The following is a 69606-nucleotide window of genomic DNA, read 5'->3' on the forward strand; positions in this document are numbered from 1 at the left end:
TCCTTCCCCTGAGTCCTTTTCCTCTACTCCCTGCTAACCCTGAGGTGCAACCAAATCTGCAGACCCCATAAAGCGGGAGAGGGCGGAGGGCTAGTCAGAGGTCAGTGCGGGTCCTACCAAGAGACTCAAGGTGCTTGTGTGCCATCCCAATTATTAGCTTCCAGAAAACACTTCCCATGTATGCCTCTGTATATGGGCACAGTCTCCAAAATACCTTCAGGAATCACAGCGTGCTCCAGTGAAAAGGAAGGCGTTCCTCCACAGACAAGGAGCAGCCTGGCGGTCACTTGGGCTGGGCGGCTAGCCCTACAGCTGTGTGACCTGGAGCAGGTCCCTACACTTCTAGACCTTGCTGTCTCTGTAAACTGAGGGAAGACTAGAAATCAATATTCACAGAGTGCTGTGTGATCTGTGATGATGCCTAACGGTTTAAAAAGCACGCCTCGTGCAAAATGCTTTGTATTTGCTGTAACCTGAGCACAGCCTCCCAATTGCTTCAGATCTTTTCCAGAATGCTTAAACACCTAATACAATGCCAAAGCTTATGTGCATATATTATATATGATATATATATATGAAATAATGACTTTTCCCAGATATTTTTAATCCTCAATTGGGTGTTATCTGTGGATGCTAATGCCACCAGAAGGGAGTCATGACTGTACACACTGACATGTACGGAAGGGAGTGACACAGCTACGTGCATATATATTTGTGTGTATTAAGATCCTGGTTTTAGAAATCTTGTTGAAGACAAGGTAATCTCTCACATTTGAATTTTAAAAGTAAGCCAGCTTAAGGACCAACACGAGCAAATAAAAGTTCAAAGAGTAGCTGGTCGTGGTGGCACACGCCTTTAATCCCAGCAGAGGCAGGCAGATCTCTGTGAGTTCGAGGCTAGCCTGGTCTACAAAGTGAGTCCAGGACAGCCAGGTCTACAAGAGAAACCCTGTCTTTGAAAACAAAAACAGAAACCAAAAAAGAGTTCCAGGAGTGTGTGTATAAGTGAAGTCCTGATTGGATCCTAACAAGTGACTGCCAACACATGCCTGAAGGTCCCTGAGGCCCTTTGTCCAAGCAATGTTGGATTTTAGGCCCCTGGAATTCAAATTATGCAAACAAGGTCTTATGCCCCCTTTGCTGTCTTGGTCACCAAAACAGGATTCTGCATGAAAAGTCAGAGGCCATTTGCTGAGGGCCCCATAGTGCATGCACGCACTTTGGTCACAAGTCCCACAGAGTCTCAGACACTGCACTCTCGTGGTCCCCAGGTGCACATATGTGGCCTCAGTTTGGTTTAGGCCAGAAACTGAGGGGGCCAGCAGAAGCCTACATCTGGTCCGAGGTGCCACAGAGTGGACCTAGGTCTTCTCTCCGTGAGAAGGCTCTTCACCATTCCTCCTAGGGGGCTGCCTCAGCACCGTGTCATGACCTCAGCTCCGCCGCATGCTCACCTATCCTGTCCAGGAGAGAAAAGCATCTCCCACAGCCCCAAACGCCTCTGTCCTCCAAGAGGCTGGTGTGAATCACAGGAATTTACAGCCAGCCTAGAGTGGGATTTATGAGTCGGCCTGAAGCCGCCGCAGTGAGGAGGGGCTGCCTGTCAGCCCCCCATTGCCACTGATTGATGAGGCTGTTTCCTGCCAAGAAAAACTCCCCTCCGTGGTTGGCAGTGAGGAAGAGATACCCAGGACCAGGGGCTGGCTTCTCACCTCGCACCTGCTTCAGGCCTGAATGTGCTCACACTCACAGACCCGCTTCCACACACACACACACCCAGTCTCACTCACACACTGTTGTGCAAGCCTGTAAGACTAGAGGGACATACTTCCTAGTCTTTCACTTTTTCACCCTCGGGCACAAGTCTTGGAAGCTGTTCGAGTGAACCTGTGGAATCCAGAGCTGGGTGTGTGTGTGTGTGTGTGTGTGTGTGTGTGTGTGTGTGTGTAGAAATGAACCATTTCCATTTATATAACACACAATGGTAAGGCTGACCCTGGAGCTATAGCCTACCTAGTCCCATCTGATTGTCACACGGTCACAGAGGCAATGTTTTGCCTCCAAATGAGGGCTTCTCTCTAGAGGAGAGACTGACTTGGATTTGAATCCCTACTCTACTAGTGTATGTCTAAACAGTCACAACCTCTTTGTATCTGTTCCCTTACCAGAAAAATGGGGATCAAAATAACCTCAGCCACTGTGAGATTCCAATGGATACTGCAGACTGAACCCCAGAACAGAGCACTGTAGATCTCAAGGAATCCACTGCCTGGCTTGCAGGCAAAGGTCAGGGAACGAGGTAGCTTCTTGCTGGAGGAAAGCAAGAGGGCTCCTTGTAAGATCCAGAGCTTTCCATGAAAATAGAGCTGAGATTGCTACCTTGTGCCTTGCCACAGCTAAGTTTCTGCTATGGACAACCTGATAGCAAGTCCCTTTCATTTCTGGCCGTCAGGACAAAGCCGGCGAGGGCCAATTTGGGAAACAGTGCGACCCATCTCTTGCAGTACCCAGTTCTTGCCACATGGAGGCAGCAAGGAGCGGACTTGGAACTCAGCCCCCTTCCAGCTGCTGTTGGCCAGTCCCACTTCCAACGCTGATGGGGTCTTCACTCCCTTCCACCTCCAGCCAGCTCTTCAGAGAACCAGGCCTGGGAGACCATCGCACCCAGAAGCTTGACACTCCCCGTATCGCCCAGGAGCAGCTCACATTCTCTTCTCTTTTCAGATGGGGAAATTGATGAGCCAAAGGAGGGAGGATTTGACCGAAGTCTGGCAACCAAATGTGCTGGAGCCAACTCCTCAACCCTTTCTCTCAGCCACCATCTCCATGGGAGAGCCCATGTGAAGGGAGAGCTGCAGCCAGCCCGACCCTGGCTGCAAACATCCGCCTCACGCCCAGCTGTGTTGCTGGGCGACTCGTTGCCCATCTCCCCTCTCTTTGCTTATGTGAGTGCCTGGGACATGGCAGGGACTGTGCATGAGGCCCCTGCTTGGCTTCTGGTAGATACCACATTCTTACTCACCTGGCACCCGCAATCACGATCTTCCTGCTTGAATCCCCTCCACAATCCAGGGCTAACCCTTTCATCTCTCTCCTCCCCAGGCAGCCTCTACCCGCCCCCTGCCCACACCCACGCACCCAGGCTTTGAGGGGGAACCAAGGCACCCCTTCTCCTCAGCACCCCACTGTCCTCCTCTCCAATGCCCACCGCCATCTCCCAGCCGCCTCTCCTCAGCTCTGCCTCTCTCCCTTGTTCCCTTCTCCTGCTGAGTCTCTGCTTGCTGTGCACTGCAACTGTGTTTACAAGACAGCGATGACAGTTTTTTATTTCTCTCTTTTGTCTCCCTTCCTCCCCTGAAGGGAAACGTGCTCCCAGTCTCCCAGGAAGAAATAAAGGCTCTAGCCAGAAAGGACACAAACAAAGGACATCAGGACCATGGGTGACAGATACCCTTCTCCCACACGTGGGTGACTCCCTTCACCCCACACATGGGTCCCATATACAAACAAGTGCTCATGTGCATGAGCACTCGTGTGCACGTTCTCTCTCTCTCTCTCTCCCTCCCCCTCCCCCTTCCTCCCTCCGTCCCTCCCTCAGCCCCTCACCCCCCCTGGCTGGAGCCTCCAAGAGCAGCTGTGTTATTTCGGGGTAATTGAAAATGTCGATCTTTATTCTAGAGTATAAACAGGGCAGAGGGACACAGGAATCAAGAGGGAAAAGTAGTAGCGGGGACCAGAGGAAGGGAGAGCCAGTGAGGAGAGCCAGGCCAGATGGGAAGCTGCACACACAGAGGGCGGAGGGGAAGAGCAGGAAGTCCTCTTTCCACCACGGACAGCTGAGATGTGCCATTCTCCAACCAGCTACCATCCTGCTCGTTGAGGCATAAGGACAGAAGGGCTGCCTTCTCTCTGCGCACACTCACACACACACACACACACACACTCCAGCAGAGACCACTTGACTTATCCTAGTGGATGAATGACTCCTTTGACCCAGCACACCCAAACTCCCTCATGAGCATGGAGCACTCTCCCCCCCACCCCCCTTCCCCAGCCCGCACCCCACCTCTGCATGTGTGTTTGTGCGGATGCAGGTCCCCTGACACTCTTACAGTCTGTATCCTTTGTTTCTGGGGAGTTGGGGGTGCAACCGTGAGCCAGCCCAGGGTGTGTAAGATGAGGAGGTGTCTGAAATACATGGAAAGTGACAGTAATATCTGCTGTGGATTTGGGGGGGGGTCTCCCTTTCTTCCTGGGTGGACAGTGCAGGGTATGTGTTTAAGGGTAGCTGTAGGGTGAACTGCAGAGTCCCCATTCCTCTGAGAGATGTCTTGGCTCAATGTTGCCTGTAACTAAGGGACCCTCTTTCCTCCTCCTCTTTATCCCTCAGAACCCCAAATCCATTCCAAGAGTCCCCTCTAGCCCTCATGTCTGACCCTACTCATATCTGGTGAGCCTTGGTCAGTCCAGGACAGGACTCTTTTTGTAAAACCAGGCTGGCCTCGAACTCACAGCAATCCGCCTGTCTCTGCCTCCCGAGTGCTGGGATTAAAGGCGTGCGCTACCACGCCCAGCTCATCAGGGGTGTTTCTATGCCCTGGAAGTCAATTTCATCTAACAGGAGTCTTGGCCTACGCTAGGCACTTCATCAGAAAAGGCCTGCTCAGGGCATACGTGGTGGCACATGTCTTTAGTCCCAGCATTCAGGAAGCAGAGACAGGTGAATCTCTGTGAGATGAAGGCCAGCCTGGTATACAAAGCAAGTTCCAGGACAGCGAGGGCTCTGTTAACACAGAGAAACCCTATCTCAAAAAAAAAAGAAAGAAAGAAAGAAAGAAAGAAAGAAAGAAAGAAAGAAAGAAAGAAAGAAAAGGTCCGTACAGATACAGGTCTGAGGCTCACCCGACCTGATGACACAGGAGAGCTTAGCAGCTGCCACCTGCCACCCCCACCTCCACCAACCACTTTCAGCCCAAGCATCACTAATTTTTGCAGCCGCTGTGATAAATGGCATTGTCGGCAAAATGACATCTTTCTAATCTGCTGTAAGACAGATGGGTCCCTGAGCAGGCTTGCGTGTTCTTTCTCTCTCTCTCCTCTCTCTCTCTCTCTCTCTCTCTCTCTCTCTCTCTCTCTCTCTCTCTTTCTCTCTCTCATCCAGACTGGTCTTGCTGAGGTTTGGGGAGTATGAGACAGACATGGACTCAGGGTCTGGGAGAAAGAGACTTCAGGCTGAACGCCAGGTATAACCCAGGCGGCTGCTACAGGCCTCTTTCGTAAACATTGTCGGATCTCTTAATATTCCGCCATGATCTCACTTCCTTGCCTTCCATACTTCGGTCTACTCAATTCAATTTTAATTTCAGCCAAAACTTCAGTGTTAACCCAGAAGTAGTGGTACACATCTGAAATTCCAGCACTCAAGAGAATGGGCCAGGAGGGTCACAAGGTCAAGGCCAGCCTGGGCTGCACAACAAGAACCTGTCTTTTAAAAGAAAACAAAATCCTGGAGCTGAGGAGGTGACTCAGTCAGTAAACTGCCTGGTACATAAGAGCGAGGACTTGCATTTGGTTCCCCAGCACCTGGTAAAAATATCAGGTATAGTAACCTCAGCTCTGAGGAAGAAAGCGGAGAATTGCTGGGGATCCTTTGGCCACAAGAAACCTGGTCTCAAAAATTAAAGTGGAGAGGAATTGAGACCCCCAGCGTTGACCATGGCCTCTGCAGGCACACATACGCATGTGTACCCATATACGCATGTGTGTGCAAACACCTGAACACCTAACACACAGAGAGGCAGGCAGATCTCTGTGAGTTCGAGGCTAGTCTGGTCTACATAGTGAGTTCCAGAACAGCCAGGATTACAAAAAGAGACCCTGTCTCAAAGTAAAATAAAATAATACAAAATAAAGAGAAGTCAAGACACTGAATGCCACTGCCCCGCCCCCCCCCCCCAAGCTGATCCAGTAGGCTCTGCAGACATAGCCTCTTTTCTCCTTTCAGGGTCCCCAAAGCCCCGGATATGACCTTCAGTGAACAGCAGGCCAGGGCTGTCAACACCTGCCTACAGTAGAGAGTGGGAGAGAACCGCTGTAGGGTTGAGGTGAATTAGGGATCTAGAGTGGAAAACTCAAGAGTCACAGACTGGCGAAAGCCTGCTCGGAAGGCCCCAGGCAAAAGGCACCTACACTCAAAAGCAGGTGGAGCCAGGCCTGGCTCTGAAGACTGAGGTAGTGCTGCCCTCCCCTGGCCACACCGACATCCTCTCCAGGCTGAGCTGCTGAGGTTGGGGGCATAGGGAGTGACTCTCCAAAGATAGCAGACCCCCCCCTCCCAGTAGCCCGAAGACTGGCCACGACCTCCAGCGCTGCTCTTGCTGGCCTTCAAAAGTCCTGAGTCTTCACCGGGTGTAGTGTCGTGTGCTAATTGCACACTTGGAAGGCTGAGGACAGCTTGGGGTACAAGACAAACACACAAGACCACTGTGCCCCATCTAGCTAAAGCCCTCAGGGTATAGCCAGGGCCCTTTGCTTGAGCTACCCCTCAGCTTGCACCCTTTGGTCACCCTGCGTGCTGTCGCTCTGCCTCTACGTGCCCCCAACAGTCTTCACATGTCCATTTCGGATCTTCCCAGGAGCCACCCTTTGCTCATCTCAAGCCAAGCTAACCTGCCCACATCCTGGCTCCTTTGCTCCTATCTTGGGGAACCAGAGACACAGCCCTAGAACTAAGGGGATTTAAACTCCATCCTAGGCATCTTTAGCACTGTTGGAAAGGGACTGTGAGACCTAGCGAAGAGCAAGGGAAGGCCAGAGAGCTTGTCAGTGCACCCTCAGGTGGGCTTTCCCAGGCTCCCTGGAGGTCACACAGCTGCTTCCTCTGGTGACCATCATGGAAACCCACGTATACCAGACACATGTACCAAGGATCCCCAACCCCTCACCCAGAGCAGGGACCTAGAGGAAGCAGCAGAAAGTATTTGCAAAACAAAGCAATGAACAAACAAAAATATTTATTCGTTGCCTCTGTGTGCTGGCACAGCTCTACTATAGGTCAGGTTGTTCGGTGTGCTCTAGAAAAATAGCTTCTATGAGGAGGAAGGAGCACGCAGCAGCGGCAGGGGCCTCAGTCAATAATGTTCACAATCAGCGGGCACAAGTGGGGAGAGTGTTTGATGCCCATGGTGAAGGCAGGGATACGGGGCTTGTGCGCAGTGACCAGCTGGACGTTGTGGGAGCCAGGGCCAGGCCGAAGTGTGTGGTCCAGTGGATAGGAAAAGTGCTTGGCCATGCTAAACACGGGGCTTCGGTTCTGGTAGACGGACGGCTCAGGTCGGGCGTGCATAGCAGGTCCAGGACCTCCTGTTATATCCTCCTTATAGAACCAGTTCTTGCTTGAGGAACCCAGACTATAGCAGGGGGCGGCTCGGAAGACAGGGGTGTTGGGTCCCAGCGTGAGTGGCAGCTGGTACCGGTTGGGGGCCGGGTTAGGGTCCATCACCCTGCATGGACACCGGTAGCCAAAAGTATACTGGGGAGCCCTCCGTTCCCCAGGGGGTTGAGTCTTCTCAAGGTTGTAGTGGCAGGGGGCTGGTGTGGTGTATATGCCTGCAAGTAAGGAAAGCGGGAGAGTTTCACAGTGCCTGATACCAGCTCATAATACAACATATATCACAACATTGGCTTCTTTGAATGAAAACAGTGGCACATCCATGGTGAGAGCAGCATTTGTGTCTGTTTTTGTCTTTGTTATCTTAAGATGAGTTACTATGTAACCCTGGCTGGCCTGCGACAGGCTGTGTAGACCAGGCTGCCCTACCTCTGCTGAGATTACTGGTGTGTGCTACCATACTCAGCTGCCATCCGTGTCTTGGTGTGATATAGAGGAAATGCCAGCACTCTCAGGCACGCACCCTGCTCTGCTCTTTCCCCAGTTCTAAGGACATACACCACACACACACACACACACACACACACACACACACACACACACACCATCCTCCCAATGGCCCACCTTCCCAGCCCATCTTACGTAGGTTGGAGATGCGCTCCTCCATGGGGACCTGAGGGCAGGTAGATATTCCAAAACGAGTTGCTTTGGGATCCAAGAAATAGCAAGGCCCGGGGCTGTAAGTGTCTGTGATCCCTGCAGGGGACAAGAAAGAACTGGCCTGCCACAGCTGCCATCCCACCAAGAGCTCCCTTCAGAGTCTTCTGGCCCTTAGATGTCTGTAGACTTTGATTTCCTCGTCTGTAAAATGGGAGCTTTTGTGCATGACTGCCGGAGGCTGCTAGCAGGACAAATGTAAGGCCACAGTGTGGTCAGTCTCCTACCACAGACACATCCGGATTGGTGCCAAGAGCAGTGACAACCAGTGTAGCTACTGTGACTATTGAGAAAGAGCTTAGCCTCAGCCAAGAAACCTCTGCCAAAGAGCTGTGACTAGGGGCGGAGGAGGCAGTCACCCTAGACCTCAGGCCCCGCAAACACAGGACCATATCTCCGCCCTACCTCCTATCTCACTGGCCTTGGCTGTCAGCCATAGGTCATCTTTGACTACTTGTAAGCTTTCCTAGCAGAATATGTGACCCCAGAGCCAAGGAACCCCAGGGAAAGAGAGCCCTGCTCGGCCAGTGACAGATCCCCCACAGCTTCCTGGGGAGATCTACCTGATCTCCATTCAGATGTGGGGGCAGGGACGCAATCCACTTAGGAAATCTTACTGGGTTCCTTCCGTCCCCCTCTTCACCAGCCCCAGCCCTCAGTGGCCTGTGGCAGCAATCTCGGACAGTAGCCCTGACCCTGTAGGGACAGATAGCGGGGAGCACTCACGTTTCTCAGAGTGCCGTGTGTGCAGGCTATAAGCTGGCTCCTGAAACATGGAGGGGTCGTGGGCGATATAGCCAGTACAGGATGGCCGGAGGTACTTGGCAGGCCCTGGACCTGTGAGAACAGACAAGACAACCCTTAGCCTCATCCCTGCCCCTCCCCCTACCCCCAGCATGTTTTACCATGAGAACACAGGGGCTTTGCTCTGGCTGATGGCACACTGCCACAGAGCTGGGCATCGAGCTGGCTCCCTACAAGGAAGGTAGTATGCATGGATAAAAGGCCATTTCCTGTGGACCCACAGCCCATTGTAGAAAGGCAACAGTTGCAGTTAATTAGGAACTGGGTCTATACTAAGACTCCTGCTAATGGCTTGGTGTGGTAATTTCAGCTGAGCTTCTAGACAGCCTTGTGAAGACAGAGACTCACACCCATTCCCTCTTACAGATAACAATACTGAGGTTAAGAAATAGCCATTCTGCCGGGCGGAGTGGCGCACGCCTTTAATCCCAGCCCTCGGGAGGCAGAGGCAGGCAGATCGCTGTGAGTTCGAGGCCAGTTTGGTCTACAAAGTTAGTCCAGGACAGCCAAGGCTATGTAGAGAAATCCTGTCTCAAAAAAAAAAAAAAAAGAAAAGAAAAGAAAAGAAAGAGTCATTCTATCCAGCCATAGTAACTGGTGATGTGAGAGCCAACAGAGCACAAACATTTAATCTAAAACATTTCCCAAATAATAATCAGTCCATAACCACTTAGTGAGAATTCATTGGCCTGGTCTCCGTTGGAAGGAAATAGAAATCACTAAAGGCAAGGTGGCAAGGTGGCTGAGTGGTAGAGCCGTTACCTATCATGTCTGGGTCCTTAAATTCAATCCCTAGCACCCTGAAAAGTGAAAACCAAGCTAAAAGCTTCTAATCCTTACCCCCCAAATATGCTGTATGGCCCCATGCCTTGACCAGCATCTCACAGTGGGTGGGCTTAGCTCGGAGGTGCAGGTTGTTTTAAGGTCTCGAGGAGTAAATTTGCTGGGGCTAAGCAGGAGGCAGGGCTGGCAGGCTAGACCCTTGGCAGCAGCCTAGCAGAATGGGCCCTACAGTGGGGTGCCTCTCACCTCTGATTGTGGCCAGGACGACAGGGGTCTGCTTTATCTCCTGCCATGAGGGCACCTCTTCCTCCTTCTCCGGGTGCTGTGCATAGAACACAAGGTTCCTGGCCTCCTGGGGCTGTTTCATAGTGAAGGCTGGGAGGAAAACAAACAGTAGCGCTTACAAGCAGTGCCTGAGCAGCCAGGAGCCGGTACCCCTGCCCAGGCCCCTCCATCCACTACCCACCCCACTTCAGAGACTCCCAAACAGCTGGGGGGCTGGGCGGGAAGACGCCTGGGCTCAGCAGCTGAAGCCACAGAGGTGCAGCCAGTACGGAGCCCAATGGCAGGAGTGGAAAGTGACATCACACCACGGCAGAACTTGTACTGTGAGGCCCGGAGTGTTTATTTCCCCCCGTTGCCGTGGCGCCTGCACTGTGGCATAGCAGCTCTATGCTGAGAGGCCAACTACAGGAAAATTCTGCTCCATTGCCCTCTCTTGTATCCAACCAGGCTGAATGCCCTGGGCGTTCCCCAGTACTCCTGGCCTGGGAAGCAAATAGTGAGGGACATGACGACTCCTGGGCCAGCTACTCACTACCATTGGGTATCTTCTAATTGGGGACAGGAACAGAAACGGTGGCTAGAAAGGTTCCTGCCCTCTCCCACAGACCCTGGGACTTTCTACCCGTTGTCCCTTCCACCTGTCTCCCCTCCCCTCCCCCCCAGACAAGTCCTCTCTTCTAAGAGTCTATTTGTTTAAGCTAACCTATTTCCCACTAAAGTGTGACAGCCTTACAGCCCCCTTCCCAAACTCCCTTGCCAAGGCATGATAGCTTTAAAGATCCACATCTAGCTAAAGGAATACTTGCCTAATGGCAGCATTTCAGACACAGCATGAGGGCAAACAGAGGGAAATAAAGGGCTCGCACTGAGGTCTGTGGCAGTGGTGGCAGCAGCGGCTGGTGGAAAGTGCCGCTGAGGAAGTACGTTAGGAAATGCTAAGGGTTGGAGGCTGTGCAGTCTCCACATGATGGAGGGGGTGAGCCCCAGGGCTGGGAAAATCCCAGACACTTCTTCATCCTTAAGAGCTCAGGGGCATCCAGGACTGGGCCTTACATGCACCACGGGGGTTAGATCTGAGCCAGGTTTAAAAAGGTCTCCAGGCCGGGCATGGTGGCACACTCTAATCCCAGCACTCGGGAGACAGAGGTAGGCAGATCCCTGTGAGTTCGAGGCCAGCCTGGTCTACAAAGTGAGTCCAGGACAGCCAAGGCTACACAGAGAAATCCTGTCTCTAGGGGGGGGCGGCGGGGGAGGGAGGGAGGGGGTGGAGAGTCTCCATTGTGGAAACTAAAAGATGAAAGGTGCTATGGGCTTTAGATGGGGTCTGTCACCACCCCGGTGTGGACACTGAGACCTCAGCAGGCATCAAGAGCCCCCAATTTCATCAGTGACAGGAATGGAACCAGGACACAAAATTCAGGGACCCCCTTCAGGCCGTAGGCTCTCTACTCTCAAGAATTGCTGTTGTCGCTGTGCTCTGAACTCATGGCAGCTGCCAAGGACAGTTATCATCAGGCATGCTGGGAAATGAAGATTCTCAGGAACTGGAGGGCTCAGAACAGAGAGCAGGCTCCCAGCCAACGGTCCTGGTAGCCCCTCTGCTGAGGAACCACCACTTGTCAATGCTACCTGCTCACCTGACCCTGTGAGAGCTCCAGGCTGTCCCCCCACCATAGCCCCCCACCCCACCCCTACCTGGGGGAGGGGGAGGTTCTCCAAGTGCTTCTTTGTCAGCTCTTCCCTTGTCACAGCTTTCTGAGGAAATGGATCCCCCTCCCTTCAGCTGGCCCAAGCTGTTCTCCTCTGCTCCAGGCACTCACTCCCACCTCCGATGGAGTCTGGGTTCCCTTGAAGCAGGCTCTTGGCCCTCCTTGGCCAATAATCCTTCCATTCGTGCCCCCCCCCTTTGTATCTTAGAGTCCCCTCTTTGTCACACGGGTTCAATGTCCAGGAGTAGCCTCCTCAGTTTCTCTGTGCCACCTGTGCCTCACAACCCGGTGGCCCTGGTTCACGGCTACCTCTGCCTTTCTCCTGGCTCCTCCCACGTCCCTGATAACTTTGGCGCACCTAAGGTTCCATTCTCCAGTCAATGCCTGGTCCCCTTCCTGCAAAGACCTTTGCCACATCCCCCTCAAGCCCTGGTGGCCGCAGTGGTCCTAGGCTTTTCATTACCTCCCACACCGCCAACTGCCGCCTCCCTCTAGACACCGGCCTTCCATTTCCCACTCCCTAACGGCCTCTCTGCACCCAACTGTTGAACCCTGTGCCTCTCCTCGCCCTCAGGCCCTTCCTGCCTTCGGAGCTCTCAACCTTGGACTTGGCAACGTAGATGAGACTCGCCTCTAGGCAGCCTGCCCCCCCTGTGCCCTGACACTGTCCTAGCCTGTCGCACTCTCCTCCACATCACTGTACCTCCATGCAGTTCCTCCTGTTCACCTGCACTGAGAAGAAACAGAGACCAAGGAGCAGGGCTGTGGCTGGAGCCCTCTCAGCCTCCGCACTTCCACATCCCACTGTAAGCTATGGTCTCTCCAGATTTCCACGTGTCGTCTGGCACCTCTATCACTTCTGATATCTAAAGTCCCTTTTATCTGTTAAAAAACAAAACAAAACAAAAAACCAAAAAAAAAAAAAAACCCAAAAACAAAAAACAAAAAAAACAACCTCTGCCTCTGGGGCTCACTGGCTAAAGCATTTGCAGTTCCCAGAACCCACATCAGGTGGCTCATAATCACCTACAACTACAGTTCCAGGGAGTCCAAAACCCTCATCTACCATCTAGGCCCTGCATGCATGTGGTACACACACACATTCAAGCATACACAGTCAAGCATACACACATACACATAAAATGAATAATATATAAATATTATTCATAAAACATATCTGTTTAAAAATTAAAAATTAAAAAAATTAAAAAAAAAAAACAAGCCGGGCGTGGTGGCACACGCCTTTAATCACTGTGAGTTCGAGGCCAGCCTGGTCTACAAAGTGAGTCCAGGACAGCCAAGGCTAACACAAAGAGACCCTGTCTCAAAAGCCTCCCAAAAAATAAATAAATAAAATAAAAAATAAGAAACAGCCCTGTCCTTGAACCCATACATGCCTCTGTCCCTGTCTGTCTGTCTGTCTGTCTGTCTGTCTGTCTGTCTGTCTCTGCCTCTGTCTCTCTCTCCCCCCTCCCCCTCCCTCCCTCTGCCAGTTTGTAGACACATTTAGTCAAAGGGTGTTTTCGCTTGTGGTGTGGTGGCCAGTCTTGCCTCTCTTTCCTTCTTGACTCACTGAAAGCTGGCTTCAGGCCCACTGCCCCACCCACACTAGGCTGGTCGAGATGCCCACAGACCTGCACTCAGGCACCACACACGGTGGACTCTTGGCGTCCTCTTCTTGGCCTCTTAGCAGCACTGGACCAACATGGCTGACCACTCCTGCTTCACAGAGAGCCTCTCCTGGCTCCGGATGCTGCCCTGGTTTTCCTTGCCTGGTTTTGGCTGTCCCATACAGGCTTTCTCCTGGATCTTCTTCCTCGCCCTGACCTTTCAGTCTTGGCAAATGCTTACTACTCACAAAATGGAAAACAGTACGTTTGCTTGGAAGCAGTCTGGCAGGCTCTGCCTCGGCCAGGTGATGCGGGCAGGACGCTGCCTCAGTGGGTGAAATGCTCACTGTGCAAGCCTAAGGACGTGAGCTGGGACTCCCAGGATCCACATAAAGACTGGAGTGAAGCAGTGTATTCCTGTAATCACAGCACAGGGGAGGAGTGCCTGGCCGTGCAGCCCACCTAGCCAGTGAGTTTCAGGTACAGGGAGAAACTTTGCCTCAAGAAGGTGGGGAGCAGTAGAGAGTTGCTCACTGGGTACAGTGGTGGCTTCCACACAGGCGCATACACATGTGCATCACACACAAGAGCTGTTTGTTATCATTATCATTTTATTGTTCTGTGTTATGTGGGTGTGTGCATGCCACAGTGCACGCATGGGAACATGCACTGTGAACAGCTTTTGAGAGTCAGCTCTCTCTGGATCCAGGGACTGAACTCAGGTCGTCAAGTTAGTGAGCACCTCTATCCACTAAATTGTCTTGCCGGCCCCAACTTTGTTGAGTGGGTACGAGTCTCACGTTGTAGCCTTGGCTGTCCTGGAGCTTGCTACAAACACCAGGCTGACCTCAAACTCACAGAGAGGGCTTGCCTCTGCCTCCTGAGTGCTGGGTCTGAAAGTGTGAGCACCACATCTCGTTCCCCCAATATATTTTAATTAAAAACCAAAACAAAGGCAAACAAAACAAAATCCAACTAAGGGAGACACTGGTGCCTCCTGGAAGGGTACACTAGGAGACCACAGCATCGCCCAGCCATGTTTCCCGAAGATGCAAACTCTAAGTCAAACACAAGAATACCAGATAAACTGAAGTCAAGATCCATCCACAAGAAAAAAATAAATAAATAAAACAAAAACAAAAACCCGCCAATACCACAGAAAGCAAAGAAATCCTGAAGAATTGTGCCAGATTTGTAAAAACTCAAAAACTCAGACAGCTTGATGAAACACAGAAGGCAGGACTTGCTTTTGATATAAAGGATGTCGTTATGAAAATTTGCCAAAGCAGAAATAAGTCTATGGGTTATTTCAAAGTGTAGCCGCGTTTATTTCCGGATTGATCATTGCACTCCTAAAAGAGAAAGTCTTTGTTCCTAGGAAACACACACTGACTTGTTTAAAGGAAAATTATTCCTCAAATGGTTCAGGAAACAAACATTATAGATAGATAGATAGATAGATAGATAGATAGATAGATAGATAGATAATAGGCTTTTTTTTTTTAAGTGCTGGGCATCATGGCATCTGCCTTTAGTTCTAGCACTTAGGAGGCAGAGGCAGGCAGAATTCTCTGAGTTTGAAATAAGACTGGAATAGACAAAAAAAAAAAAAAAAGACTAGAATAGACTAGTGTACAGAGTAGACCAGTGTAAACTAGTGTAGAGAATTCCAGAACAGTCAAGCTACATAGAGACCCTGTCACCAAACAAAACAAACAAAGGTGTGGCAAAATAGCAACGATATAGGTGAAGAGTGTGGGAGAACTATTTGTAATAATCTTGCCACTTCTATGGTGTCTAAAACTGTATGCAAAAAAAAAAAAAAATCAAAAGAAAAAAATGTACCGGGCTGGGGAGATGGCTCAGTAAGTAAAGCACTTTGCCCTGTTAAGTGGGAGGAGCCAAGTCGGCATCTTCAGAACCCACATACAGCCAGACTCAGTGGCATGTGTTTGCAATACTACGTGCCTGTTACAACATAGATGGGAGGACAAAGCAGGAGGATCCTGGAAATCTGGGCACCAACTAGCCTGGCATACACAGCAGCAAACAACAGAATCCCAGTACACACACACACACACACACACACACACACACACACACACACACACGTGCACACACACGTGCGCACACATACACACACATGCACACACGCATGTACATATGTGAAAGAGAGACTTAAGAAAACTGTCGGTCCCTGGTGTCTTGCAGCTCAGACCTGGATCTACATCTCCCTTTGTGTCACTCTTCTTGTCTTGTGGCTTTAATTTCGTTAGTGGCACCCCAAAATCTCCCCAGTGTTTCTTTTCTTCCTATATCCTCAGCAGCATTAGGCTTGTGTCGTTTGGGTTTCACGTGCTCTGCAAAGTCACCATGCCCACCTCACTCTGTAGTGGAGGATGACCTTGAACTTCTGATCCTCCTGTCCCTACCTCCCAGGTGCTAAAAATTAAAAGCGTGAGCCACCACTACGCCTTGTCTTATTTGGTTCCTCTGATGGAACCTAGGACTTTGCACATGCTAAACAAGCCATCACCCAACAGAGCCACATCCTTAGCCTCCAAACAATTTTTTTTAAAGATTGATTGATTGATTGATTGATTACATATACATTGCTCTGCCTGCTTGTACCCCTGGAGGCCAGAAGAGGGCATCAGATCACATTATAGATGGTTGTAAGCCACCATGTGGTTGCTGGGAATTGAACTTAGGACCTCTGGAAGAGCAGTCAGTGCTCTTAACCACTGAGCCATCTCTCCAGCCCCCATACAAACAATTTCTTGTGAGATGTCCCCGCTCCCAGGCCATCTCCTATGCCACCCCAGCATCCATCTTAGTGCCTGAGCCTTGAGCTTGTCCAGCACACCTTCCTGTCTTTCCTACCCAGCCAATCGCCAAGTCACTTTGAGGAGCTCCTATATATTAGTCACCCTGTGTCCCAGTGTCTCCCTCTGGTATGGTGCCTGGCACCTGGTCTACATTTAAGAAATATTTCTTGAGAGGTAGGGATGACTCTCTTGATAAAGTTCCTGCCACACAATCCTTGTTACCTGAGTAAACTGGCTAGCCCTCGAGCTCCCAAATAATCTACTTCTCTCTTCACAGAACTGGGATTGCCGCTAAGGCCATGCTGAGCTTTTCACATGGGTGCTGGGAACACAAAATCAGGCCCTCCTACTCGTCCTTAGCCATCTCTTCAGCCTCACCATGAGGTTTTTCATTATATAAGGGCAAGTAGTCGTGCACGAGGAATGGCTGAGGCCCAAGCTCTGTGGGCTAGTGTAGAGTTCAAAGCCCTCAAGCTCCAGGCTGATAGTAGCCTTACCATCTCACTCCAAGTCCCTCTCCTAAAGGGAATCCTGGGAGTCATAACCAAAGGCCGAGACCCTGGCAGAACCTCCAGGCTCTGCCCATCAGTTTACAAGGCCTCAGTGTCTCTGTCAAAGACCATCAGCCCGGTGCCATGGTGGCTCTGAGAAGATGAGGGAAAAGCACAGATAGGTGAGGTGACTCATCTGAGGCGCACAGAAGAGGCTTGGCAAAACCAGCTCCTGCCTCCTCGGCCCACATTCTTTCCATTGCCCTGCCCGGGCCGGCAGCTCAGACTCACATCTAAAACCCATTGCTAGCCTTGGTCCCGGGCCCAAGCAGGTATTTCTCATCCTTTCAGGAGCCTCAGCTGGGCCCCTCAAAGGTGCCAAACCCATGCCAGACCCTGAGTGAGTAGACTCACAGATTTCCCACCAACTGGGGCCCGTCCAGCTTCCCTCCCAGAGGCTGCCTCTGCAGGCAGCCAATGTCCATCAGGACAGCACAGCAAGGGTTAACAGCATGAACTAATATTTAGAAATAGCACATCCCAGAGGGAGTCAGCTGTGGCCAGCTGGTCACAGCCACTGAAGGCACAAGCCTTTATGGACGTGGTATGGCAGGGGAGAGCCTGGGAAGCCCTGAGAGGGTAGCCTACCCCTGCCTCTATACCATCACCCCAGTATGGCATAGGCATGGCCGAGAGCCCACCTGGTCCAGACAGGCAAAGTTCCCCATGGACCTCCCATCCACAGCCTTGCTCCCAAAGCAGCAAAGACAACTTTTCAGCTTCTGAATTGTGTAATTGTTGGAGCTAGCTGCTCCTACCCGCCTGAGCCTGGCTGCTTGCACTTGGAGGAGTCCCATAGGCTCCCTGGGCCAAAAACTGGAGCAAGACCACCCCTCACAGAGGCTTAGCCTAAGGCTGCTGCAGAAAAGTTTGAGACTGATTATGGGACTGTTGGGCCAAGGAACCAATGCCTAAAGCCCATGTCCCCTTGCGCAGGATAGTCTCGGTTCTGTGTCCTTCATGGCAGAGGGCCAACTCCCTAAGGGCAGGTCCTAAGTAGTTGAAGCACAACACGGCTCAGACACCACCCACCCCTTTGAGGGCACAAGCACATGCCATTTACCAACAGGCTGGCTTTGGCCACAGGCTCCTTGGGTGGAGCCAGTCGGTCAGGGTGCAAAACACCCAGGCTGAGGGCAGGGTGTGGCTGCAGCCACTGCCAAAGTGGGTGTCCTTAGTCTCAGATGCACTGGGGATAGGGGCAGTAAAAGTGACCAGAAGAGCCCGGCCAACCTGCAGGGCACAACATTGGTGGGGAAGTGGAAGTTGTTAGACTGTCTGTTGTCTCATTCCTGTACAGTACTTGGGGGAAACTGAGGCCTCAGCTACTCTAGGCCATTGAAACTTCAGAGAATGTGTGACCCTCTGACGGATAGGTGCAGAGTGTCCTGAGTCGTCTTCTTTCCTTGTTTCCCCAGGTGTCCTGTCTGTGAAGAGGTGTCAAGTCTAGAGGGTGGGAAAAATACTGTTAGAACCTCCTGAGCTGGCTAGGGAGAAGACTCCATGGAGTCTTTAGACAGAAAGGTAGGTGGGTGTAGGAGAAAGAGAGATGTGAGGGCTTCCTGGGGGAAGGTTAGACGTGACCCGGGAGGAAGGCCAACACCAGAGTAGTGGCTGTGGACATCTGGTCAACCCAAGTCAAGGAAAATCATGGCAAAGGTTAGCGGGCAGAATGGAGGCAAGAGTCAACCCTGAGGATGCCAGGGAGGTTTAGGTCAGCTCGGCTCAGGGCAGGCATGCCCAAGAGGCTAGGGCGAGGACATGGCACCACCCCACCCAACAGCACTGCTCGGAGGCAGTGGGAGATGTCATTGTAAAGCTACATGGGGCCTCAACTGTCATGCCTTTGCTCAGCTTCAGTCCAGGGCTCAAGTCTCATGCTCCAGACTAACAGAGGCCGAACATACGCATCCAGAGCCCCAGTGACCCTTCAGGACTGAAAGCCTCGGTTTTCTCTTTTGTCTGGAAACACTTATTTCCCAGGTGAATGGTTCTTATTTTTAATTTCTCCCTCTCTTGCTCTCTCACTCGCTTCCCTCATCTCAGGCTAGTCTGGAACTAACTTTGTAGTTGAAAATGACCTTGGGCTTCTGATTCTCCTGCCTCTACCTCAGTGATTAAAAGCTTATGTTGCAATGCCCAATTTTTCCCCTTGGTTCTTGGTGGGGTGGGGTGTGTGTGTGTGTGTGTGTGTGTGTGTGTGTGTGTGTGTGTGTGTGTGTGATGTATACAGATACCTCTGGAAACTAGAAGAGGGTATCAGAGCCCCTAGAGCAGGAGCCACAAGCGTTTGTGAGCCACTCAATGTGGGTGCTGGGAACCAAATTCTGCAAGACTCTTAATCGCTGTGCTATCTCTTCAGCCCCATGCCCAGGTTCTATGCAGTGTCGCAGAGCAAACCCAGGGCTTTTATATCCTGGGCAAGCACTCTACCAATTGAGCTACATTTTACCCCCCAGCCCCAGCCCCAGTGCTGGAGATCGAATCCAGGGTCTTGGGTGTGCTAGGCAACTGGCTCTACTGAGTAATTCCTTCCTCTGGTAAATGTTTTTGCAAACCGGGGAACCCCCAGCAGCGATGCACAAGCTGGGTCATGAATGCAGCGCTGATTGCATTCTTTTTCTAGGTCTGTTTCTCAGCCTCACCAGCAACAGGGCTGGTGAGGCTCTGAGCTCATCCTGTCTTAAGTCTCCACTGTGGGCTGGGCTGCAGCTACCAGTCTGGAGGCTCCCCAGACAGAGAAATGATTCCTGGTCGGGGCGGGGGAGAGGGGGGGGCAAATAAATCTGCGGGTAGGGACCAAGCAAGATGGGAGAAGATGGGTGCCGTAGTACAGTGTACATCTCTACTGTAGCTCCTAATTCATAAATAGCAAACACTCCCTCTCCCTTTCATTCTTAAAAAGAAGCACCAACCACCACCACTCCCAAGCCTTCCAAGAAGCCTCCCCTCCCTAATGTTGGGTCCATATTTGGACAGTAATTGGCCCCTAACGAGGATGAAGTGTTATGCTGACTCAGAAGAAGGAAAACAAAAGACAAGCCATGGACCTGTTGCCTCGGGTTACCTGCCGAAGTCCCCGTAGAATAGCAACCAATGGCTTCTTAGTCAACCCTAACAGTCACTTGTTGAGCACCTACTGTGTGCAACTTCCTCTGGAGGGGGAAATTAGAAGGTTCACAGGAGGCGCCCCCATCAAGGGGAAGATGCGAGTAAATTGTATACAAACTGTGAAGTACTGGGATGTACAGAATGAGCGCCTGCTGTATGCCAGACCCTGGGGTAGGCATTTGAGACATACTTAAACACTTCATCTTTGTAAATTCAAACTTATAAATAAGGAACCAAAACACGGGAGAAAGGATTAGTTAAAGGCCAGACAGTCGAGTGAGAGCATTGGGATCAAGAGCACTGTCAGATCAGGCACGGCTGTAAGAGCACCGAGCTTGGGCTCAATGATTCACCTTCCCCTCATCCGGATCAACTTACTCAAGCCCGTTAGTGTCTCTTGGCCTCAGTTTCTCCATCCAAATGGGGCTCAGTTGTGTCAAAAGTCATGAAATGTTGTGCTCGTGATATAGCTGTTGCTGCTTACAGGCAAGGATTTGGAAGAGGGCGTACAGTGTAGCGGGCTGCGGCTGGGAGCCCAGTGGATATGTGAGAAAGAAAAGAGGAACAGAGGCGTGCCTCTATCCATCCACTGAAGAAACCCAGGCCAGGTCCCATTGCAGCCTGGGCTGGCCAAACACAGGCGCTGGGAAAGGCTGCTTTTTTCCAGCTCCTGGTTGGGAAGAGGCAAGCCTTGCCTGGGAAGGAGCCAGGAGGAGAAGGCCCCAGCCTGAAGCTGTTAGGTAGGAGCTAAATCCAGGGCCAGATTTCCAGGCAGTAGGGCAAGTGAAAAACACCAAGATTCTTAGGTCAGGAGGCCTGGATTCCTGGCAAGAAATGACTGGGCACCTACCTCTGACCCTGGACTCTGAGTTGGTCCCATCCTCCACAAAATGAGGGGAAGGGCGCTCAGCCCCAGCCTTTCAGGATATGTTGTCACAGGGCTGAGCTTCTGCACTGCAAGGTCCAGACCTTTTTGTCTTTACAGGCAGAGGAAGTACAGTCTGTGGACAGAGGGCAAGCTCAGAGCCCTGCCTAGCTCTCTGCTGCAGTGGGGTCCCTCAGAGACCTGTGACCTTGGAGGCACCGAAACCTCCACATCCACGAAGACAGAAGAGGGCTGGCAGCTCACACTTTTATTTCCCGTTCTCAAGCGACCTTACCCACTGTGTTATGAAGATCTAAAGCCTCGGAGACGTTGTCCCAAATCCTTAAATGGGTCTCACTTGGCAGGAGGTCCTTCAACCCCGACCAGGAGCAGGAGCCCAGCACGGCCCCTTTAAGAAGGTTGGGGGTGGGAGCAGACAGAGGGAGCCCCCGCCCGAAATCCAAGCGCGGGTCGGCGCCTGCCCCGCCCCCGGAGTTAAGTACCGGACAGCCCTTGCGCCCTAGCCCGCTCGAGGAGCCCTGCTCCCTCGACTTGCGACTTGCTACTCCCTGCTGTCCAGACTCAGCACGCTGTGTTCCCTCGCCTTACAAGTCCAGACGCCCAGTCCGCCACGATGCTTTTCGGCCCGGGACACCCGCTGTCATCTCCAGCCTTGGCCTTGGCTCTTACCTTGGCCTTGTTGGTCAGATCTGCAGCTCCTGGTGAGTGAGGGGCCCTGAGACCCTGATCCAGCCTCGGGGATCTATGTGGGGGACGCACTTACAGGGGCCTGTACTTTTTCCCCCAGGCTGAAGGTCTGGGAAGAAAGTTCTGATCCCTGCTTATGGGGACTCCCGGCTATCCAAGGCTGTCTGTCCCTGACCCTAGACAGTCAGATCTCCGGAAAGGGGCCCCCCTGGAGTCAGATTGCCAAGGGCGTGGCTCTGCCCACCCAGATTGTCTCAGACAGTTAGGCCACCTCATTGCTATCCAGCCTCTTTGCCAGACAGGTTTGGGGTGACCACAGTGATACCCAGAGGCAGTGTTAAATGGGCAACCTGGCCACAGATACCCTAAACCAGAAATGGGGTTCTGTGAGGTGGGAAATGGTGAAGAAACATAATGCCCCACACTGTGTGTGCCCAGCACAGCCCTGCCATGGCCTCCTCTAACTACCTTCTGGCCTCTGTACTCTCTTAGAGCTCTGCACCCCTCTATTTGTTGCCAGGGGTTGGCTGGCTTATACCTTACCCCCCCACCCACCCACCTTGCTCTCCTCACTGAGAGGACCTGATTGGTGACAGACTGTATCACCCACTCTTCAGGTTACAGAGACAAGGCTATCCCCCACCCCGTTAGATATCTCTGACAACCCTGGGACAACCTGAGCCACACCCCCTGTCCCCAGCTCTCTGGTGTCTGCCCACCAGAGGCTGAATGAGAGTGTGCCTTCTGAGAGGTGCTCGTGGGCATCGCCCCTGTCACAGTGCCAGGAATCCTAGCATTACAACGTTCTTCCTTTACTGGAGACGAGGTCTGACTATGCCATAAGATCTGTGGCCTTGGGGCCCATCAGTCATTACTACCAAGGTATGAATCAGGCCTTCAGCCTACATCTCTCAGGACCGTTTCCAAGAGTAACTAAGAGCAGAGAAGGAAGTTGAGCCTCCCTTCCAGGAGCCCAGGCCACACCCTTCTCCCCATCAGATGGAGGAGAGCAACTCTAAAGAAGGGCATCATGAGACATCCAAAAGGGAAGTGAGTCAGGGAAGGACCCCTGCACTAAGGTGGATCCAGGCTCCTCATTCCTGCTGCACTGACTTCCTTTCCTTAAAAATCTCACAGCCCCAGTGGTGAACAGACCTGAGCGAGGGGAAAAAGAGAGCCCCTGAGGTAGCCGGGAGGTCAGCTCAACCAGGCCCCAATTTCTAGCCAAGAGACTGTTCCCAGCAGCCCCTGCGTACTTGGGCTTCAACTAAGAACAAGTCTCAGATACCACCGTCTTAGCACTGACAGCGTGAGACATGACACTAGGGCTGCACAGAGATGGGCAGGCTCAGTCAGGCTTTGTAACGCCAGCACGGAGGGGGGAGAAGGAAGAAGGTCAATTGCACTGTGGGTTCATGGCCAGCCTGGGCTGCAGAGTGAGACCCTGCCTCCAAAACAAACAAAAAAGAAAAAGGCGGGGGGGGGGGGGGAAGAAAGGAGGAGAAGAGAGGTGAAAGAGGGGGAGAGAATTTGTATTAATTCAAGAGATAGAAGAGTAAAGTCAAATGCAAGGAGCAGTTTCCAATTGTGTATAGGAAGATCCAGGTGAAAAGTGTGGAAGGAACCAGAAACAGGATGGGTGGGCCAGAGGGCCGACCGGCCAGCCGTCCTTGAATCAAGCCTTGAAGGGTGGGAAAGCAGTCTGCACTCCCGTCTGTCTGCGGTCCTCAGCACGGACAGAAGCGGGAGGTGGGTGTAACATGGTGTTGAAATAGAAAGACCAGCAGCCTGACTGGAAGGTGTATTTTGAGCACAGGACAGGAAGAGCCATAGGGCTGGGACACAGAAACCTTAAATGGCAAAATGAAGCCACAGTCTGGGCACTGATGGTGACAAGAAGAGGGTGCAAGTACAGGCAAGGGGCATCAGGGTGTCTATTTTGTGACCTTAAACCCACCCTAGACTTCAGGAAGGATTTGAGCATGCCTGATATTCTCCCCTCTGCTAGGCAGAGCTTCTGCATAAAACACCCAACTCTGTCACACACACCCCCCAACCCAGTCTAGGGAATCTATGTGGGGACCAGACTCACAGCCCAGCATCAGGAGCCCATGGGGGGGGGACTTGTACCTCTTCCCCAGGTTGATTTCTGTTTGTGGGGTCTCCAGGTATCCCCGGTTGTCTGGCTTTCACTACCCATGTGTCAGATTGCCCAGACCCCTCCTGAGCTCTGCCTGGAGAGAGCATCACTCCTCCTCTCTTGGAGGCCGTTGTGTTCTCTTGTCCCAGCTGAGGCACACTTGGGTGGCTGCCCTGGACCTATCAGTGTTCCTGAGTACCCAGGTCCTGGGGTCTGGGAGGCAAGTTCCTTTGACAGCCATCTGGGTCAACATCTCAACTGTACAGACAAAAGAAAATGAGGCCCCAGCGAGGAAGCAGAAGCCTTGGGCAGACCCTCAGCCACCCAAGAAAAGCCCAGGGAGGAAGGGGGTCCACTCCTTCTGAGCTCTGTGGGAGGCGCTCAGCATCTCAGGTCAGAGCTGGGAGAGGCAGGTGAGAGTGGTCCCCAAGAGACAGGCTGAGGAGAAGGAAGATGACATCTAGTACAGGAAGTGTCAGTATAGCACTGGGGTCAGTGACTCCCATAACTCCTCTCTGGCCTGTCCTCACTGACCAAAAGGGGGGGTTTTAAGGGACCAAGGTGGGACCTACATAGACGGGGATCAGAAGTGATGGGGTGTTTAAGACAGCAAGCCTCCAAGGCCCCAGATACAAGAAAGAGAATTGGAGTAGATCCTGTTGGCTCTGGAAATGATTTACAGGGGCACCAGTGGTGTGGAGCCATGTGAACCTTGTGTGTGTGCACTCGTCGTCGCGTTGCCCCAGATCTCTGAGGGAGGGCAGAGGCCAGGGCCTTAGCCCAGCCCACCCAGACTCTAGAAAAGCTGCCCCAAAACCAAACATAACTGAGCTCCCCGCCCCCCCCCCCGCCCTTTTCCCAGTGTCCACATGCCCAGGCAGGACAAGAAGGGCCTTTTAGCATTGCCTGCCTGGGCGGGGGCTGTGGGGGAGGGTGAGCCATGCCAGGTGGGCCAGGCTGCTGTTTGCTGGGACCGGGAGGGGAGGGGGCCGCGGGGAAGGGAATGGGCATGTGTGGGGTTCGCGCAGGAAGTGTATAGGCTGTCTGGGAACTGGGCGTGCTGCCCAGGATGGTTGAGGGGAGGGGGGGACTTGGATATCCGTGACATTCATGCTTGCTTGTTCGCTGGTACACGCAGATGGGACACGCACATGAGGACCCACAGGCGGAGGCCATGGTGGTGTACAGCTGTTCTCATAGACCCTGACAGAGGCAGGAGGAGTACTGCTGCCTGGTCTCCACCCCTACCCCCACCTGACAGACCTGGGCTTGGGTGGTGCCTTACAGGACACGGGGTGGAGGGGGGCGGGTACCAGCCAGAGCCGCACTCCCTGGTCAGGACCAGGAGCAAGATAAACTAGCGGTTCGTGGGCTGGAGTCTAAGCCTGCTTCCTCTTTGGTTCTCTGTTGTGTTACTGACTCCCCCACAACTATGGGTCAGGGCGAGTGCCCCTCCAGCGTCCCCTCCACCCCAGCCTATGTCAATTCTGCAAAGCTTTTTAGAGGGAAAGAACTCTTGCTCCAAGTGCAGATGAAAGCAGGTCTGGATGCTCTGTACTGCCTTCATCACTGGCTCTGCAAGGAATCTTAGAATTAACTGGATTAACATCAACAGCTAAGTGTTTAGATCCTTTCTAGGGCAGGGTTCCCCAGCTCTCTGGTCTCTGGGAGAATCCAAACCTCCTAGCAGGGAGAAGGTCGAGCCAGTTCATGACTCTATCTGAGCACTTGCCTCCAGAGCTAGCCATGTGGGTGCTGGGGTATAATAAGACGGGAGGAAACTGGGCTCAGAGAGAAACAAGGGCCCGTGCAGCCCACTGCCAATCAGCCTCGGCAGTCTCACTCATCCCAACAGAATGGGCCATCCCAGATCAGACCAGCAGGGTGGAGGCATACACCAGTGACTTCAGCCCCGCCCACCCGCACCCCCAGCAGAAGAGAGATATCTCTGGAGAGGTCCAGGTCCCTGTCCCTGTCCCTCCAGCAATTGTCTCTGTCTTTCCCAATGCTCCTACCTCCCAGCAAAAGCAAATACCCCATTAAAAACAAACAAACAAACAAACAAAAAACCCTCCACCTACTTCCAGCTAGAGCCAAAAAAAAAAAAAAAAAAAGGAAGCCACACAGTTGTCTCTGATACGGATTATAGCGCCTGGGGCTGCTGTCAAGGTGGTTTGGTGGCGTAGATCATCCACGTTTCTGGAGGTAGCGTGGGTGGACCTGGCCAGGAGCAGTGCCTGTCTCGTTGACCAGTCCTTCCCGCTCAGTGCCTACCCACGCCCTCCGGCTCGAAGCCTGTGGAGGAGCCAGCTCTGCCAACTCTGGTGTGCGTTAGCCAGGCTGCCAGCCATGGCTCATGCCTACTTAAATGTTTCAGTGTGTCCCCTCCCCCTCTGCCTCCACAGACCTCACAGCAGAAACCCTGACTCCAGCGCAGCCCCAAGTGGGTCACAGCAGGACTTAAGAGGTGGCTTGCCCTTAGTGGATTGGGGGCCAGGCCTCCTTGGCCTTTGTCCTTATTCCTGGCATGAGCAGGGGCCTCACCCATAGGATCAGCAGCCCCATGGGAACAGATGTCTCGTCTCCTTTTTCCTGCCTCTCCACCACATAGCTGAGCACAGGGTTGGTCCACTGGGGCCTGTGGAGGATCACAGTGCTGACCAGGGATTTCAGAATGTGCCTCAGAGTGCTCCCAGGAGTCACACTCCAGCCCTCCTCCTGGAAGGACATGATCCTGGGGATATGAGATGCCTGTCTCACCCAGTGCACATGTAGCAGCCTCCTGAACAAATGGTTACAGATTGAGTTTTCTCTGCTTTTTGCCAGGAGTGATGGCATATTCCTGTGGGGCCCGGACTAGAGAGGAAGAAGCAAGGTTGAAAGCTCATGGCCAGCCTAGGCTACATAGCAAGACCCAGTCTCAAAAAAAAAAAATGATGATGATGATGATGATATAATAATAAGGCTGTTTGGCTGGGATGTAGCTTAGCTGGCAGAGTGCTTGTCAAGCATGCATGAAAGCTTGGTTCGGCCCCAGCAGCACCACATAAGCTGAATGTGGTAGCGAGCACCTGTTATCCCAGGATGCGGAGGTAGAAGCAGGAAGGTATGAAGTTCAAGGCCATCCTTGGCTAAATAGTGCGTCTACGGCCCTTAGGTGCTCTGTGAGATCCTGTGTCAAACAAAACAAAACAAAAACATACTGCTCTAACGGAGGAGTCTGTGGTAGAGAGAGACTGAGGTTGATCGGGATTTCTTCCTAGCTTTCAAAGAATCCCACTCCAGCCTGATTACAGGGTCTTCTGTAAAGAGTCCTTCTCAACACAGTTCAGCAGGAAGCCTGACGGCAGGGAACAGCCCCTGAACACAGCCTCCTCACACTCAGACTCTGAGGTTTCTCCTCCTCCAGACTCCCACTCCACTATACCTACAATCAAATAGGACATTTCTGAACATCAGATCATTGTATCATCGCTGGCAGCCCCCCTACCCCACCCCTCCAACCCCCCCATCCCCCACCCTCGCCTCACCATCGCTATGCTGTGCCCTTCTCCCCCTCCATGCATCCGCCTCTCAGGTCAAGGTGAATCGCGTCCCACTGCCTGACTGATGAGTAGGCCATCAGTTAATGTTGCTGTTAACTCAGCCTTCCTCTTGGGCTCTGTATAAAACATCCAACTTTCACCTTCCCTCTGTCTCCTGACCATGGTTAGACAGGTACGCATGCATGAACACGTGTGTGCCCACATGTACATACGCACACACACAGAACATTCGTCAGTGGGCTCTGACAAGGCGTATGTCCAGCCCCCAAGTCAGCAGCCCTAAGGGAAACCCCTAATTCAGGACACATACCCTGGCCAGTTAATGGCCTCCTGACTAAGTCTAGGCCAGTCCACTCTCTGGGGAGCAGAGGAGACTGAGGAGAGGAGAGCGACTTCCGTTCCCACCTAAGAGCAAACCCTTCCCCGCCCACATTTCAGGAGGGGCAGCTATAAATATCAATGGGCCCAGGATGCTGATTCCCACGACATCAGCTCCTCCCTGCCCCCCTTCTTTACTGCACAGGCACTGAGGCCAAGAAGCTCTGCTGCAGCTGGGGCAAGGCAGGCTCCCGCCCTCCGCCCCCCCCCCCCACTTCCTGGCAGAGAGAGAACAAATCACCATTTTGGGGAGTCTCTGGGCTATGCATGAGCTCCTTTCCTATTCTCATTTGGACTCAACCCCCACCTTTCCTGCTCTCAGCCCTCAGTTCCTCAGAGACCTTCTATGGGGAGGCAGGAGGCTAGGCACAGTGGTTACAAACATGGTGTTAGAGTGCTCATTTGGGATTAGATTCCAGCCCTTGTGTGACCTTGGCTTGGCCATGCTCTGAGCCTCCAGTCAGTCTTTTATGAAACAGGAAAGAAGAGTTCCTACCTCCCATATGTGTTGAAGACAACGAAGCCCGATTGTGACCTGGAAAAGGGCTCTGCAAGCATTTGTGCCTGAGGATGCTGTTATTCTGTTCCTACTGTCTTTCTGGGTGGGGCGGCTCAAAAGTAGGGGTGCTTCCAAGGCAAGGACTCTGTGAGGGCTGGCATCCACCCACCACACTCCCAGCCTGGGACCCTTTACAAAGTGGAAGCAGGGTCCTGAATCTGTCCTGCTTGAGGGCTAAGATTCCACGTTGTTGGGGCCTCGCTGGCAGAAGCAGAAGGTCCTTCCTGGGTACCCAGAACCTCCTTCCCAATAGCTGACAGCTCTGTGGGAGGGCACACTGAGCTGATAATGCAACTGAAACCCAATCAAAGGATGCCAAGCGAGTAACCAAACTCTGTCCCCAGAGCAAGTGACCGGACAGGAAAATGTGGGCCCCAGTATGGTTTATGGACAGGGGAACCCAGCAGCCTGTCTTTTTCTTACCCTCCGCCAACCCTCCAGGGCCTTCCCCTGGTACACTCTCCAACTCTGACCAGAGCCCAGTGACAATGACATAAAGTGGTCCACTGTCTGAGTACCATAAGACCACTAACACCTTGTGATCAGCAATGGGAGATGTTGAGAAGAGGGCTCAAGGATGTTGGTGATGTTGGTGAGGGCCATGTATAAGTCAGTGACGACATGCGAGAAGTGAATTCCCAGAGATGGCTACCAGGTGAGAAGCCTGGCATTGTGATTCTAGAGGAATGAACCCTTGGAGAGAAGGATTATCCAGAGCCTAAACCTCTAGATTGCGATCCTACTGTGTGGACCCCATAGCATTCTGGGAAGACCCCAGCCAGCTCCCCGGATGTGCTAAATGAGATCCAGGCGCCTGCCCCTGGCTGTTTCCGTCTCCAGGCATCTGGGGCCCATGTGCTTCTGGCCACCCATCTGCAGCCCAGCTGAGCCCTTCTAGAAGTAGGGCCTGAGATGGAGGCAGTCTTCCTCCAATTAGTGACAACCAAGGCACAGGGAACTCAAGCCCATGCTTACTATGTGACAGGTTGAAATATCCGACCCTGCCGTGTAGGTACAGGACAGGGGCTCAGCTTCTAGCTAGCTGCTTATCCGAAGCCACGCTGTTGCAGGGGCTGGACCCTCAGTGGGGTTTAAGGGCACTGGTGAGCCTGTGTTCCCTGGCATTGGGAAATCCCGAGACCCGAGGGCTCTCCCAGGAGGAGAGCTTCCCTCCACCCCCGGTTCCCATCTTCCACCCCCTAGCTTGGCCCCACCCTGCCAAAAATAAACTCAGACCACCCCATTTTGTCCCAGCCAGACCCACCCAATCCTTTCCAGAGCCAGTTGAGTCACTACTTGGGCCTGCTCCTTTTTTTAACTGTCTGAGTCACCGGTTGTGGCTATGGTTCTGTGACACATGCTACAGAAGCCCATAGCCCTTAATAGTACAACAACGGCAGCATCTGCATAGTGGCTGGCAGCAGGTGGATTCAGCTTGTGACCTCTCAGGACTAGGAAGCTCACTCCCTAAGTGAGCCAAAGATGGAGCCGACCTCAAAGGCCCTGCCTTACCTGTAGCATTTTATTGCACCCCACCAGCCCTAGGCTTTACAGCAAAAGTACCAGAAAGAGAGAGGTCTCTAAGCCCGATGTCTAGGGATGAGTGGGAAGGCCTGGCTTCTAGGGAAGGCCACGAGATGCCTGCTATTGCCTTTGCCTATTTGGTTCCAGCTGAGGCCCCACACTGTGCCCTGAGTGTCCTGAAGACTCCCTGTTAGCAGGGATAGCCACTTCTGGCTTCCCCTGTTGCTCCTGCCTACCTCTCCTTACAGACCCACTGGGCTGCAGTCTCCCTCGCCACCATCTCGACTATCCCTGTCCCTGGCTGGCTGTCTCCATTTCTCCCCGTATCTCCTGTTTCCTCTGTCTTTCCATCTCGTCCCTCCCCATCGCTGGTTCTGCATCCTTGCCTTTCCCAACTCTGGCCCTGCTTTCTTTCTGTCATCCTTTGCCCAATTTGGGTGACAGTTTGAAGTGTTCCCTCCAAAGCTGGCACCCCAAGGCCCCTCTTCTGTCTTCCCAGTAGACAAAATAGACTCAAATATGCCCATTCCACACATAGGAGTCTGGGCCCCGGGGGACCAATAGGACCAATAATCCTGAGAGAAATTTTCCATCCTCTTCACTCAGGCCCTGTCCCCTAGCCCAAAGCATAGGCTACATCCTGTCCCAGGGAATTCCAGGATCCCACAGGCACTTCCTTAGAGCCTGAGAGTGGGGAGGGGGCCTGGGAATGGTCCCTCCCTGAGCCCTGCTGGGGCAGGAGTCTGCACAGCTTCAAGCCCTATCCTCTGACTGTGGTTATGCCTCCAGCTATAAATAGGGGATCCCAGTCTATTTTCTTTCAAAACAAGCATCAGACTGGGTCACCATGGCCAGAAAAGCAGTCTCCCACCCCTCCTCAGCCACTGTATCCAGTGGTTAGCAGGGCTAGAAAGGAGGAAGGGACAGAGGGTAGGGAATGGAATGAGTCTCCAAGGTGCTGCCTGGACCAGCTAAGGGCCATCCTCCTCACACCCCCTCCCCGTCTCACTCCATTGCACAAGGTCAGTCTTGTGCCTGACACCCACAGTGCCGACAAAAAGAAGTAACAGCAACCCAACTCTCCAAGCCACGGTTGGAGTGCCTTTGCACCCCAAATGAAAGAAGGGTGCCTTGCCTATGAGACAGGGCGAGGGAGGCGTGAGGCTTGTCCTCAGAGCGAAAGAAGACTAGAACTGAGCCGGGCGTGGTGGCGCACGCCTTTAATCCCAGCACTCGGGAGGCAGAGACAGGTGGATCGATGTGAGTTCAAGGCCAACCTGGTCTACAAAGTGAGTCCAAGACAGTCAAGGCTTCACAGAGAAACCCTGTCTCGAAAAACCAAAAAAAACAAAAAAAAAGAAGAAGACTAGAACTGGGTCTAAAGCAGGTAGTACTTGTTGGCTAGATCTGGGCAGAAAAGCCCGAGGTCCAGCAAGGCCGGTACCTGGAAAGTTCAAGGGAGCTGAGGGGAAATGCTGTGGACAGGAGGAAGGCCGCCCAGAGCCCTCTCCACTTCATACTTGGGGGTTTGGAGCCTGATCGTGGCATGGAGAGCCACCCAAAGCTTCCAAGCAAGGGAGAGATGCTTAACAAAGCAGTTTAACTGTGCTTGTAGTGGAAGGCGGGAAGTTGACTAAGGCGGGCACAGGATGGTGGTGATGGCACAGTGGGAAGGGAGATTAATTTGAGGGAGAAGTTAAGAGGCAGGCAGGATGGAGAGTGGCTATCCCTTGACTGTGAGGAGGGAGGGAGGAGTGGATGCAGAAGAAGTCGGATTTCCGTCTATAGCGGCTCCATAGTGGGACCTTTCCTGGACCAGTGAGTCGGTTGGGGCAACATGACCTTGTTTGCTATGAGTGGGGCTGGACATAGGGGGTTCCTGGCCCAGATGTCCAAGGCCACCAGCAGTACGGCCTGAGGACCAGCAGAAGAGGCCATCCGTGCCTGAGGCTGGAGAAGAAAAACTGGGTACACTGTGGCAGGAGTAGAGCTTAGCTCCTGGGAGCCACAGGTGGCAAGAAAGCTCAGCAGGAACCAATTATGAGGAGGAAGGCCCACGTGGAAGGCCTGAGTAGCCGCAGGCCCCTGTGGCCGGGCCAGGGTGGTGTTTCGCTACTCTGCCTGTATGAGACAGATCCCTTTGATAGGAAACACGCAAGGCTGGTGCGGTGGCTCAGACTCTAGGAGCCACTGGCTGCTGCTCTTCAGGGGGACCTGAGCTTGATGTCCAGCACCCACATGCAGATCTCAAGTCCAGTTCCAGGGGATCTGACACCCTCTTCTGCCCTCCCCAGGGACTGCATGCATGTAGTGCCCAGACAAACACCCATACACATAAAATAAATAATACATATTTTTAAAAAGAAAATTCTCACCTGGGCCAAGAGATTTGTGATTTCTACTCAGCTACCTGCTGATGCCTCCTCCACCTATGTTTCCGTGGACCTTGTGGACGTACAAGGGACAGGGACACAAGCCTGGTCCTACTCTGAAGAGCTTCTAACGTGTGGGGGTGCTGCTCAGTGGTAAAGCACAATAGTAAAGCCAAAGCCGGTGGTCCTCAGGACCCACTTCAGTCATCCTAGCTTTCTATCACACCCCTGTCAGGCTGGCCTGAAGCCAAGCATAGATCGGTCTCCCTTTCACAGATGGGAGGACTTGAGGCCAGAGCAAATTAGGAGCCCAGCTCTCTGAGTTGAGGTGTGTGTGTGTGTGTGTGTGTGTGTGTGTGTGTGTGTATGTGTGTGTGTGTCCCTGCCTGTGTCTACATGTACTTTAAGAGAGAGATGATTCCTAATCTAGCTCCAGGTCTCTCCCTCTCCTTCCCTAAATGTTTGATAGGCTATTTCAAGGAACACAGCCTGTCCTGCACACACAATGCCACCAAGCTTTAAATTCAGCACGGCCCAGGCCCACAGCCATTGTTTGCTACCCTCAGCTCACACTGCTCACTCTCTCCAAACCCAGCCTCCCAGGTGAGGAAGCCCCAGCACACCTTCCCAACAGCCCTACAACAGTTATCCCCCACCCCCGCCCTCATCTCACGGCTGCTCTGTGGCAGTGAGTGGACACTGACATATGAGCCCTGACTGGGAGAGGGCTTGGCCCAACAGAGACTCCCAGAGTAGCTTCCCAGCCTGTTTAGTTCCTAGACACCCCTGCTTCCCACCTTTCCTGTCCTCCAAGGCCCCAGGTGGACAGGGGCCCTTAATCACCAGCTTCTGAGAAGACTGGGCCACCTCTTCGCAGCTGCCCCTCCCACCCCCAGCAGCTTCCAGAGCCCACCGCAGCTGCTCCAGGAGAAGCCAGGATGCCTCACCCTGCCAGCCGCAGCAGATGCGTTCCCTCCGGCCCTCCGGCCCTCCCACTTCCACCCTACCCTGACAGAGGGATCCTGGGGCGGGGGGGGGGGGGGGAGACAAGAAGGGAAAAAGTGTGTCTTCCCCAGGCAAGATGCCAGCCCTCACACACCCGCCTCCCACCACAGCCAGTGCAGAGGCGCCACTTCCGACTCACGTGCTGTGGCCGTCACTTCTGTGTGCACACACCTCCTTGCCAGCACCCAGGGCACCCAGCTCTGGAACCGCACCCACAGGGCTTCACCCCCAGCCTGGCCTCTGTCCCTTTGAACCTCTTGCACAGGGATAATGCCCTTGATAAGCCCAGTGTCTTCACTTGTAAGGTGGGATGTGTCTCACAGAGACCCTGCCGGGGATGGGGAGGGTCCTTTCTTTTTCTCCTGCGTGCCAGTAACCTCATCCCAGCCTGGGCCCACTGAGATGGGAATCTCACACCACCTAAGGCTGGGCCAGCCAGAGATAGAGATTGTGGAAAAAGGCCTGGAAATCCACCCATCTGAACAAGGAGGAAAATTATAAGGCAGAGAAAAACCTCTTGGAATTGCTCCCCACCACACTGGCCCTGCCCTCTTTGCCTGAGGCAGGGGAGCAGCCTAGCTCCACAAAGACTCCATTGAGGCCCTGCTTCCTCCCTGTCCCAACCTCCAGCCTGGGTGGACTCTAGGCAATTGGTTCCATCAAAACCTTTCATTTTCCCTCCCACTTCCCCTTGTGCCCCACATGGCCCTGGGGTTGGGATATGTGGCTGGCAGCCCAGGACACCAGCCCTGCCCCCACAGAGCTCACAGGGCATCTCCCAGCCTGTTCCCGCTCTCTCTCCAGGAGCACCCATCCTCCATCTGGGCCTCTCCACTGTGGAAATCATCCTTAGGATATGCCCCTCAGCATGGCTGACTGACAGTAGCTGTCTGGAGGACCAGTAGCTAAGGCCAGTGCCGCAGCTAGAGCTCAGGCAAGAACTAAGGAAACTGTGTTCTGTTCTGGCCTCTTTGGACTTTCGGGGAACCAAAAAGTCAATGTGAGAGATGAAGTCCGGGTGTGATTCTTGTGGCCTCAGAATTCTTGGCATGAGGGGAAGTAGACCATCCCGAACCCAGCAGAAGTCTTTTGGTGTTCATTCCTGGGGGTCGTTTGCCTGTGACCTCGATGCTTGGTGGTCCAGCGCTGCCCTGGGATGAGGTCTTATCTCCTGAGAGGGAGGACGGCTCTGAATCCCAACCCCATGTGGTTTTGAACTAGTCTCCTACTGTTCACATGCCTGGGGAGGCTGGAATCAGGTGAGGAGGGCTGAAGAGCGGCGACCGTGTGCAGTCTCTCCAGGCATTGGGCAGCTCTTAGCCCTGAGACGTGTAGAGTTAGCTGTCATGCCTATGAAGGGAGTTGTCCCTGCAGTCTGACCTGAGTCTGTTCCGCTCACCTTTCCTTTCAGACCTTCAGAGCAGTGGAGTTGAGGAAAGATGATGGCCTGGCCCAGGATGACAGCCTGGCCTTGCAGGGGGTGGGATGTGTTGACAGAGGGAGTGTGGGGAGCAGATAGCCTCCCAACTAGGCCACCTACCAAGGAGATTTTTCTCTTGCCAAGGGACCTGAGGAGGGGGCAGGTACAATAGATTATCCTTTAGTCCTGGCCAACCAGGAGCCAGAACATACAGTTATACCAGTCTTTGGACCCAGTATTCAGCATTGTCACTAAGCCCATTGTCACCTCCACATACTATCCAGGTATGATGACCCAACACACACACACACACACACACACACACACACACACACACACATACACACATGCTACTCAGGTCTATGGGGATTCCACAGGCTGGTTTTGTCAGCCTGTCACTATGCTCCCAAGCCCATAGCAGGGAGAGTCAGTGCCCAGGGCACCAGCCTTTGGCCTCTGCCCACCCCTAGCCTCTTCCAGGTTTCCCTGGCTTGGTGACAGAACTCTGGTGGAAAAAAGAGAGGGAGTCCTTGAAGGTACAAGGGAAGGCAAACTGGCCTGAGGGCTGGGTGACCTCAGAGAGAGCACAGTGGTTCAGGCAGGGCACTTGGCCCATCGCTCTTACAAAGGCTGTATTCAGCCCCAGGTGGGTCCCCACACCCATGAGGTTAGACAGAGAGCCCTTCATCCCTGCCTCAGCCCTCCCAAGAATCTATCCCTCAGCCCCTCAGACTCCCTTGAAGACTCCAGCCTCACCCTGCCTCTTGAGACCTGGAGGCAGGATACACCACCCCTGATGCCAACCCTGCAGTAGAGAAGCCCAGCTTCCCCAAGGCAGAGTCCTCTTCCTCCCGACTCGCTGGACACTGCTCGGTCCAGCCACAGCAGCAGGCTCCTGCCTTCTCTGTCCCCCTTGGCGACCCCATCTCCTTTCTGAACTCTTGTCTGTGTCTCTTGAGTTCAGTGTTTGTGAGGAGGGGTCATTATACCACATTTTCAGTATCTTTCTCCCAGCCTGGCTCTCCTTTTCCATCCCAACTGCTTCATTAGGCTGTGTGTGTGTGTGTGTGTGTATGTGTGTGCGCGCGCGCATGTGTGTGTGTTTGTGCGCTCGCGCGCGCACATTCATGCAGGTATGAGAATGTGAGAGTGTATGTGTGCTTGTGAGTATGTGTGAGAGTGTGTATTTGTGCCCTGTGCATATTTTATGTGTGTGAGTTTGTATGTGAATGCACGTGCGTGTGCGAGTATTTATGTGTGCTTGTGTGTAAGTGTGAGTATGTATGTGTGGCTATGTGTGTGTATGTGTGAGTGCTTGCGTGTGTGTGTGTGTGTGTGTGTGTGTGTGTGTGTGTGTGTGTAAATGAATGATCAGTGAAGGTGTGTTCCCTCTCTGTCCAGCTCTCTTGCAGCAGCATTAGGCGTCACCCCCATGTTCACATACCCAGGGCTCCCACCCCCACCCTGCACTCAGCTGGGCAGCAGGCACTCCTACTGCCCATCCTGCCCAGCAGCTCTGGGCTCCCATTTTCTCCCTTATAAAGTCAGGCGACGGCAGACAACCAAGGAATGCTGCCTCTGCCCATGACGCAAGCCAGCTGTGGGGGGCCCGCCTGCCTGCCCTAGGCTATGAGGGGTAGCATGAAACTCCTGGGGGTTCACTGCCAGGCGGATAGGGTGCTGTGGGTGGGGCTGGGGTAGGGTTCAGACAGTGGCTGCGCTGCTGAGACCTGAAGCTTACTTTTCTGAGACAAAGTCCAATAGATTCTCTCCTGTGTGGCCTGGGCTACAGAGCGTGTTAATGTTGTGGAACTTGTTCTCTGGGCGTGGGGCACCCAGGTCAGCGTAGCCAGAGGCCTGGCTTTCTAGCATATCCTAGGGCAGGGAGTTGTACTCCAAGTCACAGGAAGATGGTGCAGGGGACGCCGAGCTGGGGGAAAGGAGACCAGGGGGTCATCGGGCCCAAAGGTGAGGCAGTGGGCAAGGCTGAGTCAAAGCAGTGGTGTTGAGAGAAACAGGACAGACAGAAAGACAGTTGGCCTGCACAGAGTTCGGAGGCCTGTGAGGAGCTGGGTCTGCAGCAGGCCCCACCTCCACCCCCACCCCTGGACTAGGAAAAGGATCTAAACTGGACACCTTGCTCTCTGCCAGGCAGAGAGGGGCCAATGCACATTGAATCCCATTGATGAAACAGAGTTAAAGGCCAACCTTTGACTACATGTGAGACCCTACCTCAGCAAAAGTAAATGAGATGGGGGCTGCAGCTTTATGCAGGGAGCAGATCCCCACGGACACACTTTCCACACCATCACTGACCCCAGGGATCCAGGAGATACCCGGGTAATCCAGGGACCCTCGAAGGATGGCTAGCTAGATTGACCAAAGCTTCTCCTGACCATCTGTGAAAGGGATTGGCATGGTAGGACACTGGCTCTTTCTATATCCTAACCCTGAGTCTCAGGAAAACCATGGAGCCACCCCACCCTGGGACCCAGACAGCAGCTCCCTGTTCGTGAGAGGAAGGGTGGGAAGCCACGAGGACTTCCCCACCTTCAGCAGAACTCGGGGACGGGAGGGGCAGGAGCCCTGAAGGAACACATGGCTTCTTTGAGGGAGCCAGGCCTGTCGGAGTTATGGCCGGCAGGCAAGGGAGGCAGGACGGGCTGAGCACAATCGCTCCTCTGTCTTAACAGCTCTGGGCCTTTCTGCGTATACACAAACACATAGCCTTACACAAACCCATAGACATCCCAGCCGCCACCCACATACTCATGCACATGCGTCGCACATCTGTGTAGCCCTGGACACTCACCTGTGACCTTCCGCCACAAAAAAAAAAAAAAAAAAAAAAAGCCCACACAGGCAGCAGGCAGCCCTTCTGCAGCTCCAGCTCATCTCCCAGAGCCTGGGGCACTTGCCCCTCCCACACAGAGGGCTTGGCCTATACACACTACCACAGTTAAGTTATGTAGAGCCAGTAGGGGGCGTGGGAGCAGAAGCCTCCACTGTCCCAATCCAAAAGAATCGACACATCCTTGCCAGCCTTTCTCTGATCCTCTTTTCTGAGACCATTTATTCCCCCTTCCTCCGTGCTGCTTTGTGCCGCCCTCACCTCCTCCATGAAGTCCTCTGGGGTTGACTTCTAGCTTGCTAGTTCTCCATCCCACGCCCTCTTCGCCTCCGAAGCCCGTCTCTCCAGCTGCCCCCTTACTTGATGACAGCAATCCTGGATGAAGCCTATCAGAAGGGGTAAGAGGCACACAAGTATGGAGGTGAGGGGGCGTACTGTCAGAGTTTCCAAAGCCCCAGCCAGCCTGGCTTCAGAGGCCTCTGTTCGGACAAGGGGGCTGCCTGGCCTGCGCACTCCAACAAACACAAGGCAGCCAGTGTGAGCGCCTCTCTACACAGGAAACAGCAGGGCCCAGCCCCTCAATGGGCTCATTCAGACCCCAGATCTCTGGAAAGTACCTCTGCTTCCTGCCACCCTCCCAGCTAGCCAAACAAGCTGCTGCTCTCTCCTGTGGGAAGGAAGCAGAGGCAGGTGGTTCAATGGTTAGGGCCAACCATATACCTTAGCTGGGCTTCATCTAAGCCCTGGGAAGTTATCATAGCTTCTCTGCAGGGGACTGTGGATGGGAGAGTGCCCTCTTCCTTGTGGGTGGTGAGCCACCCAGCCTGGTTTGAAATGTTTACCTCTTTGCAGGATATAAATATTCTCCGGGTGGGCAGCATCACCTGGCCCACCAAATCCCTGAAGGTTTCCTGCTCGGCTCTCGACAGCTGCTCCAAACCACTCCAGCCCACCAGGGTGGTTGGCTCCAGCCTGTGGGAGCTGTGCGCCCCACCCTCTGTTCTGCGGCTGCCCTTGGTTTTAGCTCAAGCTGGATTCCACACTCCCACAAGCACCTGCAGCCAGACGGTTCCTCAGTCTGAGGTTCTCTGGGCCCGCAGTGCCTGCCAGCCACACCTGGGCAGGTGGCTTTGCGCTCACTCTATCCTTTTAACTCAGGAGCCACCAGAAAGGATGTCAGCTCATCTCTGAGATCAGAATTCTCTTTCTTAGCCGTCTCTCCCGGGGCAGAAAAGATGCAAGCCCATGCAATGGCTGATGCCGCTTCCTCAGGCGGATGTCAGCTGGCTCAGGCTGGCCAGGGCCCAGCGTTTTGCGGTGGCTGATGCCAGATCTTCTCTATCAAAGCCCCCAGCCTGACTGACCCCTGACGTTTCAGAGAGGCCTGAGTGGGAAGAGTGTCCTTTTCTCCTCCTGCGCTCCTTCCCCAGTACTAGATCACCACAGGAACGGAGCAGAAGTGGTGATGTCAGGCTTAGAGACAGAGAAAAGCTAATTTTTGGAAACTGCCTAGAAGAAGCATGAAGCTACTTCAAAGGAGGAGGTTCTCAGTGTGGTCCAAAGGGGCCTGGATGGTGGTCACTAGCCCTGGGTAGACCATATCTGTCCTGCTACCTCAGGAGGCCCTCTCTGGTCCAGCTGGCCCACCTGCGGTCCATCCCCCACCTTTATGCTGAGATTCAGTCAGGCCTGGCCTGGGCTAGGGAAAGGGAACTCCCCTGTTGTCTTCCCTGGCTCCTTAGGCATATTTAGAAACAGAGAGGCCGGATGTGGCTATTCACCAGAGAGCGGTGATAGAGCCGCAGCAGGAAGCAATCGCGGAGTGATGGAGGAAATTCTGGCCCATTTCAAGTCTGACACTGCACACGCTTTCCATCTGGCCTGAGAGCCTTTGCTCCTTGGCGGGCTCTGAGCAATAGCCGGTCCTGCCCCACCCCATCCCCACAGGCACTAGGAAAATAACACAAGAGAAGCAATTACCTGCATACATAACACCATCAGGCACCAGCCACAGCCACGGCCACAGCCAACCACAGAGGTGAAACGTGGTCACGGCTAGGGGTTCGAGGAGCCCACCCTAGGAGACGGACATGACCAGGGATCAGCCTCCATTGTGAGACTCTCCCCGTTGCTCTATTCCTGGGGACTGTGCCCCGCCCCCCAAGCCAGATGTTCAAGACAAGACAAGGAGAGACCAGAAGACCCAGGATGGACATTCTCGGGGGCCCAAAGGTAGTGAAAAACCTGTGGCTTCAGAACCAAGGAGAGCCGAAGAACTTGACTCTTAATGGGGCCCCTAGGCAGTGCCATGTAGAGCCACTGGCCGTGTCAGCACGGAAGTCCCTCCTGCAGCCCACCTGTAGATCGCTTTGGTACCTAGCCTCTTCCTAGCAGGAGCCTGACCTTGACCACAGCTCCCTCTCTCACCAGCCTCCTTCTTCGGGGAGAACCACCTGGAGGTGCCTGTGCCCACAGCCCTGAGCAGACTAGACTTGCTGCTGCAGTTCTCAACGTCTCAGCCCGAAGCCCTGCTTCTCTTGGCAGCAGGCCAAGCTGACCACCTCCTGCTCCAACTCCACTCTGGCCGCCTACAGGTGAGCGGCACCCCTGGGGCCACGGCTGAGGAGAAGGCCTCCCTTTGGGCTGTGTGACATCATACAAGTCACCTCTGCCCTTGGGGGTTGGTCTGTCTACTGTGAGTGGATAGCAGCCTCCCAGAAAGAGTAAGCTCCTGGTAACGTGGTTCTGCCTACTAGCTGTCTCTAGTCTTGCTTCTCTTCACAGGCCCTAGTTGGCCATCTGTGAACTGCTTCCTGTGGCACTCTTTCACGGGATCTGGTTAGCAGGCTCTTCGTACTATCACCCTTGCTTGCTTCCTTGCTTGCTTTTTTTTATTTTCTTTCTCCCCCCCCCCCCCACTGCGTTTCTCTTCCCTGGGTCTGACCAGTCCCCGCTCCTTGACATCTGTGTGTGAGGAGTATTCCCTCTCCCAGGGAGTGTCCCAGTGCTACTCACCTGGCCGAGTCCCTCCCCTGGGGCGCCTCCTTCCCTGTAGTACGGTGGTGCAGTCTGTGGTAGTAATAGCACCATTACCAGCTGCCACCACCCTCCTATGTTCCTATTCCATGCTGTAAGACCAATTTTGTTAGCAAGGGGTCATTCGGCTCTCGCCTGAATCTTTCCACTAATCACAAAGCGTTTAGGAACGAACCCAGGGTCTTTTTGTTTTTTTGTTTGTTTGTTTGTTTTTTTCAAGACAGGGTCTCTCTGTGTTAGCCTTGGCTGTCCTGGACTCGCTTTGTAGACCAGGCTGGCCTTGAACTCACAGTGATCCACCTCCCGAGTGCTGGGATCAAAGGCGTGCGCCACCACCGCCCGGCCAAACCCAGGGTCTTAAGTTTGGACCCATCCGCTTTCACACCCCATGTGGCTAGAGCAGACCTTGGCCCTATCATCCTACAGCTGCCACGGCTTCTCACTGCCACAAGACGGCGCTCTGAGCCCGGGGCTGGTGCAGAATATGCAGGGCCGCTGCATGCTTGGATTCCTGAGATCCTGTACTCTGCCACCGCGCCAGTCCTAGTCCATGTCATGGAGGAAGCCTCCTCTGCTAGAACCTCAGACATGAACATCTGCGCTGGCAAGGTGGTCAGTGGGAGAGATGCACTTCTGTGCAGGCCTGATGGTCCGAGCTCAATCCCAGAACCCATAAAGTGGCAGGAGAGAGCTGACCCCTCAGAGGTGTCCTCTGACCGTCACATGTGCCTACACATGTACACATATGCACATACATACACACATATACACACCACACTCACACATAGATATATACATATACATACATACACATTCAGACACATATACACACACTTACACATACATATATACCCACACATTCACACACACATAAACACCACACTCACACATACACATATGTGCACATGCATACACATATACACACTCACTCAGGCATATACACAGATGCACACACACTCACACATATACACAGTCACACAATCACGTACACATTCACACATGTACACACACACTCACACACAAATAAGTAGATAAAGCTTTAAAAAGAAAGCACAGACTGGGTGTGGTGGGGTACGCCTGTTATCCCAGCACTCAGGGAGGCAGAGGCAGGAGGATCACTGTGAGTTCGAGGCCAGCCTGGTCTACAAAGTGAGACCAGAAGAGCCAAGGCTACACAGAGAGACACTGTACTTGAAACAAACAAATAAAAACCCCACAGACCATCTCTTTGGGTTCTCACCTTGTAAGGTGAGCCAAGCCACTTTTTCCTATGAAGGCCATCACGGTGCATCCCTTACTCCTCCGGAAGTAATTTTTTTTCTAGAGTCCACAGTAGGTTTCCTGGTACCGCTCACCCAAGGAAAGAGAAGAAGAGTGAGACTAGGCAAAGTGCTGCTTCAGGAGAGAACCTTGCTCTGTGTGTAAACCTCTGGGTCGGGGACAGTATCTGAGTCACACTGGGGCCTTGACTCTCCCCAGTTCACTGGGCCCGGGCCTAGAGGCAAGTAAACAGGGAGGTAAAGGTGGTGTTGTGGGAAGCCCTTGTCCCAGACCCATTCTGCAGTAGGCTCACTGTGGGGTAGCAGAAACTCACCCACTCCCAGCCCTGACCTCCCTGTCTCTCCTCAGGTCAGACTTGTCCTGGATCAGAAGGAGCTGAGGTTGCAGACCCCAGCAGACGCCGTGTTGAGTGACTCCATCCCTCACACTGTAGTGCTGACTGTCTCCAACAGCTGGGCTGTGCTGTCTGTTGATGGGATCCTGAACACCTCTGCTCCAGTCCCCAAAGCCCACCTCAAGGTCACCTACGGGGTCTTTGTGGGCTCCTCCGGAAGCCTTGACCTGCCTTACCTGAAGGGAATCAGCCGACCCCTGAGGGGCTGCCTCCACTCAGCCATCCTCAATGGCCGCAACCTTCTCCGTCCCCTGACCCCCAATGTTCACGAAGGTTGCGCTGAGGAATTCTCTGCTGGTGATGACGTGGGCCTGGGTTTCTCCGGTCCCCACTCACTGGCTGCCTTCCCTGCCTGGAGCACTCAAGAGGAAGGCACTCTGGAGTTTACACTCACCACTCGGAGTCAGCAAGCGCCCCTGGCCTTCCAAGCAGGGGACCAGCGTGGCAACTTTATCTACGTGGACATATTTGAGGGCCACTTGCGGGCTGTGGTTGAAAAGGGCCAAGGCACCATGCTGCTCCGTAACAGCGTGCCTGTGGCTGATGGGCAGCCCCACGAGGTCAGCATACACATTGACGTCCACCGGCTGGAAATCTCGGTGGACCAATACCCTACGCGTACTTTCAACCGTGGGGTCCTCAGCTACCTGGAACCACGCGGCAGTCTCCTCCTTGGGGGGCTCAACACAGAGGCCTCTCGACACCTCCAAGAACACCGTCTGGGCCTGGCACCGGGCGGTGCCAATATCTCCCTGGTTGGCTGCATTGAAGATTTCAGTGTGAATGGCAGGAGGCAGGGCCTCCGAGATGCCTGGCTGACACGTGACATGGAAGCAGGCTGCAGGCCCGAGGAAGATGAGTATGAGGAGGAAGCCTATGGCCCATATGAAACTTTCTCCACCCAGGCACCGGAAGCCTGGCCAGCCATACAACTGCCAGAGCCATGTACTCCTGAACCAGGACTGCCTCCCGTCTTTGCAAACTTCACCCAGCTTCTTACCATCAGCCCACTGGTGGTGGCCGAGGGTGGCACAGCCTGGCTTGAGTGGCGGCACGTGCAGCCCACGCTGGACCTGACAGAGGCAGAGCTGCGCAAGTCCCAGGTGCTGTTCAGTGTGAGCCAGGGTGCCCGCCATGGTGAACTGGAGCTAGACATCCCTGGAGCCCAGACCCGGAAAATGTTTACTCTGTTGGACGTGGTGAACCGGAAGGCCCGCTTTGTTCACGATGGTTCCGAGGACACCGAGGACCAGCTGATGCTGGAGGTGTCGGTGACTGCCCGGGCACCTGTCCCCTCCTGCCTGAGGAGAGGCCAAACTTACATTCTACCCATCCAGGTCAACCCTGTCAATGACCCACCTCGTGTCGTCTTCCCTCACGGCAGCCTCATGGTGATCCTAGAACACACACAGAAGCCGCTGGGACCTGAGATTTTCCAGACCTATGACCCTGATTCTGCCTGTGAGGGTCTCACCATCCAGCTCCTTGGTGCCTCCACGGCTATCCCTGTGGAACGCCGAGACCAGCCCGGGGAGCCAGCAACTGAGTTTTCCTGTCGGGAGCTGGAGGCAGGCAACATAGTCTATGTCCACCGCGGTGGACCCGCACAGGACCTGACATTCCGGGTCAGCGACGGAATGCAGGCCAGCGCTCCGGCTACACTGAAGGTAGTGGCTGTCCGGCCGGCCATACAAATCCGCCACAACACAGGGCTTTACCTGGCCCAGGGCTCCGCCGCACCCATCTTCCCTGCCAACCTGTCGGTAGAAACAAATGCAGTGGGACAGGATGTGAGTGTGCTGTTCCGAGTCACTGGCGCCTTGCAGTTTGGGGAGCTGCAGAAGCAGGGGGCCGGAGGGGTAGAGGGCACTGAGTGGTGGGATACAATGGCATTCCACCAGCGAGACGTGGAGCAAGGCCGCGTGAGGTACCTGAGCACTGACCCACAACACCACACCCAAGACACCGTGGAGGACCTGACCTTGGAGGTCCAGGTGGGCCAGGAGACACTGAGCAATCTGTCTTTCCCAGTGACCATCCAGAGGGCCACAGTATGGATGCAGCGGCTTGAGCCTCTGAATATGCAGAACCCTCACCACGAGACCCTCACCCCAGCTCATCTAGAAGCCTCCCTGGAGGAGGAGGAGGAGGAGGAGGCAGGCCCACACCCTCAAACCTTCCACTATGAGTTGGTTCAGGCCCCCAGGAAAGGCAACCTCCTGCTCCAAGGCACAAGGCTGTCAGATGGCCAGAGCTTTAGCCAGAGTGACCTGCAGGCCGGACGTGTGACCTACAGGGCCACAATGCGGACCTCTGAGGCAGCTGATGACACTTTCCGTTTCCGTGTCACGTCTCCGCCACATTTCTCCCCACTCTACACGTTCCCCATCCACATTGGTGGTGACCCCAATGCTCCGGTCCTCACTAACGTCCTTCTCATGGTACCCGAGGGAGGGGAGGGAGTCCTGTCCGCCGACCACCTCTTTGTCAAGAGTCTCAACAGTGCCAACTATCTCTATGAGGTTATGGAGCAGCCCCACCATGGCAGGTTGGCTTGGAGGGAACCAAAGGGCAAGGCCACACCAGTGGCATCCTTCACTAATGAGGACCTGCTACGTGGCCGACTAGTCTACCAGCATGATGACTCTGAGACCACAGAGGATGACATCCCATTCGTGGCCACACGCCAGGGCGAGGGCAGTGGCGACATGGCCTGGGAGGAGGTGCGTGGTGTCTTCCGGGTGGCCATCCAGCCTGTGAATGACCACGCCCCCGTGCAAACCATCAGCCGTGTCTTCCACGTGGCCCGGGGTGGACAGCGGCTGCTGACTACAGACGACGTGGCCTTCAGCGATGCCGATTCAGGCTTCACCGACGCTCAGCTAGTTCTGACCCGCAAGGACCTCCTCTTTGGCAGCATTGTGGCCATGGAGGAGCCCACACGGCCCATCTACCGCTTCACCCAAGAGGATCTCAGGAAGAAGCAAGTCCTGTTCGTGCACTCAGGGGCCGACCATGGCTGGCTCCAGCTGCAGGTGTCTGATGGGCAACACCAGGCCACTGCCATGCTGGAGGTGCAGGCCTCAGAACCCTATCTTCGCGTTGCCAACAGTTCCAGTCTTGTGGTCCCTCAAGGAGGCCAGGGCACCATTGACACATCAGTGCTCCACCTGGACACCAACCTGGATATCCGAAGTGGAAATGAGGTCCACTACCATGTAGCAGCTGGCCCTCACTGGGGGCAGCTGCTCCGGGATGGCCAGTCGGTCACCACCTTCTCCCAACGGGACTTGCTGGATGGGGCCATTCTCTATAGCCACAATGGCAGCCTCAGCCCCCAAGACACTCTGGCCCTTTCTGTGGCAGCAGGGCCAGTGCACACCAACACCGTTCTACAAGTGACCATTGCCCTAGAGGGCCCCATGGCCCCACTACAACTGGTCCAGCACAAGAAGATCTACGTCTTCCAGGGGGAAGCGGCTGAGATCAGAAGAGACCAGCTAGAGGTAAGGACCAAGGTGGTGAGCCTGGCCGTGGGCCAAGCAGAGGGGTACTTCCATGAAAGGGATGTTCCTGTGGTGACTCAGGGGTTCGGAGTGTTCTGTAGCTACAGTATTCACCCATGTGTGTTGTAGTCCTGCAAGCTTCTAATAAGTCTGTTACACATACATCTACCTGCTAAGCGTCACATACCTCCAGGTAATCCCGTACATGTGTGCCTTTGCTATGGCTAACCACGTTACTATATTTTTTTCGGACTATAAGATGCACCTGACCATAAGATGCACCCAGTTTCTAGAGCAGCAAAACAAGAAAAACAGTAAAAACAGCAGTCGGACTATAAGGCACACCCTAATCCCACCCACCCACCCACACTTTTGGGGGGAGAATAGTGCATCTTATGGCCTGAAAAATATGATAGATCTGGACTGCACCCAGACCCACAGAATCTCTTAAGCAGGGCCCAAGAATATGTATATTTGGGCGTGGTGGCGCCCCCGTTTAATCCCAGCACTCTGGGAGGCAGAGGCAGGTGGATCTCTGTGAGTTTGAGGCCACCTGGTCTACAAAGTGAGTCCAGGACAGTAAAGGCTACACAGTGAAGCCCTGTCTTAAAAGCCAAAACAAAGAAGAAGAGGAGGAGGAGGAGGAAGAGGAGGAGGATCCCGTTAGGTTTCCTAGGAGGTTACCAAGAGGGATGATCTCTAAGGAGTGCTGCTCCTCAGATCCCCGGGTCCTTGGCTCTTTTCCTTGACCCCACACCAGGACTATGAGGGTCTATGAAGTGTTTAGTCACCTTGCTGTGAGACTTGAAGCAGATCCTTTCCAGCTTTGAGGCCCCTCTGGGTCTGAGTGTCTGGACTTTGAGAAAGACCATGGCCAAACATGTCAGGGAAGTGCCCACCTGGGAGGTGACATATGAACCAAGCTGTGCCAATGCACACCTTTAATCCCAAAACTCAGGAGGCAGAGGCGGGCAGAGCTCTATGAGCTCAAGGCCAACTTGATCTATCTAGTTCCAGGACAGCCAAGGCTCAAAAGAAGGGGTGGGGAGCGGAAAATATGGGATATGGACAGCAAAAACTAGAGGATGACATTCCAAGCAGAAAGAATGCGTTCTGAAAAGACACAAAGAAGTGTAATCTGAGAGTGGCACTTACACGTGTGACGTGTGTGTGTGTGTGTGTGTGTGTATGTGTGTGTGTGTGTGTGTGTGTGTCTGCCTGTCTGTCTGTCTGTCTGTCTGTCTGTCTAAATCAGACATTGAGTACTTGGGCCTCCCTTAGATCAGCAAACTGCTTAAGACCTGGAGTCTGAGAGCCTGTGCTTCTACGAATGGTGAGGGTGCCCTCTAGTGGCACATAATGGCAGCAATAACAGCACCAGAACAGAGCTCCCCAGCTTAGCTCTATGCCTTTGACACTGAATCTGGTCATGCAACCAGTCCGACCAGCCAGGAGTCTGCATGTTCTGTGTGTGAACCTGAATGCGTGTGAGCAGCAATGTCCTTGCAGGATCAGCAACATGTGGAGACCAAGCCTGTTCTGCCCGCTGAGGTCCACGACAGCCTATGACCCTCTACGTCCCCACTGTCTCTGTTGACCAGGTAGTCCAGGAGGCAGTACTGCCTGAAGACATCGTGTTCTCCCTGAGAAGCCACCTGAATGCCGGCCACCTAGTGATGGTGTCCCACGGTGCTTCCGCAGATGAGCCGCCCAGGCTGGACCCCGTGCAGAGCTTCTCCCAGGAGGACGTGAATTCAGGCAGGGTTCTCTACCTGAACTCTCGCCCTGGACCCTGGAGTGACTCCTTCTCCCTGGATGCGGCCTCGGGCCTGGGTGACCCCCTCAAGGGCATCTTTGTGGAGCTGGAGGTGCTGCCCACGGTCATCCCCCTGGATGTGCAGAACTTCAGCGTTCCTGAGGGTGGCACTCGTACCCTGGCCCCTCCGCTGCTCCAAATCACTGGGCCTTACTTCCCCACACTGCCGGGCCTTGTCCTACAGGTGCTGGAGCCACCACAGCACGGGGCCCTGCAGAAGGAGGACCAACCTCAAGATGAGAGCCTCAGCACTTTCTCCTGGAGAGAGGTATAGCTGTTCCAGAGACACCCAGGCCTCAGCCCTGCCCTAATTACTGACACTTGCTTTACGCTTTATTTCATGTCTTCCTCCAGGAAATGAAAACCATTCACACACACACACACACACACACACACACACACACACACACACACACATCTTACCTGAGGAAACAGGTTCTAAAGGGTTCTATCTTCTGCACCCAACAATGGAACATTAAGGGTGCTGGTCCCCAGATCCCTGTTGAGTCTTAGGCTCGCTAAAGCCTGACAACCAACCCTGGGTCTGCTTGTAGGTGCAAGAGCAGCTGGTCCGCTATGTGCATGATGGAAGTGAGACACCGACAGACAGCTTTGTCCTGGTGGCTAATGCCTCAGAGATGGATCGCCAGAGCCAACCCATGGCCTTCATAGTCACCATCCTGCCTGTTAATGACCAACCCCCTGTCCTCACCACGAACACGGGCCTGCAGGTAAGTTCACCCCGGGGACTACACCATCTCTGCTCCTGGAAAGAGACTAGAGTCCCTTACTTCTCCCCCCCTTCTCTCAGGCTCAGTTTCACCCTCTGTAAAATGGGTTTGCTGCCACGAACCAGGCTATTGGAAGGAGAGGTGTGATACTGTGCTGAAAACAGAACCCAGTTGGGTTTTGTTACTGGACACTTATTCCCTGAGCAGAAGGTGTCCCCTCAATTCTCAGGCCCAAAATACCTAATTGCTGGGGGCTCCCTCCCGCCACCTGGGGATCCTTGGCCACTAGTTGGAGGTCAAAGGGCACAGAGGCAAGGGAAGGGGGGGGGTCTGGGCAGGCTTTGGATGGCTGTGAGTACTTTGGAAATGGCCTTCAGGATCAACTTCAGCGAGACTGCTCAACTTTATTCAGGGTGAACAAAGGCTATGTCATTCTTAGGGAGTGGGTTGAGGGCTCCCAGGGTAGGCTAGGGGCTAGGAGTTCCAGGAAGGTGTTATTTGCATTTGACAGCACAGTCCTATCATCATAGGAATGGGACCTAATTATCCCACGGGTGAGTGTGGGGTGATGGGGGGAAGGGGAAGGCTAGCAGGGAACAGTGCTGCCAAAGGTCTTATTCCAGATACGGTTAGAGGCGTTTGTGCCAGAGGATACTCTCCAGCTGAGGTCAGGCAGAGAGTTGGAGCCCCCCCCCCCCCCCCCCCGCTGACAAAGGTGGACTGCGCCCTTAGCAGCAGGATTTCCCAGCACCTAATGGAATTGGTTCTAAGCCCCGTATGGTGGGCTGCAGGTGGGGAGCTCAAGAGCCACAGCAAATAAGCATCACAGCGAGGCTTCCCAAGTTTCTGTCCCTTGCTCTGCAGAGATGGAAGCTGAGGTCCAGACAGGGACGGAACTCCAAGACCACAAGAATACCAGTGGACCAGGAAAGGTGTAGCTTGACAGGCCCTCGTGGACAATAGAGGCAGCACTAAGCTTGCGATGGTAGCTTCTGGGGTATAGACCACCACCAGGAGTAGCTTTGGAAAGTTGTAGTAGAAGAGTAACTTTGGCTGTTTCTAGCATGGGGTCTGAGCCTCTTGTGGTTATCTATGGAAAGGTTGCCTACTGTTAGCTGTAGGAGGTGGCTGAGAGATGAGGACACCTAGTGTGAGTGAGACTTGGTCTACGTAAGTAAGGGTTGCCTAGGCTCACAGGTTGGAAATGCTGTGTGGCAAGTTTGCCACTAGGTGGCGATATCCACTCATATTAGCTGCCTGGAGAGCAACACTGCCGCTTCCTTTTACTGGGCCTCTGGGATCCTAAATGGATGTTTTCTCCTATGAGGACCCCTACCCAGAACAGGCCCCAGTAACTGTCCCTGTGTCACATGGAACAGTACCCAGGAAAAGCCCCTTGCCATGCTTGGGTGGGTAGCCTATGGGGTTTCCCATGCATTCTGCATGGGTAGGTTCCTGACTGTGAAGGAAATTCTCAGCTCTCCTCTCTGTTCTCCACCTCCCTCCTGGTCTCCAGCAGGCAGGATAACCTCTTCAGTATCCTCTGCTGGCCGGCTTCTGTCCCGTAGGTTTCCCCCGCCCGCCCCACCCCCCACCCCGGGCTGGGTGGTGCATGCCCTGACAGGAGAGAAGAGAGATCTCCGCCCAGCAGTGAGATACAGACGAAGCTGCATCCCCTTGGTCAGGGATGAGGAGCTCTGGGAAACAAGAACTCAGTGAGGGTCTAACAGGACCATTTCTAAGCAGGAAGTTGTGAGTTGTGAGGTACACTTAAGATTAGAACAGGTAGCTGGGCATGATAGCGCACGTCTTTAATCCCAGCAGCAGGGAGGCAGGGCTTGAGATAGCTCAGTGGATCAGGAACTGTCTCTTCATCCCAGTTTGAGGGATCCCAGTTTGTGCCCCCAAGCATAGATAAAAAGCCAAGCACAGGCCAGGTGGTAGTAAGCGGTGGTGCATGCCTTTGGCGAGGCAGAGGCAAGCAGGTCTCTATGAGTTCGAGGCCAGCCTGGTCTACAGAATAAATCCAGGACAGTCAAGGCCACATAGAGAAACCCTGTCTTGGAAAACAAAACAAATAAAAATAAAGTAAAAGAGCAGGTGGAGACAAAACCTGGACTGAGGTGACAGAAGAAACTGAGGTAGAAGGCCCTTTAATGCAGTAGAGCCTAGAACGGCATAGACATCTGTGACTGCTGAAGAGAGCAGGGTAGAGCCCCGGTGGTAGTCCCAGGGCCAGGAGGAAGGGGGAGTAGGGTGGGCAGATTGTGGACAGAACTTTCACAGGTCTGTGTCCCCCAGATCTGGGAGGACACCACTGTGCCCATCCCTCCGGAGGCCCTCAGGGGCACAGACAATGATTCGGGGCCGGAAGACTTGGTCTACACTGTGGAGCAGCCCAGCAATGGACGGATAGCACTGAGGGCAGCGCCGGACACCGAGGTCCACCACTTCACACAGGCCCAGCTGGACAGCGGCCTTGTGCTGTTCTCACACAGAGGTGTGTACTGAGTGGGTTCTTCAGCCCCTGGGGTCGGGGTACCTTGAGGGTAGGGAGCTACCTTGGACCAGCAGGATGCATATCTACCTACCCCCTCGTGCTTCCAGGGGCCCTGGAAGGAGGCTTCCGCTTCAGCCTCTCTGATGGCGCACACACGTCTCCTGGACACTTCTTCCGAGTGGTGGCCCAGAAGCAGGTGCTCCTGTCACTGGAGGGCAGCCGGAAGTTGACTGTCTGCCCAGGTAGGTCTGCACGCTGAGTAGCTGGGGCAGAATTGAGGCGGGTAGCGCCAGATCCTTGCCTTGGCTTCCGCCAGAAGCTGACAGGCTCCCCTGTGCTTTACAGAGTCCGTGCAGCCACTCAGCAGCCAGAGCCTGAGTGCCAGTTCGAGCCCAGGCACCGACCCACGCCACCTGCTGTATCGAGTGGTAAGAGGGCCCCAACTTGGCCGACTCTTCCACGCCCAGCAAGGAAATGCTGAGGAGGCCTTGGTTAACTTCACCCAGGCTGAGGTAAGGGCCTCACTCCTCAGCCAACCTTCCCTCAGGTGGCTGCTAGCCACTGGCAGCTAAGCTCACCTGGACCCTGCCCTAGTTCCGGGTTAGGTCTCCAGAAGGAAGCTCCAGCTGGATCCTACAGGCTGAAAAGGGCCCCGTAAGGAGGACCAGCAGCGGGTGATGGGCTGAGCTGGCTTCAGTGGGATAGAGTTTGGGATTAAGTTGAGCTTGGGGCTCACGGCAGGTGCCAGAGAAGAACAGAGCAAGCTGGGAGCAGATGAGTAACCAGGCAGAGTGGGCCGAGCTGAGGGACACTGTTTTACACTCTGGAACAGAGTTCCTAGGGCACACCAGGGCCACCAATCAAAATTACAATTCCCAGCCTCGAGTCGAGTCGAGGCTGACTGAGCTCACTGCTGTGACAATGCCAGATCTATTGGTACTAACCAGTGGGAGGCCAGCAGTCATCACCTACCTCAGCACATCTGAGGCTTGGTCCCCAGGGGGTCAAAGGCACTGTGAGCAGCTCCTCCAAGCTGTGGTGGAGGACAGGCTTTCCCCGAGGACAGACTTGGTGCTCCCACCTGGATGCCATGTGGGCATGTAAAGCTAGGGCATTGCTCCTGGTTATTTCCACATGAGCAGGATGCGAGAGGAGACAGCCGACCCTGCCACTGGATGTGCTACACTGTGGTGCTGCTCCAAGAACTTTCCAGAGGGGCTAACCCTGGCCCTTCAAAATGGCAGGCCCCACCCCCAGGCCTCTTTCCAGCATTCCTTCCCCTCAGAGGTCTGCCAGGCTCTCTGAGTTCTTTGCTACCCCATGACAGTGTGCTCCCCACATGGAGGAGCTAACAGGAGATACAGCTCACACCCAGCAGGTAACTCAGAGGAGGAAGCTGGCTTAAGTAGGGTGAAGTAAGATTCCTCAGGTCTGTCACATCATTAGCTGAGCGTGTACTCCCTCTTCTCCTGGGCCCTAGCATCTACCATAGCCCCTTCCTGACCGCTCCGGTGGTGGCTAGGGGCAGCAGCTGTCTGCTCTAAGTCACTGGGGAGTCTTGTTATCAGAGACCAGGACGGAGAGAATAGGCCATGAGTGCCCCTCCCCTCCCCAGCAATCCCCCAGGCTCCAGCAACATGTAGGGCTAGACTGAATGGCCACCAGGGGGCCAGGCTGGCAGTGCCACCCAAGGAGGCTGGAAAGAGGCTACGTGGCACGGACGCCCTCCTCCACAGGAAGAGGCTGAGCAGCAGTAAACCGTGGCTTGACAAACCACTGCCCATCAAGACACTGGGCTAGACAGGGCAAGGCTCAGGTACCCTCCATTTACAGACAAAGAAATGCATGTGGAGGTTGGATGATTTTATTCAGTATAGGCGACTAGTAAGAAGAAAAACCAAGACTAAACCTTCTGAGCGCTTGTCCGAGTTTCACCTAAGGATGCTGTTCCCAAGAGCTTGAGAAGCCCCTGGACACCTGGCCTGAGTTCTGCCATTCTCCCATCCAGGTCTTCTCCTACAGGAACGCTGATAACCAGACATCACGCTGACCTCCACCACCACTGCTGTGGGGGGGCAGGGGGAGGCTCCATTTCCTACCATGCCCACCATCAGCCTGGGCTAGAGGTTACAACCGTCAATCTTCGATCCTTTAGGATAACATCTGACCCACAGATGTGTTTCCTTTGAACACACATTACATATACTTTTTGTTTTGTTTTGTTTTTCGAGACAGGGTTTCTCTGTGTAGCCTTAGCTGTCCTGGACTTGCTGTGTAGACTAGGCTGGCCTCCAACTCACAGCAATCCGCCTGCCTCTGCCTCCCAAGTGCTGGGATTACAGGCATGCACCACCACGCCCGGCATTACATCTAATATTTTAACATTAATTGTCACACAAACTGGACACAGCGATTCTTCAAAGGCCTGTGTTCCTCCTTGTAGCATACTGAGAAGGAGCCCCCTCTTAGCACAGATCTGCTCCCAGGGTAGACAGCACAACCCTACTGTGATACTCTGGGACTCTAAGACTGCCTGCTCACAAGGGTCCCACTCTGTTTCTGTTTTACTACTGCACAAGCACTGTTTTTACTGAAAGGAAAATCTGTGTCTCCCCGCAAATGGGAAAAACAAAGATAGGACATGAGGCTGTGTCTTGCTCAGAAGGTGGAGGAAACGGATTTCTTTACAGAAACAACAAATTGCTTGGTGTTCAGCATATACGCGGCCCTAAAGAAAAGGTGCTACTGTCATAGGGTCGATGTGACAGGGAGTTGGGGTCTCATGGATAACAATGGAGCCATTGTGGTCAGGTAGTGAGCTATTGCAGCATCTGGGCAGTCATTAGCTGAAATGCTGAGCCTGGCACAGCAGCACATACCAGCTACTTGGGAGACTGAGGCAAGAGATTCACTTGAGCTTGGGAAGTCGAGGCCAGCCTGGGCAACATAGAGAGACCCTTGTTCCCCTAGAAGAACAGAGTGAATGAACCATACATTTTCAAAGGTTCACTCCATGTTAGGACAGTAGAGGCAGAGGGCGGAGGCCTGGGGTGGAACACAAAAGAAAGCTTGCAGTAACTCAGGCAAGACCTGGGTGGTGAGGAAGAAAGGAGCCAAGAGGCCTCTGGGCTTTCCCCTGAGCCGCTCAACATCAGAGCTGCTGCCACGGAGATGAGGGTCCCAGGGGGATGAGGCCGCTCAGCACATCTGGGCCTCGAGAGCTTGAAATGTCTATTAGCCATATGTGTGGAGCAAAAGGCACAGGTGGAAATCTGAGACTAGGGTTCCTATACGAGTGACAGTAAACTGGGCTGGAGATTCCGATAAGGACCATTTGAGGTCCTGAGACTGCAGGAGAGTATGTCACAGGATGCTGGGGAAGCATATGAGGACACCCAAAGCAGAGCATCACATCCCATTGTTACCCATGAGACCCCAACTCCCTGTCACATCGACCCTATGACAGTAGCACCTATTCTTTAGGGCCATGTGTATTCTGAACACCAAACAATAGTCTTTGTTTCTGTAAAGAAATCTGTTTCCTCCACCTTCTGAGCAAGACACAGCCTCATGTCTTATCTTTGTTTTTCCCATTTGGGGAGAGACACAGATTTTCCTTTCAGTAAAAAAACGGTACTTGTGCAATAGTAAAACAGAAGTGCCAAGTGATGCTCAGCGGTGAGCCCCAATAATCTCTGGATCTAATGCATAGGGCCTATTAGTACCCTTGGTGAAAATGGGTTTGATGAGGTCATGGGAACAAGATCCTGAGTGGAGTGGGTTGAGCATGTGTGGTGACGGTGGAGACTATTCTTGGGGAATTTTGCTGCACTGAAAAGAGGGAGGCGGCAAATGCCAGCAGAAAATACGGACTGAGGTTTGGGGATGTTGCTCAGGTGGAAGAGTGTCTGCTTCGCCTGCGTGAAGCCCTGGTTTCACTCATCACCACCACATAAAACTGGCATTTTTAGCAAGTTCCAGGGCATACTAGGATGCAGGAGACCCTCTCTCAAGAAGAAAAGAAGGAAGGTAAATTCAAGAATGATTTTCTTTAAGAAGAAAAAAAATTGACTTGGTTACATGGGGGGAAAATCTATTTGGGGGAAAGCTGACATCACAGAAGGGAGACCAGAAGTGGCGTCTGGGGGAAGCGAGGAAGATGGGGGCCACTGCGAAGGAGGAAGGACCACGTTTAATCAGAAACGTGAACAATAGTGACCCCTTGAACAAATGAGATAGAGGGCAGGCTACACAGAGAGACCTAGGTACAGCCAGGAGAACGCAGAGTAAGGCCGGCCACTGGGTATAGGGGAGATTAGGGTGCTTCCAGGTACTGCAGACTGAGTCCACCTGTCACAGCCAACCATGATGTCTCCCCCACCCCACCCCGGCCAGGTGAATGCTGGGAATATTCTGTATGAACATGAGATGTCCTCTGAGCCTTTCTGGGAAGCCCACGACACCATTGGTCTCCTGCTGTCATCACCACCTGCCAGGGATGTGGCTGCCACCCTTACTGTGATTGTGTCTTTTGATGCTGCCTGTCCCCAGCGCCCCAGCCGCCTCTGGAGAAACAAAGGTGAATGGCATGGTGGAGTGGAAGGGTGGAGGATGCAGAAAAATGCCCCCAGTGGAGGGATAGAGGCCTGGCTAGCAGCTTCTGGCTTAGTCTCAGGACTTAGGAAGTTATAGGGGAGGCGGGTGGGGAACACTGACATCAGAGGAAGGCAAAGTCCCTCGGTCTCCCTGGGCCCATGAGCCCCATCCTGGATCTACTGGTCTAAAAGGGAGGCACAGATTTGCCCTGAGGTCTCCTTTCTGAGGATTCACGGCTCTTCTTCCAGTGGACTGGACGTTCATAGGCTGTGTCTCACCCCACCCCACTCCCAGGTCTCTGGGTCCCTGAGGGCCAGCGGGCCAAGATCACCGTGGCTGCCCTTGATGCCTCCAACCTCCTAGCCAGCATTCCAGCATCTCAGCGCACTCGGCAGCATGATGTGCTCTTCGAGGTCACACAGTTCCCCACCCGGGGCCAGCTCTTGCTGTCCGAGGACCCACTTCATGCCAGGAGGCCCCACTTCTGGCAATCTGAGCTGGCTGCAGGACAGCTGGTGTACGCCCACGGTGGTGGGGGCACCCAGCAGGATGGCTTCCGCTTCCATGCCCACCTCCAGGGACTAGGGGGTACTTCTGTGGCAGGACCCCAAACCTCTGAGGCCTTTGCCATCACTGTGCGGGATGTGAACGAGAGAGCCCCTCAGCCACAGGCCTCCACTCCACTCCGAGTCACCAGGGGCTCACGAGCCACTGTCTCTCGAGCCCAGCTGAGTGTCGTAGACCCAGACTCAGCTCCAGGGGAGATTGAGTATGAAGTACAGAGGGCGCCCCACAATGGCTTCCTGAGCCTGGCTGGGGACAACACTGGGCCTGTGACTCATTTCACACAGGCCGATGTGGATGCAGGGCGCCTGGCCTTCGTGGCAAATGGGAGCAGTGTAGCCGGCATCTTCCAATTGAGCATGTCTGACGGAGCCAGCCCTCCAATCCCCATGTCCCTGGCTGTGGATGTCTTGCCATCTGCCATTGAGGTGCAGCTGCGCACACCGCTGGAGGTACCCCAAGCTTTAGGACGCTCCTCACTGAGCCGGCAGCAGCTCCAGGTGATTTCAGATCGTGAGGAGCCGGATGTAGAATACTGCCTCACTCAGGGGCCCCTGTATGGGCAGCTGCTAGTGGGTGGGAAGCTGGCTTCTTCCTTCCACCAGCGGCAAGTAGACCAGGGGGAAGTGGTCTTTGCCTTCACCAACTTTTCCTCGTCTCAGGATCATTTCAAGGTCCTGGCTCTGGCCAGGGGTGTGAATGCATCAGCCACTGTAAATGTCACAGTGCGGGCTCTGTTGCGTGTGTGGGCAGGTGAGCCCTGGCCTCAGGGTACCACCTTGCGCCTTGACTCCACTGTACTAAATGCCAGTGAGCTGGCCAACCTCACAGGCAGTATGCCCCACTTCCGGCTCCTGGCAGGACCCCGATTTGGCCGCGTGGTCCGTGTGTCCCAAGCCCGAGTAGAACCCAGGAGCAACCGACTTGTGGAACATTTCACTCAGCAGGACCTGGACGAGGGAAGGCTGGGGCTAGAGGTTGGCAGGCCAGAGGGTAGGTCCACTGGCCCAGCAAGTGACAGTCTCACTCTGGAGTTGTGGGCAAAGGGTGTCCCACCTGCTGTGGCTTTGCTGGACTTTGCCACTGAGCCTTACCATGCAGCCAAGTCCTACAGTGTGGCCCTGCTCGGCGTCCCTGAGGCTGCTCGGACAGAAACAGAGAAAGCAGGGAGAAGCACCCCTACTGGCCAGCCAGGCCAAGCAGCATCCAGTCCCATGCCCACTGTGGCCAGGAGTGGTTTCCTGGGCTTCCTAGAGGCCAACATGTTCAGCGTCATCATCCCGGTGTGCCTGGTCCTCCTGCTCCTGGCCCTCATCATGCCCTTGCTCTTCTACCTCCGCAAACGCAACAAGACAGGCAAGCACGACGTCCAGGTGTTGACAGCCAAACCCCGCAACGGCCTAGCTGGGGATACAGAGACCTTTCGGAAGGTAGAGCCAGGCCAGGCCATTCCACTCACAACCGTGGCTGGCCAGGGACCCCCACCAGGAGGCCAGCCTGACCCGGAGCTGCTTCAGTTTTGCCGGACACCCAACCCTGCCCTCAGGAACGGCCAGTACTGGGTGTGAGACCTAGCCTGAGCCAAGAAGCTGCCCACCCTCCAGGCCCACTGCTTCTGTACCCTGGTCTGGCCTGAGGATCTCCAGGGCCAAAAAAGAAAAAGAAAAGAAAAGAAAAAAGAAAAAGAAAAAGAAAAAAAAAAAGACCTTGAGATGCCAGGGATGGAGTGGGCTGGGACACAGTCTAGAGACCCTGGAGCGGATGGGATCGAGAGCTGGGACCTCCCTCAGCTCACTTAGACTTGGCAGGGGCCAAGGCGGGAGGCGACTAAAGTCAGCTCATTGCAGAAAACAAGGTGACATCCTGGATGGGTCACAACTCTGGGTCCTGGGTCTGTGATGACCCAGGCAGCCAGGGCCAGGAGAAGAGCACATCCTGGGTTTCCTGTCCCAGCTCTGACCATTTTGTTGTCTCTGAAGACCAGACTCTCCCACTCTGGTACTTTCCTGAAGCTCAATCGGGGAGGAACTTTAGCCAATAGATTTAATATATTCACGGTGCAAAATGGGTGGGTTGCGCTGGGGGGTTGGCTAATTTAAGCCAAGGAAGCTATTTTAACATGGTGCTGGGCTAGCCAGGCCTGCTGAAGCCTTGGAGTACATGGGATGGAGAAAGAGTCTGATGCCTTTTCACCCACAGAGCCCTGGAGTAAAGCACTGAAGCACTAATGAGCAGCCTTCAACCCTTGGACTGGGGGGCATTGAAGGCCACTGTGGTGGCTGTGCTCTCCCCAAGACTAGGGAACAGGCAAACTGGGGCACTTAACTCCATGAAACCTTGATGAATGGTGCTTCAGAGGCTTGGGACAGCTGTGCAGTGTTTGTGTTTGACTGTGCGCTGGGCTCTTATCTATGGCAGCCTCACTCCCCTGGGGCAGGCCATGTGGCCTAGCTTCATGGGCATGGGGATGGACAGATCTGGCCAAGCTCTTGAATTTCCACCTTCCCTAAAGTCCTCTACCCTCACCTGTACAGGCAGATGAGCTGTTTGTTGAGATGGGACCAAAGCCCTTACTCTACAGGGAACTTCAGGGAAATAAAAAATAAAAATAAGTGCTCCAGCCCTAGACTTCTTAGCCTGGGTTTTGGCCTCCACAGCCTTATCCCTCCCCTGCCTCCTTTTTCCTTATGGTGGCAACAGCAAAAGTGAAGGAAATGGGGGTGGGGACGCCACAGCTTGGGACACAGTGCATAACAGGAAGATTTGGCTATGCAGGCGTTTGCGTGGAACCTTTTACCATCTCTCCATCCTTCACCAGGAGGACCAAGGTACTTCTCTGGAGGAGAGGAAGGAAGCAATGCAGACACAGAAAAGCCATACACCTCAGGCCATGTCATTCCGCTAGCAATGGGTCCTGAGATACCGCATCTCCAAAAGAGAAGCCGATATATGAGTTACACGGTAGACAGAATCCTCTAACTGAAAACAAATTCTGGCCCAGGGGATCATCCGGCCCTGAGAATGGATTGACGTCATTAGGAAAGAAACATAAAGCCGAACTGGTGTCACTTGCCTGTAATCCCAGCACTTGGGAGGCAGGAGCAGGAGAGTGAATTCAAAGTCATTCAAGGCCAACCTGGGCTACCTGAGAGTTTGTCAGAGCAAAAGCAAGAGAGGGAGGTAAAAGGTGTCTGAGCTGTGGGGGAAATTGAGGATTCCTTGGGGCCTAAAAACGGGCAGGCTATGCTGGGTGCCAGCGCATGCCTGTAATCCGGCACTCTAGAGGCAGAGGCAGGCAGATTGCTGTGAGTTCAAGGCCAGCGTGGTCTACAAAGCAAGTCTGGGACAGCCAGAGCCACACAGAGAAACCCTGTCTCAAAATAAATAAATAAATAAATAAATAAATAAATAAATAAATAAATAAGAAAAAAAATCAGGCATGCTACTAGAGGTAAAGAGCAGAAATCAGCCTCTGGGGACCAGGACAACCTTTTTATGTGTCCCAACATCTATAACATTTGAGCCAGGAGAGGAGCCTCCCTTCTCACATTCCTGCCCCCCATACTAACCTGCCTCATGACATGATACACCCCCCCACACCCCCTTTGTTTTTGTTCTTCAAGACAGGGTTTCTCTGTGTAATAGCCCTGGCTGTCCTAGATCTCTCTCTGTAGACCAGGCTGGCCTTGAACGCACAACCATCTGCCTGCCTCTACCTCCCAAGTGCAGACATGATACCCCTTTTAACGTCTGGCCCCCAAGAGCCTCTCAGATGGTTCAGGCATAAACTTGGAAGCTAAAATGTGTCACTGACAAAAGGTCTGTAGAGGAACAGGATGGTCAGGGAGACACAATCAGGGTGGATATGAGAGTCAACAAGAGTCACACAGCAAATTAATGGTGGACAACAAGGCTTCGGGGGTCACACAGAAAAGCACTGCCTGAAAAATCACTGCCCCTTGAAAGACAGTAGAGTTGGGGGGGGGGCGTCGGGGAGATGTAACCTTGGAGTTAACTCTGGTCCCCAGAAAGACTCTCCTTTTTTGTTTGTTTTTTGAGACAGGGTTTCTCTGTGTAGCCTTGCCTGTCCTGGACCTGCTTTGTAGACCAGGCTTGGCCTTGAACTCACAGTGACCCCCTCCTGCCTCTGCCTCCCTGACTGAGTGCTGGGATCTGAAGCTCCCAACACTATTTTCCTTTTGTAAACTTAATGTCTCTGGTACCCAGGTTAGGAAGACCAAGCCAAGAAGGATCCCCCACACAACACGCAGCTCTGTGTTGCCACTCCCAGGAAGTTAAGGCTGGAGCCTCAGGGCCTTGATATCTGGAGCCAGTCTCCACCCAAAGTCACCAGCTTCCTTGAAAGTGTAAGCGGAGATGTAGGTGACAGACCTGCCAGACGGGATCTGCCCTGATCTGTTTCCCCTAGAGGACTGACAACACCCTCTGTTCACACAGCCCGCTCTGCCCTGCCCCCCAGGCACTGGCACAGGCTGACACAGCTCTGCTTCTCTGAGCCTGGGATAGGTGGTGAGCTGGTTGCCCAGGCCTTGTGCCTGCAACCCTGCTCTGACCTGAGAGGGTCTTTCCCTACCCAGCCAAGCTGAGGACCTAACACTGTGTAGTGTGTGTGGTGTGTGTGTGTGTGTGTGTGTGTGTGTGTGTGTGTGTGTGTGTGTGTGTAACTTAAGAGCAGGGTTCCATCCCCTCTACCAAATAACTCACCAATGCTGGGGATTTAGCTCTTTGGTAGAATGCAGATCTGGAAAGATTTCTCTGTGGTTTGATTCCCAGCACCCACACGGGGAATCCAACACCCTCCTCTGGCTTCTCTGGGTACTAGGCACAACACATGGCACACAAACATACATGCAGGCAAAACATCTATAACTTTTTTAAAAAATTAAATCATTAAAAAAAAAAAAACCTTAGCTGGGCTGTGGTGGTGCACATCTTTAATCCCAGCACTTGGGAGGCAGAGGCAGGCGGATCGCTGTGAGTTCAAGGCCACACAAGGTACAAAGCGAGTGTAGGACAGCCAAGGCTACACAGAGAAACCCTGTCTCAGAAAAAAACAAACAAGCAAAAATGAACAAACAAACAACAACAACAAAAAACCTTGCCTAGCATAAGGCCCCAAATTCAATCTTTAGCAAAACTAGGGGCAGAGGACCAGCTACACCATCCTCTCCTTTCCTGAGGAACTTGGTCCTCCTAAGCTCTAGAGATAGGTAGGAACTGACCTGAGGAGGAGTCCTGGCAAGTAGGTAAGACTAGGCTGATGTCCGTCTTGCCCTGGGACCCCTCACAGTAAGCGTTCTATCCTATGCACTTTGCAATCACCCCGAAGATTACTCAGGTCTTGGCACATGGAGCCAAAATTGCTGCGGTAGGTGCAAACAGAAACCCACTTAGCCCTTCCTGAAGAGCCCCAGACATTCCAACAAGTAACTAACCAACCACAGGGCGATGTGTGCCTCAAGCCAGTGGAGCTGGCCAATTAGGAGAAGTCCGGGATGGGAGGGCTAGCTGACTCTGTCTGCTCCCTTCTCTCCTGACGTCACTGGGCATTTTCCACTGACCGACAGCAGGCAACCACAGGAGCCGAGCAGGTTTCTGTCCTCAGTGCAATGAATCATAGCCTTTAACTGATGGCTGCTGTCCTTCTAAAGGGCGTCACCTCCTCGGAGGGCCTCCTGTGGCCACCGAGATAATGAGTGGGTTGAGCTGAGTTCCTTTCCATTTCAGATGTGGAACAACCCTTGGCTAAACCAAGCAGTAACCAAGAAAGGGCTTTTCTACATAAACAGGAGCGAGGCTGCGGCTGGTGTTCTGTCCCCCAAGACCTGAGCACTGCTAGCCAGAGAATGAAGCTCATCCTAAGATGACTCTCTGATGCTCTTTCAGAGGTGGCTTACAGAGGATTCATGGGACCCCAGTTCTGGGTCCTGATGGCTCAGATGAAATAGGTGGTCCTCTTTGTCGTTCAAAATGCTCTGTGGACTGGCAGCATGACTTGTGAGCTTGTTAGAAAGAAAGGACAGGACCGGGACAGCCAAGGCTACACAGAGAAACCCTGTCTCAAAAAACAAAGAAAAGAAAAGAAACGAAGAACTACGTTGGGCTGCTGCTCGATGGCAGCGCACTCACCGAAGCAGGTGTATAATGCTCTAGGTCCAACCTCTAACACTGCAAAAAGGAAAGGGAGAGCCCCAGGCCTTTCCTCAGACAGCTGAGAGTTTAACCAGGCTACAGGCAACTGGAAAGCACACAGCACAGTAAAGTTTATGGCAGGTTGAAGACAGCTCCTTAACCTGGAGCTAACTCATTATACTGAGGGGCTGGAGCAAGGCAGGTCACAGTCACACAGTCAATAGCTGGGCTGGAAAGAGTCAGGCCATACAACCCTGTCCAAGAGTTTTGACATTTATTTATTTACTTATTCATTCTCTGTGTACCCTTGGCTGTCCTGGACTCACTTTGTAGGCCAGGCTGACCTCGAACTCACAGCCATCTGCCTGTCTCTGCCTCCCAAGTGCTGGGATTAAAGGCGTGCGCCGCCACCACCCGGTGAGTTTCGACTTTTACTTCTTGATGCCATCTATCCTTCCTCGCACATTTATAAACTCTCCTACATGCTCCGCCTTAGGGTAGGGTTTGGAAATGTGTTCTAAGCACAGGGCACTCCACCAAGATCCAGAGAAGGAAGTAGAGCCGAGATCACAGGCAACCAGGTCTGGTCTGGCGGAAGGCCTGCAAGAAACAGTCCATTCCTACCCTTGCATCCCAAAGGCCTGTCCCTGGCTAGTGAAGCAGCCCCAAACACACTGCCTTCTGCCACTGGGTTAGCCTCGCCCAACAGTGAAAAGGACAGAGATGTCTGGACAAAGTCACCAGTCCATGCTCATCGGTAAAGACTTCTGCCTGGAAGAACGGCAGTTGCCAGCAGAGGTGGAGGATAAAATTAATCAGGAAGGGGCTGGAGAGATGGCTCAGGGGTTAAGAGCACTGACTGTTCTTCCAGAGGTCCTGAGTTCAATTCCCAGCAACCACATGGTGGCTCACAACCATCTATAATGAGACCTGATGTCCTCTTCTGGCCTGCAGGTGTACAAACAGGCAGAATACTGTGTATATAATAAATAAATAAATCTTCTCCACCCATACACAGTGAGTAGCCATAATGAATGTCACATGCTGTAATCCCAGCACTTGGATTATAAGGAAGGAGGATCTCAAATTCCAGGCTAGCCTGGGCTGCCCAGGTAGATACCATCGCAAAAACAACAAAACCCAGACAGTGCAACTGGGGCTGTGTCACTGTCCTTTCTGGCTAGGGAAGGAATATCAGGCCAGGTGACTGTGTGATGTCCTCATGCAGAAAGAGACTTGCCCTTTGTGATTCACCTCTCCTCTGGATTGCTGAGTGTCTAGCTTAGGCAAAGGCCCAACGCTTCTCACCTTGTAGTAAACATTGTTCGGTTCTGCACATCTCATCAAAGCAGAGTCCAGTCTGCCCCCGCTCACCGGTACGCCCAGTGCTGGGTACATCCTAGTTTGCGGTAAACAGCTTTGGCTAGAATATAGCACTTCCTTTTCCACAGAGATACCCTCAAGCCAAAAGGCCTTGCCTCCAAGATGCTCCATGCTCCCACTTTGGGGATGACTTTGGTTCCTCTGACTCCCCCACAACCCCATGGGGTATTGATTGGGCTCCATCTGCTTCTTTGCTGACAGGAGCTTTGTAAGCACCCAGGCAGGTAGAACAACCACAGTCTGAATTTCTCCTCCATGTCGCTTCTCATCCTCACCCCGCACTCACCATGGCTCCCTCCTACCCACTGTCTATCTTCTCTGAACTCTATGAGCAAAACACGTTCACAGATCCTTTGTGGGAGCTCGCCGTATGGAGACAAAGGCCACCGAGCAATGCAGAAGGCAAACACGGCTCCTTGGAGTCCTCTCCTGCTCTGACAGTACTTGCACAGAACCTCTAGGTTCCATGAGCGCCTGTTCCAGCAAGTCTGTCTGTTCTGAAGGGCTCACTGCAGCCAACCACAGGGTGAAGAGCAGACCTGAGGTGCTCCCACCCAGAGGGCCTTGCATTCACCCTTGTGCCCAGAGAAGAGTGTCTGGTTCATAGCCATATAGCCCTACAGAGACTCCCTGGCAGAGCTGGGCCTCTTTGGGGGTCATAATCACTGCCAGGATCTCCCCCTTCCTTCTTGTCCTCCCTCCCCCCCTTTCTTTCTTTACTTTTTTCTTTCTTTTTAGTTTTTTGAGACAGTTTTTGAGCCATGTAGCCTTGGCTGTCCTAGACTCACTCTGTAAAGCAAGTTGGTCTCAAATTCACAGAAATCCACCTGTCTCTGCCTCCTCAGTGCTGGGATTATAGGCCCACACCCCTGTGCCCCACTTAAGAATCACATTTCTTTCTTTCTTTCTTTCTTTCCTTCCTTCTTTCTTTCTTTCTTTCTTTCTTTCTGTCTTTCATTCTTTCTTTCTGTTTGTGTGTGCCTGACCACCAGAAAAGGATACCAGATCTCAGTATAGATGGTCTTGAGCCACCATGTGGTTGCTGGGAATTGAACTCAGGACCTCTGGAAGAGCAGCCAGTGCTCTTAACCTCTGAGCCATCTCTCCAGCCCCCAGAGAATCACGTATCTTAGCAGTTGGCTGCCTGATGGAGAGGGACCTGGGACAAGTGGGATAGACAAGGGACAGACCAGAGAGAGACCTTCAAGAGCCCAAGCACAGTAGGAGGGCCCTAGGACCCAAGTGATACCTGTCAGGGAAAGTAGGGCACCCTTACAAGGCAAGACTCAGGTTGGAAGTACCACTCTTGCCTCTGCCTGGGCATGACTGGACATGGCAAGGCCTAGACACCATAAGAAGTTTACACGGCCAGAGGATTTCTGCTCTTCTGTTCAAGATTGTCCAGAAAGCAAGATGGCTCCACTGGTAAAGATGCTTGCTACTCAGCCAGACAACCTGAGGTTGTCACACACACACACACACACACACACACACACACACACACACACCTCCCTCAGTTTGATTCCTGAGACCCACTGATCCCTGCAAGATGTCCTCTGACCACACACACATGAATAAAAGTCATAATTTTTTTTTCAAAGATTACCTCAGTGTCAGGGGACTGAGTCCATAAACGGAAAGAGGGAGGGCGGGGACGGTGACTTTTACCTGAAGCACTTGTACAAGCTCACTCAGCTGTTCTAACTCAAGATGAGATAACTGGGACGCCCATGCCGAGAGCCATACCCTCAGCATCTGGAAAGGGTTCAAACATATAAGCTCTGTCCAGCTCTGCCAATGAGTTGCTGTGTGACTGTAGGTGAGTTACTCTTCACCTCTGGGCCTAAGGCTTAGTCTCAATAGGAACTTTGGAGACCAAACTGAAAATCTGTGTGTCCCTGGTCCGACAGGGTGTAGACCCTGGAAGGCATCTGTGATGGACTAACTAGATCTTTGTTGTTGTCAATTTATCAGAAAAAAACCCAAAAAACAAAAAAACACTCTGGTGTAGAGTTGGGGTGTGGCTGAGTCCCCAGGGCAGATCTCTGCTCTCAGCTGCCCCACCTTCAATGCTGTTCCCTAGCTATCCAACAGCCACACCAAGAGCCAACAGGATGGGACATGGCAGTCCTTCCTACAAATACACCCTAAATCCCACTCAGCTGATGTTGGCCTGGCTAGGCTGGGCCTCAAGGCTGGAGAGGAGGAAGCTGCAGTTGTGCAGGTTGTGGGGATAGCAGATAGGCAAGGAACGATGAGACAGGACATGAAGGAGCTCTCCAGGTCTCCAGTGGGCTGGGAAAGGCCAGGGCACACCTCCCTCCCTCCTCATGCCTGACTAAGAAAGAGGCAAATACACCCATGTGAGTCACTGGGGCTTGGGGGTGTGGGGATGAGGTCAGGAAGGAGGCATGCTCTCAGCTCTCAGCCACCAGCTGCAATGATGCCAGCACGTGAAAGCCCGTGAACACAGACTCACACGAAAACCACGGCTTACACACGCACTGTCGTGAGAAGAGCTGACACCCCTGCAGGCGTCCCAGAGCAAGGCACTGTGTTAGATATGAGGTCTAGCAGTGACAAAGCTAGACAAGCCCAGTTGCCCTGAATGCAGCTTCACACTTGGGCGAACAGCTTTTCACGTTGGGAGGTAGAGGCAAAGAATTTAAGGTCCTCCTTAGCTAAATAGTAAGTGTGAGGCTTACATGGGCTATATGTATTAATAAAATAAAATGAAGATAAACAGATAAAATTATCTTCCAAGTTGGGCATGGTGGTTCATACCTTTAATGCTAACATACTTGAAAAGCTGAAGCAGGGGAAATGGGAGCCCAAAGCCAGCCCGAGATGCACAAAAATAACCACAGGTAATAATATAGTTTCTTTCCAACTGGCTGCCCTCTTACAGTGTGCTGAATATATAACAGGTCAAAAAATAAAACCAAAGTTGGGTATGGTGGTTCCAGTCTGTAACTGCAACACTTGGGGGACTGAGGCAGGAGGATTACCATATGTTTGAAACCAGCCTGGGCTACATAGTGAGTTCCAGACCATCTTGGGCTGCAGAGATATAGACCTTGACTCAAAAAAAATAAAATTAGGGATAGATGTAATGGCTTGTGTCCTTAATGCCAATACTGGGGAGGCAGAGGCAGGTGGATCTGTGAGTTGAAGCCAAGCCTGGTCTACAGAGTGAGTCCAGGACAGCAGGACTGTCTCAAGACAAACAAACAAACAAAAAGGGAGAGAGAGAGAAAGAAAAAAGATAAATAAAAAATGAAGAATAAATAATAAATATAAACCTTTGCATAGAAGTATTTGCAGAAAGGATTATAAAATGTCTGGAGTTTGCTGGAAAGCAAAGGCTAAGGGGAAAGCAGCACTGGCCCACTGTTGATCATGGTGAAACCGAGGCATGAGTTCACAGAGCCTGCTAGACAAGTTTCTCTATTTTTTGTACATGTTTGAAATTGTCCATAACATAAAAAGGTAAATACTATAATTACAACTGGTAATAAATGATATAAAATTTAAAGACAGGATAAGGGGACAGAAACACTAGGACACCTCCTTAGATGAGGGGTCAGGGAAGGCCGCTCTGAGGAGGTGTCATCTATCGATGATGGTGCACACCTGTAATCCCAGCACTGAGGTGGACACAGGAGGATCAGGAATTCAAGGCCAGCCTTCCCGGGCAGTGGTGGCGCACACCTGTAATCCCAGCACTTGGGAGGCAGAGGCAGGTGGATTGCTGTGAGTTTGAGGCCAGCCTGGTCTACAAAGCAAGTCCAGGACAGCCCAGGCTACACAGAGAAACCCTGTCTCGAAAAACAAAACAAAACAATAAAACAAATCAAGGCCAGCCTTGGCTATATAGTGAGGCTGAGACTAGCGTGGGCTACAGGAGACCCCTATTTAGAGACTCCTATCTCTAAATAAAACAGCACAGCTGAATTAACAAATGTAAATCACTGGGCGTGGTGGCACACGCCTTTAATCCCAGCACTCAGGAGGCAGAGGCAGCCAGATCTCTGAGTTTGAGGCCAGCCTGGTAACAAACTAACCAACCAAACAGAAGCAAAAGCAAGTGCAAATCACATACACACATCTCTATCCTGGAGAAGACCATTCCAGACAGGGAAAGCACATACAAAGGCCGTAAGATACTGGAAACATGGACAAGGGAACCATGAGATGGCTGGTGAGTCTAGAGGTGTAGAAATGAAGGGATGGGGGCGGGGTCCCAAGGTGAGCCCAGAGGGGTCCCTGACAGGGGAGCTACAGTCTATCTGGAACATAGAGAGATGTGGTTTGATCTGGAATGTGACTGCCAAGATCACCCTGGTTCTTCAGAGTGCTGCATCGGTCCAGGCGAGCCAGCGGTGAGGTAGTGAGTGTCACTTTGGGATTTCTTTTGAGGCTTTGCTCATGGGTGTGGTTTGAAGTGAAAAAGCAAGAACAGAGCTAAACACATTCCAAGTCTGGACTGAGTTCCAAAGGCAAGGGATTGCTTTTTCTAGGCTGGGAACAAGGAGCTTGGTGGCTACTAATGACAAAGGTCACTGAACGTCGCTGTCAGCTATGTACACAAACCACACAGATGAACGCACACACTCTGGGTGTCTGGAACCCATCTTCCCTGCCTCTCTCTTCCCCATGGATGACCCCTTCACTGCTATCTCTCTTCCTTAGCCCCAGCACTAACAGGGCCCATTTCTTCTTTTCCCTGACAGCTCTCACTGCCTCTGTATTGTTTCCTGGAGAAAAGCTTTTTACTTTGTTTTGTTTTTAATTTTTTTACATTTATTTATTTATTATTATTATACAGTGTTCTGCCTCCGCGTACACCTGTAGGATAGAAGAGGGCATCAGATCATATTATAGATGGTTGTGAGACACCATGTGGTTGCTGGGAATTGAACTCAGGGCCTCTGGAAGAGGAAGCGGCACTCCTAACCTCTGAGCCATCTCTCCAGCCCCTGTTTTGTTTTGTTTTGTTTTAGAGACAGGCTCTTGCCACAGAATCCAAGCTGGTGGCCTGGAACTCACTACACAGCCCTGATTGCGTCACACTCTCAATCATCTTTCGGCCTTGCCTCCCTGGGATCACCTGGCTCTGACAGTTTTTAATGCCTCCAGTTCACTTGCCCCAGGCCTCTTCTATCCACAGACTGACCCACCCCCTACCTCCCCATCCCCCCACCCCCACCCCGCCTTTCCAGCCCAAGGCCATATAGAAAATGACTATTCAACAAATATTTGCCCAGTCCTATCTGGGGGTCAAACTCTCTGCTCTTCCACCTGCTGACATGAAGGCGGAGCCTCAGCACACAGTCTCAGTTGCACAGGGCGGGTTAAGTGCCTCCTACAAGTGACTCAGTGCCCCTAAGCACTGTCTGCTGGAGTTAGACAGTTCAGGCAGCTCAGCAGGGTTTAACCTGAGGCACACAGTAAGCATTGCACACAGTAAGACTCAAAAAACAGCCACTGGGATGCACTCAGGCCTGCCTTAGCTGGCTGTCTGAGAACACAGCACACCTGGGAATGTAAGAGTGTCCACACTTCTGATGTTGTAGTCCTTATAATCATAACCATTGTTGGACTAATGTGGGGAGGGGGAAGCTGACACTGAATGGTGACCTTGTCTGTGGTCATCCCATAAATTCACCCATGAGAGACCTGGATCGCAGTCTGAGTCTCAACTCCAGGGGGATGCTGTTCTGTGTGTTCTGATGTATGGGGTGGCCCTCCCCTAAAGGCACTCCCACCAGACTACGGGTACCATGATGCCTGGAAGCTGCTCACTATAGAGACAATATGGCAACATGGGTCTGGACCCAAGTCCTGGAGCTAGCTGGTGGGAGACTTGGCCCCTGGTCCAGCCATGCTAGCTAAGATTTGTGGCTTTACAGGACTTGCCCAATTTATTTTCTTACCTAGGAAACAGGATGTCAGAATTGTTGGTTGGCACTGCCCCTCTCTGGGAGTGCTTTGACTGCATCCAAAGGCCAATAATCTCTGCCACTCCTCAAAGAGGCTCAAAGAGAGAGAGGGATCTGCTCAGTGGATATGTTTGCTTATGGAAGCCTCCCAAGAGCCATCTGGAGCTCCGTGGTATATAAAGAAAAATCAGAAGCCTGGAGCAACTGAAAACATCAGTACAGCAAGTACTAGACAGGACTTGTACTTGGCTCGTCAGCTCTGCAGCCCTGCCTCCGATGGTGGAGAAGGAGCCAGAGCCTGTGGCTGCCTGGCGGGCAGCAGGACTGCATGGTAGGGGGGTCTCATATTGCTTCCATTCAGAGCACTTCTGACAAAAGGCACCAAGGTGGCTTGGGTCCCTCTGCACTCCAGCTAGCCTCCAGCTACTGCCCCAGGTACTGGCCACTTACCTTTTAGCACAGGTGGCCCAAGTAGCCCAGGCCACATCCAAGACTTCCCTTTCCCTCCTCTGTAATGTGGATCATCATCTAGCTGTGGAGTAATGACCT

At 53.2% G+C, this 69606-nt stretch overlaps 2 protein-coding genes and 1 long non-coding RNA gene across 6 annotated transcripts in view; 2 read left to right on the forward strand and 1 right to left on the reverse strand.

The window, feature by feature from the left end:
* Positions 1–6996: 6996 nt before the first annotated feature.
* On the reverse strand, positions 6997–13482 carry CIMAP1C (ciliary microtubule associated protein 1C). Of its 4 annotated transcripts, none has more exons than XM_084782316.1 (5): positions 13323–13482; positions 9941–10069; positions 8834–8944; positions 8033–8146; positions 6997–7608 (listed from the first exon to the last, which is right to left on the reverse strand). In XM_084782316.1, the coding sequence occupies exons 2-5, from the start codon at positions 10059–10061 to the stop codon at positions 7127–7129; spliced, it is 828 nt and encodes a 275-aa protein (XP_084638442.1). In that variant the 5' UTR covers positions 10062–10069; positions 13323–13482; the 3' UTR covers positions 6997–7126. The 4 variants fall into 4 exon arrangements, with proteins under 4 accessions (XP_084638442.1, XP_084638443.1, XP_084638441.1 ...); XM_084782317.1 differs by lacking the exon at positions 13323–13482 and adding an exon at positions 12392–12404; XM_084782315.1 differs by lacking the exon at positions 13323–13482 and adding an exon at positions 12047–12142.
* A 7665-nt stretch (positions 13483–21147) lies between these two features.
* On the forward strand, positions 21148–58207 carry CSPG4 (chondroitin sulfate proteoglycan 4). Its single transcript, XM_084782231.1, has 10 exons — positions 21148–21375; positions 39586–39749; positions 41821–45372; positions 46974–47456; positions 47743–47919; positions 50221–50419; positions 50527–50661; positions 50765–50931; positions 54815–54998; positions 55310–58207. The coding sequence occupies exons 1-10, from the start codon at positions 21288–21290 to the stop codon at positions 57145–57147; spliced, it is 6987 nt and encodes a 2328-aa protein (XP_084638357.1). The 5' UTR covers positions 21148–21287; the 3' UTR covers positions 57148–58207.
* An 8248-nt stretch (positions 58208–66455) lies between these two features.
* The window catches only part of LOC311597848, a 3694-nt gene continuing 543 nt past the window's right edge, over positions 66456–69606 (forward strand). The window contains exons 1-2 of the long non-coding RNA XR_014779368.1: positions 66456–67316; positions 67636–69606. The exon at positions 67636–69606 is cut by the window's right edge and continues 543 nt beyond it. This is a non-coding gene — a long non-coding RNA (uncharacterized lncRNA). The remainder of the gene's footprint in view (positions 67317–67635) is intronic.

The sequence above is a fragment of the Acomys minous genome, assembly GCF_964271855.1.
Source record: "Acomys minous genome assembly, chromosome: 5".
Classification (NCBI taxonomy): domain Eukaryota; kingdom Metazoa; phylum Chordata; class Mammalia; order Rodentia; family Muridae; genus Acomys; species Acomys minous.

What these genes read in the sequence shown, in the direction of transcription:
- CIMAP1C (XM_084782316.1), bottom strand. Translation starts at nt 10,061, where the DNA reads ATGAAACAGCCCCAGGAGGCCAGGAACCTTGTGTTCTATGCACAGCAC. An exon ending in CACACGGCACTCTGAGAAAC is followed by an intron (nt 8,147 to 8,833) that starts GTGAGTGCTCCC and finishes TGTCCCCTGCAG; the next exon opens with GGATCACAGACACTTACAGC. An exon ending in GGAGCGCATCTCCAACCTAC is followed by an intron (nt 7,609 to 8,032) that starts GTAAGATGGGCT and finishes CCTTACTTGCAG; the next exon opens with GCATATACACCACACCAGCC.
- CSPG4 (XM_084782231.1), top strand. Translation starts at nt 21,288, where the DNA reads ATGCTTTTCGGCCCGGGACACCCGCTGTCATCTCCAGCCTTGGCCTTG. An exon ending in GAAGTTGACTGTCTGCCCAG is followed by an intron (nt 50,662 to 50,764) that starts GTAGGTCTGCAC and finishes TGTGCTTTACAG; the next exon opens with AGTCCGTGCAGCCACTCAGC. An exon ending in TTAACTTCACCCAGGCTGAG is followed by an intron (nt 50,932 to 54,814) that starts GTAAGGGCCTCA and finishes CACCCCGGCCAG; the next exon opens with GTGAATGCTGGGAATATTCT.